Source organism: Cervus canadensis, chromosome 30 (genome assembly GCF_019320065.1).
Source record: "Cervus canadensis isolate Bull #8, Minnesota chromosome 30, ASM1932006v1, whole genome shotgun sequence".
NCBI lineage: Eukaryota > Metazoa > Chordata > Mammalia > Artiodactyla > Cervidae > Cervus > Cervus canadensis.
Genome location: NC_057415.1, coordinates 331,242 through 387,808, shown reverse-complemented (window position 1 = coordinate 387,808; position 56,567 = coordinate 331,242). Strand labels below are relative to the sequence as shown.

General features: G+C 43.4%; 1 protein-coding gene and 1 pseudogene across 1 annotated transcript; one reads left to right on the top strand and one right to left on the bottom strand.

Moving 5' to 3' along the window:
- Positions 1–4,179: 4,179 nt before the first annotated feature.
- SLC18A1 (solute carrier family 18 member A1) lies at positions 4,180–54,173 on the top strand. Its single transcript, XM_043453829.1, has 16 exons — positions 4,180–4,306; positions 23,281–23,495; positions 25,908–26,268; positions 26,867–26,925; positions 31,861–31,944; positions 32,813–32,905; positions 35,192–35,281; positions 35,525–35,568; positions 38,672–38,732; positions 38,813–38,908; positions 47,731–47,809; positions 48,736–48,787; positions 51,295–51,358; positions 51,636–51,755; positions 51,977–52,110; positions 53,383–54,173. Exons 2-16 carry the CDS (start codon positions 23,297–23,299, stop codon positions 53,491–53,493), a joined length of 1,647 nt encoding a protein of 548 aa, XP_043309764.1. The 5' UTR covers positions 4,180–4,306; positions 23,281–23,296; the 3' UTR covers positions 53,494–54,173.
- Positions 54,174–55,885: 1,712 nt separating this feature from the next.
- The window catches only part of LOC122431615, a 2,867-nt pseudogene continuing 2,185 nt past the window's right edge, over positions 55,886–56,567 (bottom strand).

Sequence of the window (56,567 nt, the reverse complement as noted above, 5' to 3'; positions counted from 1 at the left end):
TCATACAAGAAAAAAGTCAACAGTCATTTCCTAACGCTGAATGAAGAGACCTCAAGTTCAAAAAAAAGAGAAACACTTTGAAAAACAATATAAAACCTATTCCGTTGAATATTAACATAGGGCACTATGTGCCATCATCTTTCTCACTTTATTATCTTCCTTTCCAATGTATTCGCTCACTTGACCATTCAAAAAGCATATTGGACTGTTTCAGAGTGTGAAAGACAAGCTGTCGTGTATTTGGAAACTATTTAAAGGATAGTGTTGGAGGGAGGAAGCCAATTTTGACTCCACGTCGGAAACTGTTTCTTTGATTTGCTTTTATTGTTATAATCATGTTCAATGGCTTGTCTGGAGAACCCTGCCCCTCTGCTTGACTGTAAACTAAAGTGCCTTTGTTCAACTTGCAGAGACAGAGTTTGTCCCTGCCCACCTGTGAATAGAAGAAATTAACTCACCCCTTCCAAAGGCTGGCCATTCCCTTGGAGATGTTTTGCGAGACTGAAGACCCTTTCGCTTTACTTCACCACTGCATCTCCCGCTCTCTTCTGCCTTTTGACTTTAGTTACTCATTGCTTCTTTCTCTCTGATCTATGAAAGAACTTGCCATCCGGACCCCAATAAGCTGGTTATTTTGAGGCGCTAGCCTGCCATCTTCTTGGTCTGCCAGCTTCCCAGTTAAAGTCTCTTCCTTGTCTCAACATTTCGTCTCTTGCCTATGGTACGGGCGAGCAGAGAAAGCCTGGGCTCGGTAACAATAGCACTAAGGCAGGAATGAGTAGTTGGCCGTAGAATGTATCTGTGAAGGCTTGCCGCCTGAGTGATTGGTTGATGGTGGTGCTATTTACTGGGTGGGACGGAGAGAAGGAAGTGAGGAACATTACTGGTGGTGGAGAAAGAAAAGAGAAAAGCTAATTGTCTGGGGATCTGTTCAGTTTTAAGCTTCTTGTGGAATGTTCAGAATGAGATTTCTATTTGACTAAATAGGTGAATATCCCAGGAGAAGATATCTGGGCTGAACTGAGCTCAAAATTAATAACTTATCACCATGCTGGTAATATGAAAATATAAGAGGTAAGCCAGGTTGTGTGTGTATTGTGAAGATGCTAAAGACCAACTTTTAAGGGATCTCTAAGGTTAGGGGATGTACTGAGGAAGAGTATGCTGTAATCAAACCTGGAGTGATATTGGAGTTAGAACCCAGAGCACATGTCCCAGAAGCAAAAAATAAGAGAAAAATTTGAGGGGTTATTGTACCGTTAATGCCAAAAACTGAAGAGAAGGCAAATAATAAAAGTAGTACTAGAACTCCGTGTATTTGACCTTTAGAAGACCATTGTAGTATAATGGAAAGATAGATGCTTAATGGATAACAATAAACTTTTTTACATAGGTGGAAATTGTAGTTGAACTGAATGTGATGGTGTTATATTACAAGTGAAATGATCATTATTTAAGTTAATTAAAGTCTATCTTCCTTTTGGCATAAATACTCATAACCTTTTTGAACTGAATCACTGAAGGAAGTGTTCCATAATTTTGAGTCAGATAGAGCATCATTTAGTATGTCTTATAATTTTTTTAAAAAGGCAAAACAATATGAGGCACCATTTTGTTTTAATTCATGGAATGACTGTAATTTTTAATTAATGTCCAAAGTTGTCAAGAGTATAAGAAAATAAGAAGTTACACATTTTATTTATTAAAGAATAACTGATATCTCAAAGAGCAATTTGATGGTATCAAATTCAAATATTTTATTTCCAGGAACTTTATTTATCCTCAGTAAAATTATATCATAAATGGCAAATGTTTTCAATTATACATGATACATTAAATATCACATATTATATAATATGTATGATCCCTATTAATCTATATTTATTACATGTATCTATACAGAGACTGGAGAAGGAAATGGCAACCCACTCCAGTATTCTTGCCTGGAGAATCTCATGGACAGAGGAGCCTGGTGGGCTACAGTCCATGAAGTTGCAAAGAGTCGGACACAACTGAGTGACTAAGCATGCACACAGAGATATCTATTGAACCATTTTAGAAATAGCAAAATTGTAGAATTAATCTAAATTAAATGCCCATTCATAAGTTATGACCTGTTTAGTCAAATGTATTCCTCAGCCTTTGAAGAATTAGTGTAGCTTTTTTTGCTTTAATATTTTTTATTTATTTATTCCTTTGGCAGCCCCAGGGTCTTAGCTTCAGCATGTGGGATCTTTAGTTGCAGCATGTGGAATATTTAGCTGTGGCATATGAGCTCTTAGAGACATGCAGACTCTTTGTTGTAGCATGGGGGATCTAGTTCCCTGACCAGGGATCAAACCCAGGACCCCTGCACGGGGAACGTGGAGTCTTGGACTCCATGGAAGCCCTTAGTGTAGCCTTAAGTGTTGAAATCTAAAAAATCCTCCAAGATAAATTCAGCATTTTTTGAAGAAATTGAAAAATAGTATGTAGAGTAGATTAATTTGTATACATTTCAAGTATATATTATATATATAAACTTACATATATGTGAATGTGTGTGTGTGTGTGTGTGTGTGTATGAAGGCTTCCTGGGTATATGTATACGTAGCCTTAAGTGTTGAAATCTTAAAAATCCTCCAAGATAAATTTAGCATTTTTTAAAGAAATGGAAAAATGGTATGTAGAGTAGATTGATTTGTATACATTTCAAGTATATACATATACATATGTGAATGTGTGTGTGTGTGTGTGTGTGTGTGTGTGTGTGTGTGTGTGAAGCCTTCCTGGGTGGCACTAGTGGTAAAGAACCCACCTGTCAGTGCAGGAAGTGTAAGAGATGTGGGTTGCATCACTGGGTCAGGACGATTACCTGGAGGAGGTTATGGCAAGCCACTCCAGTATTCTTGCCTAGAGAATCCCTTGGACAGAGGAGACTGGTGGGCAACAGTCCATAGAGTCACAAAGAGTTGGACAGGACTAAAGCAACTTGGTTCACACAGGGATATTTGAATATGAATAGGAGAGAATTCTACTTTTAATTAAATAAACTTTCTATGTAGTTTCAACCCTTTAATATGTGTTTACACTGAATTTTTTCAAATACAGTGTGTGACAGCTTTATTATTTATTTGTTTTTAATTAGAGGATAATTACTTTGCAATATTGTGATGGCTTTTGCCATGCATCAACATGAATCAGCCATGATTCAGGCATACATGTGTCTCCTCCCTCTTGAACCCTCCTCCTGTCTCCCTCGCTATCACATCCCTTTTGGTGGTCACAGTGCACTGGCTTTGGGTTTCTTGTGTCATGCATCGAATTCCCACTGGCTATCTGTTTTACATTTGGTAATGTATATGTTTCAATGCTTTTCTCTCAAATCATCCCACCCTCTCCTTCCCCCACTGTGTCCAAAGTCTGTTCTTTATATCTGTGTCTCCTTTGCTGCTCTGCATATAGGATAGTCAGTACCATCTTTCCAGACTCCATATATATGCATTAATATATGATATTTGTCTTTCTCTTTCTGACTTACTTTCACTCTGTATAATAGGCTTTAGGTTTATCCATCTCATGAGAACTGAAATGCATTCCTTTTTATAGACAGCTTTATTTTTTGATAAAAATTACAAATCTGGTCTTCTCATGCTAATTTTTCACAATAGTAGGTACATTTAAAATGTGAATACTAGACTGCTAACTATCATTACACCTTTTACCCTTTTATAGTAGTTGAAGATTTTTAACTTTTAAAAAGCTTTCTTTAACTTTTTACTCTGTAAACAGAAAACAGTTATGATCTGTAGTGCATAAGCAAAGTATGAATCCCAACATTTATTTAATAAATATTGGAACAACTTATTAGGTGTACTGGGCAGGCACTGTTAGGTACGGTTGCACCAGTACCTAAACAAAGTCCCTCTACTCATGGTATTTATGAGTGGAAAAATCAGAAACCAAACCGCATATTAATAAAGTGCCTGGTGATGGCAAGTGTGACGAAAAATTATAAAACAGAGTGAACAGTAAAAGAATGATCAGGGTGGAGAGAAGATTTTATTTTAGCTTTTTAAAATATTTCTTTCTTTCTTTATTTGGCTGTTCCAGCTCTTAGTGGCTGCATGTGGGATCTAGTTCCTTGACCAGGGGTCCAACCTGCAGCCCCTGCATTGGAAATGTGCAGTCTTGACCACTGGACCACCAGGGAAGTCCTGAGAGAAGATTTTAGACAGTGTGTTCAGGGAATGCACCTCTCAGCCACCTGAGATCTAAATGAAGAGAGAAAGAAAGTTCTGGAAGCTCCAGGAGACGTGTGATTCAGGTAGGGAAAGAAGTGCAAAAGTCCTTGGGTGAAAGGGCAGTGGCACTAGGATGGATTCAACTTAGCAAAGAATAGTAAGAGAGAGGACTGGGCCAGACAAAGTAGAGCCTTGGAAGCTATGGATAGGGTTTGAATTTTATTCTTAGTGTGATTAGAGAGTTTTACAAAGGGATAATGTGATCTGGTTAGGCTTTAAGAAGACATTTTGTTCTAGTAAGCAAAAAGTGAATTGGGGCAAAAGGCAAAGGAGAAATCAAGACCAGTTAGGAAGCTATTGAAATTATCTGGGGTGAGCAGTGGTGAGTCAAACTATACTGATGGATCTTCTTTAGCACACCCCCACCACATGCTGGCCTTACCTCCATTAAAGAACTCATCACTGCCATGACAGCATTAGGGTTATTTACACTTTTCTCCCATGCTGTTCCTCTCTGTAACCCCAGATACAAACCAGGGGGATTGGCAATGGGATATAGTGAAGAGGGTAGTTAGGAGAAACATTTTGAAGAAAAAAAAAATGATACAAATAATATTGCTGAGACAGGAATCATTAACTGGGGACCCATGGAAATCTATGAGACCTTGTGCAAAATGTATGCATATGGGTATCTTTCATGGAGATGACCCATAGGTTTTTGTCAGAATCTCAAAGAAGCCTGAAACTCTTAAAGACAACAACATAGCTAAGTGTCATTAATTGAAAAAGTGGCATTTCCATTTATAGAATCATATTTCTGAATGGTAATATCAGATATCTGGTATTACTTGGCACTATCTCCAACTTTTAAAATTTATTTTAAAATAAAATAAATGATTCTAAATAAAATAAAAAAGAATAAGTATTTATTTATTTATTTGGCTGCACTGGGTCTTTAGTTGTGGCATGTGGGATCTAGTTCCCTGACCAGGGATCAAACTTGCATTGGGAGCATGGAGTCTTCCCTACTGGACCACTAAGGGAAGTCCCATCTCCAACTTTTAAATAATTACAATTATTTTTATTTTGCAATTTCTTAGAGTCTTATGATGGTATCTGTGTAGTACAAGTAATTAAAAAATCTTAGTCAAGTGAATTGAATATGAGAATTTCCCAGTTATGAAAGCATTAATATTTGAACACTGTTCCTCATTTTTTTAAAAGTATTTCCTTAGCATATAAGAAAGAGAAATGGTGAAACAAATATTGTACACATAGAAAAATATAGATAGGAAATCATGGGGAAAATCTTAGCTTTCTTAATAATGAAGAAACTCAAGCTGGAATATCATGAGGTTTTACTGTATTTGTTAAATTAGCAAAACTAACCCAGGGATTCTTTTTTAAGCACTGGCAGGATTAGGGAATAAGAAGGGCACCAACACATTACTCCTGGCTTTGTAAATTGGCCAGTCCTTCTGGAGAGCAACCCGGTATGGGTTGGGGATCATAAAACTGTTCATAGTGTTTGATCCAATCGTTTGTTTTAGCAATCTCAGTAATGGGATTATTAACCAAAGGAATGTGTTTATAGCTTGTAATGGCAAAATGAGTACTCATAGAGAAAATGAAGTAGTAACCTAAATAGCAATAGTGGTTTAGACAAGGATTCTATATTTAGTGGCATGCATATGATGTATAAGATAGTGGAATTTAAGTATATGGAACTATTTATATAAAATAATAGTGAGCTAAACACAGATATTGAACAATTGCAATAGTGTAAAACACTTTTGTACACTGCTAAAAGTCAGAAGACATAGTGCAGTGATATAAATAATTGATAATTGCAGAGGTCTATTTTTCTGTTCTAAATTGAATGTTAAATGTTCAAAGTCACATACATTCACACACAGAGCATCACCTGAGGGAGGGGGTGGAATACAGTATTATGTTTAACAGGTTCTGGACCCAGACAGCTTAGTTGAAGTCCTAGTTTCCTTAGTCCTGTGGTCTTGAACAAAAATTCATTTGCTTATTTATTGTCTCAAGGTCTCATTTGCAAACTGGAGATCACAATGCTACCATCTTCATAAACTTGTTGTAAGCCTTAAAAGAGATTACTGCAAATGTTTGGCAAATAGCAAGTGCTAAATATGTTTTAAGTAGCATTATTATTGTATACTTTGATCAATCATGTGCATATTAATTACTTTGTCTCAGGCTCTTTTCTCACAGCTTGATAAATGGCCCATCTCCATGACTAGTTTGTATTAAGCAGGGACTGTCTTATAAGTTGGAGAAGGCAATGGCACCCCAGTGCAGTACTCTTGCCTGGAAAATCCCATGGATGGAGGAACCTGGTAGGCTGCAGTCCATGAGGTTGCTAAGTGTTGGACAGGACTGAGCGACTTCCCTTTCACTTTTCACTTTCATGCATTGGAGAAGGAAATGGCGACCCAGTCCAGTGTTCTTACCTGGAGAATCCCAGGGACGGGGAAGTCTGGTGGGCTTCTGTCTATGGGGTTGCACAGAGTCGGACATGACTGAAGTGACTTAGCAGCATATCTTATAAGTGAGCTTCCCAGGTGGCGCTAGTGGTAAAGAACCTGCTTGCCAATGCAGGAGACTTAAGAGACGTGGATTCAGTCCCTGGGTCAGGAAGATCCCTTGGAGGAGGGCATGGCTATCAACTCCAGTATTCTTGCCTGGAGAATCCCGTGGACAGAGGAGCCTGGTGGGTTACAATCCACAGGGTCACAAACAGTCAGACACAACTGAAGTGGTTTAGCATGCACACGTGCATGCCCACACACATGTTCACACACATATCTTATAAATATCTTGTGTATTCTATCTGTAGTACCTAGATATCTGTAGGTATTACCTGTAGTAGTTATCTGTAGTACCTAGGGCAAGGTAACTTGCACATAAACATAATAAGTATGTAGTGCGTGCATGCTACATCACTTCAGTCATGTCTGGCTCTTTGCGACTCTTTGGACCGTAGCCCACCAGGCTTCTCTGTCCATGGGATTACCCTTGGCAAGAATACTGGAGTGGGTTTGCCATTTCCTTCTCCAAAATATCTAGTAGACGAATGCAAATGAGTTTCTCCTTTCCTAAGGATGAACAGTTCTCCACTAACATTATACTTCTAAATGAAGGGTTTTTCCTAAGGAACACTCACCCTGTCAGATTGTATGCTGGTTACTATCCTCTTGTTGTATTGAAATCCTATCCTTATTTTACCCCGAAGGCAAGACCAGTGGATCTCAGCAGCAGGGAATGTGGTTGGAACATGGGACTCAGAGTCACCAGCTCCGTCTCAGCGGACTGTCCCCTTATGAACAGTGTGACCCTGGACCAGTCCTCAGTTCTTTTTGTCTCTGAGTCTCCTTATATCAGTTGGGAAGATTTCATGTCATTGTTTTCAGGGATTTAAAAGAAGACTTCCAGAAATCAACATTGCAAACAGAAATGTAAATTTACTGTAAATGTAAATGTAACTTACTCTTTTTCACAAACGATTAAGAGGAAGAAAATTATATTAACAGAAGGGCAGGGAAAGAAAAGCTCATGCCAGTGACCTAATTTTCCCCATATAATGTGTGTCTGTCTTTGCTGGAAAATCTGGGACAAGGAAAACATTATGAAGACAAATCACAGCAAATTAAATCACTAGGTCTATACATTTCCATGTAACAAGGCATAAACAAGAGTAATATCATCAATATGAAATTTTCAGCCTGAGATGGGAGAATAAGCTAATTATATTTATGTATATTTACATATTTTTATATATATTCATGGGAAATGGATGAGGAAACAGTGGAAACAGTGACAGACTTTATTTTTTGGGGCTCTAAAATCACTGCAGATGGTGACTGCAGCCATGAAATTAAAAGACGTTTGCTCCTCGGAAGAAAAGTTATGAACAACCTAGACAGCATATTAAAAAGCACAGACATTACTTTGCCAACAAAAGTCCATCTAATCAAAGCTACTGTTTTTCCAGTAGTCATGTATGGATGTGAGAGTTGGACTATAAAGAAAGCTGAGCACCGAAGAACTGATGCTTTGCTTTTGAACTGTGGTGTTGGAGAAGACTCTTGAGAGTCTCTTGGACTGTAAGGAGATCCAACCAGTCCATCCTAAAGGAAATCAGTCCTGAATATTCATTGGAAGGACTGATATTGAAGCTGAAGCTCCGATATTTTGGCCACCTGATGGGAAGAACCGACTCATTTGAAAAGACCCTGATGCTGGGAAAGATTGAAGGCAGGAGGAGAAGGGGACGACAGAGGATGAGATGGTTGGATGGCATCACTGATTCAACGGACATGAGTTTGAGTAGGCTCTGGGAGTTGGTGATGGACAGGGAAGCCTGGCGTGCTGCAGTCCATGGGGTCACAAAGAGTTGGACATGACCGAGCAGCTGAACTGAACTGAACATATTTATGTATACGGGTATTTCCTAATTCTGACTCTCAGATGCAGAGTGAGCTTTATAGACTTGAAACTGACCTTGGCCTTCTGAACACTGAGGCCTCTGGTTCTGTTTCATGTCACTTTCATTGTCACTAGGGTCACTGTTGTGTTGTGGGAAGGATGCAGACCGAAGAGGGCCCCCTATGATAAGAACATGGCTACTTAAGAGTGAGCAGTGTTTAAACATAATGCACCAATGTTTATGCAATAAGATGTTGGCCTTATCATGATATGGTCATGGGAAAAAGTGTCCTTGAAACTCTAGGTGCCCTGTGTCAAAGACTTCCTTTTATTGCTAGATCAAAGACAGCTGTTTCTCACCCCAAATGTTTCAAACAAAATGAATCATTTCTGTAAATGTTTATGCATTTATTTGATAAAATATTATTCAGACTCTTGGACAGACAGAAAAATATCTTAAACATGGGAAAATTCTTCACAATACAGTGTTAAGTAGAAATTCTATAGGAAATGTCATACACAGTAAAATTTCTATTATCTATAGATGTACATGCACCCTTGAGAAAATATTGGAAAGAAATATATATATATATATATATATATAGATGTTAACAGTGACTATCTCTGAGTTATGGGATATTTGCATTCTTTATAATTGTCATTTTATTGATATAATCTTACATTATACTTTTTAATCAGAAATAAAATTAGGAATATTAAGATACACCTGTTTAGAATATTATGGTTTTCATTTTAATAGGAAGCAGTTTCAACTCATGGCAAAATAAGCACCTGATCAGGCAAATTAAAAGTTCTGTATTGCAGAGATCTGGAAGGAATTTGGGACAAAGAAAGTGGTGAAGGACAACATAGACTCAACATTTGATGGGAGCTTGTTGTTTTACCTCTGAGACTAGTTTGATTGTTAAAACTGTAGACCTTGTGTGTGTATGTGTTTAGTTGTTCAATCATGTCTGATTCTTCGCGGCCCCATGGACTGTAACCCACCAGGCTCCTCTGCTCATGGAATTTTCCAGGCAAGAATATTGGAGTGGGTGCCATTTCCTACTGCAGGGGATCTTCCTGACCCAGGGATCAAACCCATGTCTCTTGTCTTTCCTGCTTGGGGATCAACTAAACCTAACTTCTCCAATTTACAAATGAGGAAACTGAAGCTCAGGGAAGTAAGGTGATTTCCCAAGTTCCAGAAGCAAGTTAGTGGCTAAGCTAGGAAGACAAATCTAACTTTCCTAGATTTTATTTTTAATTTTCTTATTTTATTTATTTATTTATTTATGGTTGCGCTGGGTCTTTGTTGACGTGTGTGGGCTTCCTCTAGTTTTTTTTGTTTGTTTGTTTTGAGTGATGTTGATATTTATTGACATCAAGGCAAAACAAGCTAAGTTGCTATTTAACAGGAACAAATATTGGTGCAGTTTCCTTCCTGGAGAGGGTAGGCACTCAGCTCATGAGACCTAAGGTCAAACAAAGACTGGATTGTTAAGAACCAACTAAGGGTTAAACTTTACAAATACAAAAATTGCTAAAGGCAAAAGGAGATGTTTTTAAAAAAATTTTTTTACACTAATCTCACATAAGCAAACAAAGAACTAAACTGAAAGTGAAAGTTGCTGAGTTGTGTTCCTCTAGTTTTAAAGAGCGGGGGCTACTCTTCATTGTGGTGCTCAGGCTTTTCATTGCAGTGGCTTCTCTTGTTTTGGAGCACAGGCTCTAGGGTGCATGGACTTCAATAGTTGCAGCACAAGGGCTCAATATTTGTGGCACATAGGCTTAGTCACTCTACAGTATGTGGGATCTTCTGGGACCAGGAATTGAACCCATGTAGCCTGAATTGGCAGGCAGACTATTAACCACTGGACCAGGGAAGCCCTAATCTTCCTAGACTTTAGACCATGCTTTTTTTTTTTTGCTCTATAGGATCCATAGCTGCCCAGTTCTGGCTCTGTCCCCTATTATGCTTTTGGATAAATCTGGAAGATTCCCTCTGATGCAGGTTAATTCTAGATGAGCTGCTCTTATCTCCATGTAGGGGAACTTTGGAAGACCAAATTATTTCTAAGACAGGTGGGTGTTTCTGATGATCTGAAATGAGGATTCCAGACCAAGCTCTGACCTGGTATCTGTCTGAAGCCCCTTCTTTGCTTGCAAGATGACCTGGGGATAAGCTAGACTTGGAACATCTGGGATTCTCAGGAAAAAATTCTAAGGGTTTATTCTAATTTGTATCATTTCCACTTTTCCATCAGTTGTCATGGCAATGTGCATGTACTGTCTCAACATCAGAGTCTGACCATTGCCAGAAAGAGGCCTTATTTCCTAGCTTACTTATGATGTCTGATGGGAGGGGCAGTAAAAGCTTTAGTGATATTTTTTGTTTTCTTTAGCTAAGACAGCACAAGAGATGATTTATTATACACATTTTACATTCAGCCACAACTGAGAAGAGAACTAGTCCATAATATAACAGGTCCAGGGCAAAGGACCAAAAGGGACCACTTTGATATGAGCAAGGTGGGTCTCTCAAAGGTGGTAGAGGTGATCAGAATGGCCATAGATATTCCAGACCCACTGAGACAAGTTCTAGATTGTAGGCATGCAGTCCAACAATTAGTACCAGTGTCCCTGGCCTCTGACTTCTCTTGTTTCTATTGCTTCCTTGGGTGTACAAGTTCACTTGGACCTCTGCTCATCTTTCTTCTTTTGTGCTTCACCCAGCACATTCGCTTCTTCCTCCACTTTGCTCTCATATCACAGAGGTTTCTCAAAAGATGGCGTTAAGGCTGAGAGCTAGAGTGACATTTTTTAGCAAGCAATGCATATCGAATGAGGCTTCCCAGGTATCGCAGTGCGTAAAGAACCTGCCTGCAATGCTGGAGATGTAGGAGACGCCGGTTCAATCCCTGGGTTGGGAAGATCCCCTGGAGGAGGGCATGGCATCCCACCCCAGTATTCTTGCCTGGAAAATTCCATGGACAGAGGAGCCTGGTGGGCTACAGTCCATAGGGTTGCATAGAGTTGACACAACTGAAGTGACTGAGCGTGCATGCGTGCATATTGAGTGAGCACTGATAATGCACTCAGCATCGTGCTAGGCACTGGAAAGCCTCCAAGGAACTAGAGAGCATTGGGCTAAGCTCTGTAACCTCAGGCAGAGAATCTCTGACCCTGTATCACATCTTCTTTTTTAATTGACGTGTAATTGCTTCACAATGTCACATTAGTTTCTTCTGTACACTGTGCCACATCTTTAAAGTGAAGGTAACCTTACTATGGAACTTGCCTGGTGGCTTAGTGGTAAAGAATCTGCCTGCCAGTACAGGAGACCTGGGTTCAATCTCTGGGTTGGGAAGATCCCTTGGAGGAGGAAACGGCAACTCACTCCAGTATTCTTGCTTGGGAAATCTCATGGACAGAGGAGCCTGGCAGGCTACAGTCCACAGGATCACAAACAGTCAGACACAACTTAGCGACGAAACAATAACAAACCTTACTATAAAGAATGTTTCTAAGGAAGTGAAGTGAAAGTCGCTCAGTCATGTCGGGACTATACAGTCCATGGAATTCTCCAGGCCAGAATACTGGAGTGGGTAGCCTTTCCCTTCTCCAGGGGATCTTCCCAACCCAGGGATCAAACCCAGGTCTTCTGCATTGCAGGCAGATTCTTTATCAGCTGAGCCACACGGGAAGCCCTGTTTCTAAGGAACTAAAGGCTAAATTGTAGAGACAAGATTAACACGTACGATTTGACAGAGAGAACATGTAAAACAGCATGGGATGACTTGCTGGATTGCCTAACTGGCAACAGAGAGGTCACCTAGGACTTACTGAAGTCAGGTTAGTCTCCATAGGAAGGCAGATCTTTTTGGTTAGACAGAATTTGGGGCTAACTTGAATTAGGGAGCAATATGGCGTGTCCCATGTGATTGTTGAGTAAGGTCCCTTAAATTCTCATGGTTAGCAAGACGTAATAGCTCTGAAGCAGTTCATGGTGGGTAGTGCATTTTGAAGAGGAATTGATTTTAGGGAACTTAGCGTTTGGAAATTCCCCCAACAAATAGAGGAATTTAGTCAGAGCAGAGTCAATGTGTTATTATTTTTCTGATAAGTGTGTAGGATCTAATATGTACCCTCCATGTGATGGGTGTTCTTCTAAGTGCTTGCTGTTAATTTATTCACTGAATCTTCACAGGAACTCAATAAATTACAAAGTACTATAAATTAGCAAATTTAGCAAAAACTCTCTAAGTTGAGGCACAGAAAAATTAGATAGTTTCTCCAAAGTCTCACCGCTAATAAATGGCATAAGACCCAAACTCTGCTAATCTAGGTGCTTCTTCTCTGTTTCCTGGTATTTGTAGAAAGACATTTATAGAAAGCATGGCTTTTGTTCCTATGAGAAATTACCATTGGCCTTTCATACCTACACTGAAGTCATGGACATTTCCACAGGCCCTCTGATCAATGGTTTGTAGGATGGTAGCTTTTCCAACTCTGGTCTACGAATTAAAGTTAATAAGGAGGGACTTTCTGGTGCTCCAGTGGTTTGGACTGGGGGACTAAGATTCCACGTACCTCGCAGTGAGGTTAAAAAAATTTTTTTTTAAATACAATTAATAATTCCATACATATATAAATAAATGGACAAAATATTAAAAATAAATAAATAAATATAGTTAATAAGGGGCCATGACTGAGGCTCTGATTCTAAGGGTTAGTGGTGGATTTTAAAACCCTCAGTCCTGGTTGTGGAATTCTGCTCACATTGTCAAGGACGGGTACATTTGGTAGCTGAATTCTGAATGGAAGGTAGATTTACACGTATTCCCCATCCCGATCCCCCCTCCCACCTCCCTCTCCACCCGATTCCTCCGCGTCTTCCCAGTGCACCAGGCCTGAGCACTTGTCTCATGCATCCCACCTGGGCTGGTGATCTGTTTCACCATAGATAATACACATGCCGTTCTTTCGAAACATCCCACCCTCACCTTCTCCCACAGAGTTCAAAAGTCTGTTCTGTACTTCTGTGTCTCTTTTTCTGTTTTGCATATAGGGTTGTCGTTACCATCTTTCTAAATTCCATATATATGTGTTAGTATACTGTATTGGTCTTTATCTTTCTGGCTTACTTCACTCTGTATAATGGGCTCCAGTTTCATCCATCTCATTAGAACTGGTTCAAATGAATTCTTTTTAACGGCTGAGTAATATTGCATGGTGTATATGTACCACAGATTACATTTTATTTTTATTTATTGGAATAAATATTTAAAGAAATATTTTTTTAAAATTTTGGTTCTGCTGGATCTTTACTGTGGCCTTTGGGTTCTTCACTGCATGCTCAGGCTTTCTCTAGTTGTGCTCCATGGGCTCCTGTTGTGGTGCACAGGCTCTAGGGAGCCCACAGGAGCAGTAGTTTTGGTGCACAGGCTCTCTAGTTCCCTCATCAGAGATTGAACCTACTTCCCCTATATTGTAAAGTGGACTCTTTACTGCTGGGCCCCCAGGGAAGTCCCAGATTATTTAAATTCTATTGTCGTTTTTCAGTAGCTAAGTCATGTCCAACTCTTTACAATCCCGTGGAATGCAGCATGCCAGGATTTCCTGTTCTTCACAGTCTTCCAGAGTTTGCTCAAACTCCTGTCCATCGACTCAGTGATATCATCCAACCATCTCACCCTCTGTCATCCCCTTCTCCTCCTGCCTTCAGTCTTTCCAAACAACAGGGTCTTTTCTAATGAGTCAGCTCTTTGCATCAGGTGGCCAAAGTATTGGAGCTTCAATTTCAGCATTAGTCCTTCCAACGAATATTCAGGGTTGATTTCCTTTAGGATTCATTGGCTTGATCCCCTTGCTGTCCAAGAGACTCCCAAGAGTCTTCTCCAGCACTGCAGTTCAAAAGCATCAATTCTTTGGCTCTCAGCCTTCTTTAGGGTCCAGCTCTCTCATCTGTATATGACTACTGAAAAGACCATAGCTTTGACTATCCCAACCTTTGTCATCAAAGTGATATCTGCCTTTTAATATGCTGTCTAGTTTTGTCAGGCTTTTCTTCCAAAGAGCAAGTGTCTTTTAATCTAATGGCTGCAGTCACTGTCCGCAGTGATTTTGAAGCCCAAGAAAATAATTAAAATTCTATAGTGCTTTACAATTTTGGGGATAGCTTCCCTGATGGCTGAGGGTAAAGCGTCTGCCTGAAATGCAGGAGACCGGGGTTCAATCTCTGGGTCGAGACGATCCCCTGGAGAGGAAATGGCAACCCACTCCAGTATTCTTGCCTAAAAAATCCCATGGATGGAGGTCCCTGGTGCAGGCTACAGTCCATAGGGTCGCAAAGAGTTGGACACAACTGAGCACTTTGCTTTCTTTCTTTCTTACAATTTTTAAAAGTTGCACACAGAAAATTTCATATAATCTCATAATAATCCTTCCCTCTCCCAGTTTTGTTCTTAACCAACTCCTTCAGAGATACAATGGGTACTAAAGGAAAGGAGGTGGGAACACTGACTGGTAAGGTGTAGCTGGGGCTCTGTGTCCTGAGCAGAGCAGGCTTGAGTCAAATTAGGCGGAGGTGGTACCCCCTGGTCATCAGGGGAAGATGCCAGGTTAAGGGAAGACTTTGAAATGACATAACAAGAGGCAGTAAAGAATTAGAAAGGAGGGCCCTGACCAGGGAAGAGAAGATGAAGGGGTGTTGATAGTAGGTAGAGAGTTCCAGATGGAGAAGGCAATGGCACCCCACTCCAGTACTCTTGCCTGGAAAATCCCATGGACGGAGGAGCCTGGTAGGCTGCAGTCCATGGAGTCGCGAAGAGTCAGACATGACTGAGCAACTTCACTTTCACTTTTCACTTTTATGCATTGGAGAAGGAAATGGCAACCCACTCCAGTGTTCTTGCCTGGAGAATCCCAGGGATGGGGTCGCACAGAGTCGGACACGACTGAAGTGACTTAGCAGCAGAGAGTTCCAGATAGCCAAGTGTGTGGACATGAGGCTCAGGACTATACTGAAGAATCAAAGAAAAAAGAGTGAGATAGCCAACTCATTGGAAAAGGCCCCATTGCTGGGAAAGATTGAGGGCAGGAGAAGAAGGGGGTGACAGAGGATGAGATGGTTGGATGGCATCACCAACTCAAGGAACATGAGTCTGAGCAACCTCCGGGAAATGGTGAAGGACAAGGAAGCATGGGGTCGCGTAGAGTCAGACACAACTTAGTGACTGGGCAACAGCAACAAGCAGATGAGAAGCAACAGGCAGAAGCGCCCACCACGGACAAGTCCTACCAGGGCATTCTCCTAGCATATTCTCCACTGTAATAGGACAGGTGCAGACTCCCCTTGGTGGCACTGGCCAAAGGAAATCCAGACTGAGTCTGAAGGGACCTGGCTGCAGGGATAAGGGAGCTAGTTTCTCAGAGTCTGCTGCCTCCATAGGCAAGGCTTTCTCCTTAAGAGCACTGAAGGAGAAATTATGCTAGTGGGCACATGGGGAGGTGGTTGAATGTCCCCATCCTCAGTCTACTTACGTATTGCTATTTGCTACCAGCTCTCCATAATACATTCAGTGAGGTTCCAGCTTATTTTGAGTTTGGTTTTTTAAACATCTTTTTTCTGTTTACCTGAAATAGGCTCTTCCCCCGGTTTACAAGACAAAGACATTCCCATGTTTGGGGACACGGATCCCATTTGCAGGGCCCACAGGTGGCACAGTGGTAAAGAATCTGTCTATCAATGCAGGAGAAGCAGGCGACACAGGTTTGACCCCTGAATCGGGAAGATCCCCAGGAGGAAGAAATGGCAACCCACTCCAGAATGCTTGCCTGGAAAGTTGCATGGACAGAGGAGCCTGATGGCCTACTGGTGTGGTCAAAAAGACTTGAGTATGACTGAGCAACTGAGCATGCACACACAATGCCATGTAGATCACAGCCATTAATGCAACAATCCCCTTGCTGCCTTTTCAGAAGCCCCTGACAAAAACCAAACCTCTCCAGTCTGAGGCTGGAACACTGACCTATACTTAATATAAGAGGAAGTTGGGACTGATTGTTAAATATCTGAACAGCAAGAGAAAGAGGAAGCAATGGGAAACAAAAGCACCCTCTGTGTCGCAGTCATAGGAACATCTACTCTGGTAGGCCACATTGACCACAGCCAAACGTAAGTGTAATTGGTTTATACGTGTTCTTTGGTCTGGAAAAAAAAGCCGTCTGTCTGATGATGCTGTTTTCCAGCCACTTTAACTGGAGTGGTAACAGAACCACTGTCAAAGAGCCTCTAAGTTCTATTTCAGTTCTAGATTATTCTCAACAGGCTGCTCTTGCTAGAAATGTATTAGTCCTGGAGACTCAGCATCTACAAGTCTAATGACACACAGACTGAGCTCTTACTTTTACTGGTGACTTTTTATTTTTAAATGTTTTCAAAATAATTTGCATAATAAACAAAAAATCTATAGTTTTTTGCCATTTAGCATCAGTCAGTTCAGTTCAGTCGCTCGGTCGTCTCCAACTCTTTGTGACCCCATGGACTGCAGCATGCCAGGCTTCCCTGTCCATCACCAACTCCCGGAGCCTACTCAAACTCATGTCCGTTGAATCAGTGATGCCATCCAACCATCTCATCCTCTGTCGTCCCCTTCTCCTCCTGCCCTCAATCTTTCCCAGCATCAGGGTCTTTTCCAGTGAGTCACTTCTTCCCATCAGGTGGCCAAAGTATTAGAGCTTCAGCTTTAGCATCAGTCCTTCCAATGAATATTCAGGACTGATTTCCTTTAGGATGGACTGGTTGGATCTCCTTACAGTCCAAGAGACTCTCAAGAGTCTTCTCCACCACCACAGTTCAAAAGGATCAGTTCTTCGGTGCTCAGCTTTCTTTATAGTCCAACTCTCACATCCATACTTGACTACTGGAAAAACGATAGCTTTGACTAGATGGACCTTTGTAGCTAAAGTAATGTCTCTGCTTTTCAATATGCTGTTTAGGTTGGTCATAACTTTTCTTCTAAGGAGCAAATGTCTTTTAATTTCATGGCTGCAGTCACCATCTGCAGTGATTTTGGAGCCCTAAAAAATAAAGTTTGTCACTGTTTCCACTGTTTCCCCATCTATTTGCCATGAAGTGATGGGACTGGATTCCATTTAGCATTTAGATGATGGGACTGTTATGCCATTTAGCATAACCGCTAATATAACTTAGGTGTATTTGTCTTATGTTGGAGAAGGGCATGGCAACCGACTGGAGAATCCCATGAACAGAGGATCCTGGTGGGCTACAGGCCATGGGGTTGCACACGACTAAAGCAACTGAGCATGCATGCACGCATTTGTCTTATGCGTATGGAATTTTTATAGATAAAAAATTGCAATGCACATAAAATTTAAAATTGATTATAATAAAATTCACATAATAAAAAAATTATCATTGTAGCCATTTTAAAGTGACAGTTCAGTAGCATTAAGTTTATTCATATTGTTGTGCAACCAACCAATCTCTGAAAGTTTTTCAGCTTACAAAGCAAAAACTTACTTCCTCCTCCCTCTAGATCCCTGAAACCATTTTACTTTCTGATTCTATGAATTTCACTACTCTAGTTAGCTCAAATAAGTGAAATCAAACAGCATTTGTCTTCTTGTGACTGGCTTATTAAACTTACCCTAATGTCCTCAAGGTTTATCCATGTGGCATGTGTCAGAATGTCCTTCATATTTAAGGCTGAATAATATCCCACTGTATGCAAATATCACATTTTGCTCATCTGTTCATTCATCAGTGAACACTTGGTTTGCTTTCACCTTTTGGCAATTGTGCACAACGCTGCTGTGAATTTACATGAAGGTTTACATTCTACTTTCTTACTTCCTTTTATAATATTTAGGTATAAACATATTTTTTTTCCAGGTTGACATATAGCCTTCATAATAAACCTTTTTTCCTTGTTTTAGCATCAACATGTCAGTCCTTAAAATCCATACACTTAAATCTTTTTCTACAGTTGGACATTGAGATGTTTCTAACTTTTCCCTCACTGCTGATAAAAATTTTGTACCTGTGATATTTCCCCTATATTTTAGCTTATTTTCCTAGAATAGAGTCTTTAAAAGTGCAATTACTAGCTTAAAAGATATGGATATTTTATGATTTGAAAGATAAGAGATGGGGGAGATAAATAAAGAGTTTGGGATTAATATATACACACTACTGTATATAAAATAGGTAAGCAATAAGGACCTACTGTATGGCACAGGGAACTGTACTCAATAATAATCTATAATGGAAAAGAGTCTGAAAAAATTTATATATACTTATTAATATATAACTGGGTCTCACTGTGAGTTGGTGATGGACAAGGAAGCCTGGCGTGCTGCAGTCCATGGCGTCACAAAGAGTTGGACATGACCGAGCGACTGAACTGAACTGACTGATGCTAAATGGCAAAAACTATAGATTTTTTGTTTATTATGCAAATTATTTTGAAAACATTTAAAAATAAAAAGTCACCAGTCAAAGTAAGAGCTCAGTCTGTGTGTCATTAGACTAGTCCAACTGTGTTGGAACTAACACAACATTGTAAATTAACTATACATCAACTTAAAAAATTATTCCAAACCAGAAAATGAAAAAAGACAAGAGATAGAAAGCCAAATTGCTTCTTAAAAGAACTGTATCTATTTGTGCACTAAGAGTGTATTTGAATTTATATTTCCCTATATTCATACTGAGCTTCCCACGTGGCTCAGTGGTAAAGAATCCTCCTGCCAATGCAGGAGTCAAGGGTTCGATCCCTGGGTTGGGAAGATCCCCTGGAGTAGGAAATGGCAACCCACTCCAGCATTCTTGCCTGGAAAATTCCGTGGACAGAGTCACGAGAATTAGATCCCTGGGTCAGGAAGATCCCCTGGAGTAGGAAATGGCAACCCACTCCAGCATTCTTGCCTGGAAAATTCTGTGGACAGAGGAGTCTGGCAGGCTACAATCCATAGGGTCTCGAAGGGCTGGTTGCAACTGAGCATATACTCACACCATCTTTTTTTCCCCTAACTTTAGAAATTTAAACAGGAGGAAGATAAGAACTCACCTCTGTTTGATAGACAACAGTCTGATTATTAACAATGATGAGCATTTATGAGAACACTCCAAACTTGGCTAGTCTGTAAGAACTAGTATGGCTACAGTTAACTGAAAATATATAACTGTAACCTTGCCAGCTCCTTGAGTTTTAGCCCAGTAAGACCTATATTGGAATTCTGACCTCCAGAACTCTAAGATAATATGTTTGTGTTTTATAAGCCATTAAGTGTGTGGTAATTTGTTACATCAGCAATAGAAAACTCATATACTCCCTTCCTCCTGTTTCTGTTGTTTCCTTCCTGTTTTTTCCCCAGTTTTTCTTTAAATCTCTCTCTCTTTTTTAAGCCCTAAGTTGAAAGTTCCCCAGTTAATTAAGACAATTAGGAGGAGCTACAACTTGCACAATTAGGAAAACTCTGCGGCTACTCTGCTCAAAAGTCGTATTTGCTCTTTTATAAATTATTTATGTTCTTTGCATGGGCTTCCCAGGTGGTGCTAATGGTAAAGAAGCTGCCTGTCAAAGCAAGAGTCACAAGAATTAGATCCCTGGGTCAGGAAGATCCCCTGGAGTAGGAAATGGCAATCCACTCTAGTATTCTTGCCTAGAGAATCCCATGGACAGAGGAGTCTGGTGGGCTACAACCTGTGGGGTCGGATAGAGTCAGACATGACTGAAGTGACTTAGCATGCATGTTCTTTGCCCTAGTGATGACTCTTCAATGTCATAAAAGTATAGACCTATAGGGCCACTCCAAGCTTCCATAAAGAGCCATCCTCTCTCATGTAACCCATCCATCCAGTCATCAACACAAGAAATATTTACTGGAGGCTGCTATGTGCTAGGCACTGAGCTAGTTTTGGGATATAAAAATGGAAGTGCACAGTCGATGCCTCCAAAGAGGCCATGGGAGTTGGATTTTTATACTTGAGAATTGCAGTTTTTTTGTTTATGTTTGTCTTTTTTTAAATTGGTCCTGTGGATGTTCTAATATTTGTTTATTTCCAGAAAGCAAGTGGATATGTGGAACTCTTTGACTAAGTAACAAGGGATAGGATCTGTACCCTGGTTCCATTGTCTTCCAATTTGTATTCAGACCCAGACAAAAGTTAATGTGTTTGATGATAGATAAGCATGGATGGAAAACAGTGTAGCCCAGTGCGTCTTTGTTTAGGGTAATTCCTCCCCTCTCTTCGTGCTCTTCAATGCTGCTTTCCTCCCCGTGACGCTCAGAGCTAAGGTTCCAATTAAATCTTTGTGGACAAAGGGCACACAGGGCCTCCTCAGATAACCTGTGGTAATAAATCCGCCAGCAGCACACTTTATGAGAGAAGTCCGCGCTGAACTGTTAAGAGCTGGCGGTACCTCACCGCGTACCTCATACCAGGTGAACTCTAAGCTGAGATGCTTCTCTCTCTGCCTACATTTAATCCTTCTTTATAATTTGTGTCTCTGAATAGAGAATTATGACTTTAAAATTTACTACTGATTTGTTGACAAATTCCTGGTTTTGTCTGCTTTGTTGTTCCATTTGGTTTTGATCACTTGTATATTTTTGGTCTGTTCTCAGAGTACTTATTTTACTCCATTTTACATCTTTTAGCTTTCCACTGTTTTTCTTTTAGTCTCTTCTTATTTTCTTATGTATGCATTTCTTATATATCCTAAGTCAATTTGTATTTAGAAATAGCTTTTCCTTGCATTCAGAGAAATGAAGGTTCTTAAATGATTTGCATGCATTTTCTGGTTATTTCTTAATTTCTGTTTTGAAAATTTGGTTCCATGGGCACCCCTCAGTCACTTGGATCTGTAGTGTGGACGGTATTTTTCCTCTAGCCCTTGCCTTAGAACAGAGTAGCTCACTGCTTGGATATTTCCAACATGTGAAGTTGACTATTGAAGCCCAATGATAATCATTTAAAATTATTTATTTCTTATATTATGGAATTAGTTAATTGTAGAATAATTAAGCTATAGAATAACTCAAAAAGAAGATAATTTGTCACTGATTATAATAACTTTTGTGTGGCTCTTGTGTGTGTATCTTTCTATTCTTTTAATGGTGCATCTATAGCTTTTATATAATTGAGGTCAGGCTATAAATACAGTCTAATATCCTTTTTTTCTTAACATATGGTATTTTCTAAATCATCAAAATTATTTGAAAACATTATTTTTGAGAGCTATTTATATTCTACCATCAAAATGTATCATTTCTTCACTGACATAAATAGGATTATTTATTTTAAACATTTAATTATTTACTTTAAAATATTTGACTGTATTTCTGATTATTTTCTTAAGATAGGTTTCAAATTAAGAGGAACACAATTTTTTGAGCCTGATATGTTTCTTGACAGTAATCTATTTCAAACATTATAAAACTGGAATTGTTGATGCTACAACAGAAACAGCATAAAAGAAAATGGAATTCTTCGCAGCAACTGTTATTACCTGAAGTTTAACCAAGTACTGTGACTTCTTGCTGACTAATGAGGTGAAGTCCTAAGTAGAAAATGAATCATGAAAGCTAGGATTTTACTTACACAGAGTAGCACACATATCTGAGCAGGAGTTTGTAAGCTTAAACAAAAAAACAGGTGTGTTTCTAGTACTACAGAACAGGGAAAGGTGGTGGGGTACTTTCCTGCAAGTTAAAAAAAACTTGGGATTTTGTTCTAGTTTGTCATTAATTGTGTGACCAGAGACAAACCTCTTAGCTTCTTGAATCTCAGATTTCTCATCTGTGAGATGAAAAGGCTGGTCGAAGTCAGTGTTTCTCACTGGCAACAGAAGTTTTAATAACACTGCGGCGCATGGGCTACTTTGGGGTGGTACATAGACGTAGAATATTATTTTTTTGACAAAGTACATAAAGTTATGTGTTTAAACAATAGTGTTTCAGCTTTTAAAAAGAGTGGCTTTAGAGGAAAAGATTAAGTAAATAACAATACAAGTAGTCCTCAGATATGCCATAAACTACCAAGGTGGTGGGCAAATGTCTGATGTTTGAGAAACACAGAACTCCATGATACTCTATAAAGCCTGCTTAATGTGCAGGGTAAAGTTCCAGATATAAAAAGCTGATAAGCAGTGCTTTCTTGGAAAGCATTCCAGGAACGGGATAGAATTATGGCGATGTATAAGAAGTGAACAGAGATGTGAGCGCGGAAAAGTTCAAATACCATCTGATTTTTGGGAGTTTGGGATTAGCCAATGCAAACTATCATATATAGGATGGATGAACAACAAGGCCAGGGAACTATATGCAGAATCCTGTGATAAAACATAATGGAAAAAAAAAAAAGAAAAAAAACATAATGGAAAAGAATATGAAAAAGAATATGTACATAGGTATAACTGAATCACCTTGCTGAACAGCAGCAATTAACTCAACATTGTAAATCAACTATACTTCAAGAAAATATTTTTAAAAAATGAAAAAAAAAAAAAAACAAATATCGCTTGCAATTCTTTGTACTTCTTATTTTAATCATGAGTTTCACTTTTCTGGACAGAATTTCTCCCTTCTTTATGCAAAGACCTGTAACTATAACAGGATCCTCCCTGAGAACCTGGTGGAGAAGTTGCCCTGGCCCAGCCCTCAGCATGCTCAGGACAGTCTTGGATGCTCCTCAGCGGTTACTGAAGAAGGGGAGAGAGTCCCGGAAGCTGGTGCTGCTGGTGGTGTTTGTTGCTCTGCTCCTGGACAACATGCTGCTCACGGTGGTGGGTACGTTTGGGGGTCTTGGTGCTGGGGGTTAATTTGCTCTGGGCCGCAGGGGCAGCATGTGCCCGGTTAGAACTCTGCAGTGAAAGGACTGGAGACTTTCCTTTTGTGCTTGAAGACACCAAGATCACTAGGGATTGGAGGAAACAGCAGGAAATGGAGTCTGAAACTTGCGAACCTTTGCTGAAAGACCCCAGAGGTTCAAAGAGAAGGAGGTTCAGGGAGCATCTGACCGAATCAAAGAGGCTGACCTGGAGCCAGAACTGGAAATCCTTTCCTTCCTCCCCCTACTCCTTTCCAGGGTGCTAATTATTCCAAAGGCCTCTGGGATAGTGAGTGTCTTCTCACTGTGTTGCTTTTGTCTGTGCTTAGTTGCTCAGTCATGTCTGATTCTTTGCTCTCCCTTGGACTGTAGCCCACCAGGCTCCTCCGTCCATGGTGATTCTCCAGGCAAGAATACTGGAGTGGGTTGCCATGCCCTCCTCAGGGCATCTTCCTGATCCAGGAATCGAACCCCGGTCTCCTGCATTGCAGAATTGCAGGCGGATTCTTTACCAGCTGAGCTGCCAGGGAAGCCTAACATATTCTATGTGGATTTCCAACTCCTTATCCAAATCTTACTTTCCTGTGGCTCATTCCCTCCCAGTTCTTCTTTTTAAGTTGGTAGTATATTAATTTTTACATTTAGTTATGCTGGTATATAAATGGGTGCTAACATATTTCCCCTCGGATAAAATGCATGCATGCATGCTGTGTCACTTCAGTTGTGTCCGACTCTTTGAGACCCTCTGGACTGTGGCCCACTAGGCTCCTCTGTCCTTGATATTTTCCAGGCAAGAATACTGGAGTGGGTTACCATGCCCTCCTCCAGGGGATCTTCCCAACCCAGGGATCGAAGCCATGTCTCATTATGTCTCCTGCATTGGCAGGTGGTTCTTTACCACTAGCACCAACTGGGAAGTCCCTTGGGTGAAATATATGCTTCTAAACAAGAATCGTCTTGAGACAAATCTGTAAATCCAGTACAGTCAGCTCTTATCTGTGATAGTTATGCTCTGTAAGTCTCTGTGAACACTGGGTTTATTTGTCTATATTCACATTTATTTATGGCCTCACTTGGGGCTTGCTGGGTCTCGGTTTCCTGACCAGGGGTCAAACCCGTGACGCTGCAGTGAAAGCATGGAGTCTTAGCCTCTGGACCACCAGGGAAGTCCCTGAGTACTAGATTTAGTCAATTAATATTTAGTTGGTTGCCTGCAATGCAGGATCCATAGGAGACTCAGGTTCAATCCCTGGGTCGAGAAGAACTCCTGATGGAGGGCATGGCAACCCACTCCAGTATTCTTGCCTGGAGAATCCTATGGATGGAGAAGTCTGGCAGGCTATAGTCCATGGAGTCAGGCACAACAGAATTGACTTGGTGCACACACATGCATGCATGCATTTAGTTAATTAATATTTTAATAACAAATAATTGCTCCTTGGGAAAATACACACATACACACGCATACCCCATATAGATTATAATCTTAAATAAAAAAATGTTATCTGTCCTGGTAGATTGCATTTTTTTTTTTTTTACAAAAGAGCAAGGTTCAGAAGTGTTAAGTGCCTTGCCTGAGGCGGCCCCGCTAACAGGTGCCGAGTGGATTCGAGCTCTGCCCAGCTGGCCCCAGAGCTTCACCTTCCTGCCCTGCACCTCTCCTCCCACCGTGTGCTCCACAGGCCTGCATGAGAGGCGAACAAGAAGGTGGCCTCAGCTGCAAAGCTGAGCATCTGATGACTCAGTGTTTCTGCGTGTGTGTCTGAGAGAAACCGTGCTGGCTCTGTGAGCACTGATTTTGGTGATTACAAATAAATGTTAGCCAGTGAGTGAATGAGCCAATGTGGAATCCAGGGATAATGAGGACCAGTTATATGATGGTTGGAATTCAGGCACTTGAGCTAATAGGATAATTTGGGCAAGCACAGTCTTTTTTTTTGGCTGTTCTGGGTTCTTGTTGTGGCTCACGGGTTCTTCGTTGATGCACCCGGGCTTTCTCTAGTTGTGGTGGGTGGGGGCTACTCTATAGTTGTAGTACATGAACTTCTCATTGCAGTGGGTTCTCTTGTTGCAGAGCACAGGCTCTAGGGCGCATGGACCTCAGTAGTTGTGGCACACATGTTTAGCTGCTCCACAACATGTGGGATCTAAGTTCCCAGACCAGGGATCAAACCCATGTCCTCAGTTGAAAGGTGGGTCCTTAACCACTGGACCACCAGGGAAGTCCTGGCACAGCCTTTGAGTGGACTTCACATCATGTCACTTAGACATCTCCATGAGCATAAATCTGGATTGTGTGATAATGTCCCTGAACCAGCTAACAGTCAAAAGACAATCTGGCCTTGGCCCTCATGACTGTCCTTCACTTTCAGTGCCCATCGCGCCCACCTACCTCTATGCCATAGAGTTCAAAGACATCAGTGGTTCTCTATATCTCGGCTCCACCACAACTTCCCGGCCTGCCCTCACTCCCACCTTTTCCACTATCTTCTCCTTCTTTGAAAACAACACAGTGGCTATTGAAGAAAGTGTGCCCAATGGCATAGCAAGGACAAGTGGCATTTCTGGCACCATCTCCCCTCCAGTCACTGAAGCCATCCCAGCACATGGAAACAACTGCTTTCAAGCCACAGAATTCCTGAAGGAAGAGAACATATGGATCGGGGTTCTATTTGCTTCCAAGGCTCTGATGCAACTTCTGGTCAACCCCTTCATGGGACCTCTTACCAACAAGTATCTTGATGGACGCAGTACCATATAGGGGACTCAGGGGCTCAGACGTAGGAGAATGGGCTAAGATATCATAAAGGTGGTTAGAAGGGATAAAGGTGATTACTTGTCTGTATCCCAGGCAGTCAGCTGTTTGGGAAGGATAACACAATATTGGCGTAATGCCACGGGTTTCAGGTTTTCTTTGTAACGTCATGACTGTTGAGTACCAAGAAGAGAACCAGTGAACAGAAGTATTCTACTGGTGTTATTTCAGTGCCTTGGAACATGGTTTAAGTGGGGAAAGGGTGGAAATAGGACAAGCCTATTGCAGTCTAGAGTGCTGGCCTCTTAGTACTTCGTGGTTGGGATTATTCTGATGTTTCAAAAAGATATGCACTCTGCTTAGGTTATCTTTTCTGGAAAAGAGGATTTGGGTCCTGGCTGACAGGTAAATTTGCCTGTTTATTTGTATGTATTCAAGTGTCATATTCCATCTCTATACCTGCATTCAGAGGCACTCAAATAACCACATTTCTGTTCCCAATTACATGAAACAATATAGTGCAAGTATATGGATGGCTATTGGACTTGTATCTTTTTTTTTTTAGTTCCCTTTTAGGATCGGATATCACATCCCCATGTTTGCTGGCTTTGTTATCATGTTTATCTCCACAGTTAGTAAGTAATTTGTTCCCTCTATTCTTCCCTTCATTGATTAACTTTGATTTTATCACATGCATTACAGGGAAGATAGCAGAGTCAAGTCAGCTAATTAGTCATTTGACTAAGTGGCCTATGACACTGATTTAAATGCTTTACAGTTTTGTTATGGGGACCAGAGCAGTAGAGACAACTTAGTCTATGTGGCATTTGTATCTGTGCTCAGTTGTATGTGACTCTTTGTGACCCCTTGGGATTATCCCAGCAGGAATACTGGAGTGGGTTGCCTTTTCCTCCTCTGGGGATCTTCCCGACCCAGGGATCGGACCTGAATCTCCTGTATCTCCTCCATTGGCAGGTGGGCTCTTTACCACGAGCCAACTGGGAAGCCCAGCATTTGTATATTACACTGTAAAAGTACAGATAGTTCACTTCATCCAGCTGGGGAAAATTGTGAAGGCTGTTTTAATATGTATAATATAGTGCATGTGTGTATGCGTGTGTGAGAGTAATCCCTTGAATGAATTTAGTACAAACCTCCCATCTTTAAGAATAGGTCATAATGTTTTGATCTACAAGGGTAAAGGGCAACTAACAAAAAATCTAAATTGGTCAATAGCAACTGGAAAATTCCAAAAAGTTTACTGCCTTCAAGGAAGGCCATTAAAGGTTATAGATTTAGAAAATGAATTTGCTAAAGAAACAAGAAAGAGAAAGACAAATAGTCTACCCAGCATCAGATAAATGTTCCCAATAAAATGTAGATAAAATGAGAATATTAAGTGAAATAAAATACACCTGGAAATCGACCCTGAAAAAATAAGAAAGAATGAATATGGGGCGAGGGTGAGGGGGTGGGGAGAGGTTAATAAAGGGGAAGGCAGCCTGGTGGCTCTGCTGCCTCTGCTCCAAGTAGCACACCCATTCTGCCTCTTGTTTCTCTTTTCCAAATTGTTTGTTTATTTATTTATTTGTGGCTGTGCTGGGTCTTTGGTGCTGTGCGCAGGGTTTCTCTAGTTGCAGGGCTTCTCGATGTGCTGCTTCCCCTTCAGAGCGCAGGCTCCAGAGTGCATGCCTCAGGAGTTTTGCTGAAGGGGCTAGGCTGCCCTGAGGCATGTAGGATCCTCCTGGCCCAGGGACAGAACTCACGTCCCCTGCATTGGCAGGCGGACTGTTAACCATTGGACCACCACCCTCCCTCTTGTTTTTCTTACTCCCTTTCTATTACTTTTCTACTTTTCCTATTGTTCCTCTGAAGCTTCCATCCCTTCCAGCAGGGAACTGGACTCCTTTCTACCAGTGCTTAACAGGAACTCGTTTCATTCAGGGCTGGAAGCTACAAAGTGCAGGAGCTCCATGTGTGAAGTTCTATCTGAGAACATCAGCCTACTTGTGACATTCTAGGCGAATCACAGAAAATGAAGAACTTAAAGTTGGAAATCTTTATAGAACTTCTAGGAGCTCAACCTATGCTGAAAGTGGTGAAAGTGAAAGTTGCTCAGTTGTATCTGACTGTTTGCGACCCCATGAACTATACAGTCCATGGAATTCTCCAGCCAGAATACTGGAGTGGATAGCCCTTCCCTTCTCCAGGGAATCTCCCCGACCCTGGGATTGAACCCAGGTTTCCCGAATTGCAGGCAGATTGTTTACCAACCGAGTCATAAGGGAAGCCCAAAGAATACTGGAGTGGGTAGCCTATTCCTTCTCTAGCAGATCTTCCTGACCCTAGAGTTGAACTGGAGTCTCCTGCATTGCAGGTGGATTATTTACCAACTGAGCTATCAGGGAAGCCATAACCTATGCTAAGCAGTAAATTAAAAAGTAATAAGGCACTCTGTCTCGTCAAATGAGACAGATAGAATTCATGTCTGTGGTGCACATGTATGATGCCTTGATGGTGGAAAGTCACTGAGGAATGTAAAGAATGAAAGGATGTGGTTCTACACATCTTGGAGTTCTTGGAGTTCTAAGAACTCTAGGAGTTCTTATTTATTTTTGGCTACGCTGAGTCTTCATTGTGGCAAGCAGAACCTTTCACTGTGTTGCGTGGGATTCTCTCTGGCCGCGGTGCACAAGCTGCAGACTGCATGGGCTCTTTAGTTTGCAGCACTGGGCTCTCTAGTTGCGGAGCATGGGTTCAGTTGTTGCCACACACAAGTTTAGTTGCCCCATGGCATGTGGGATCTCAGTTCTCTGACCAGGGATTGAATCCATGTCCCCTTCATTGGAAGGCAGATTCTTTTTTTTCCTTAATAAACTCCATTAAAAAATATTTATTGATTTATTTGCTTTATTTTTGACTGTGCTGGGTCTTCGTTGCTGTGCCCAGGCTTCTTCTGGTTGAGATGGAAGGGGGCTATTCTCAATCTCAGGATTGCAGTGGCTTCTGTTGTTGGAGAGCATATAGGCTCTAGGCATCCGGGTTTCAGTCGTTGTGGTGCATAGGCTTAGTTGCCCCACAGCATGTGGGATCTTTCTGGACCAGGTATCCTATCCATGCCCCCTGCATTGGCAAGTGATTCTTGACCCCTGGACCCCAGGGGCTTCCCTGGGAAACTTGATGCTTGCCTGGGAGACACGACAAACACGCTGTAAAATAAGATAACGCAGGGTCCTAGTGGATCCCATACTTTTTAGCATAAGGTCCTTGCCTGATTCTCTGCCAAGAACTCATGTTTTGAAAGCTTTCTTATCTATCAAACTGTGTGTATTAAATAATAATTATTTCTATGCCATAACCAGTGTTGCTATACTGAGCTGACCTAACTCTAGCAAACATTTGGTGTTTAGGGGATCCTATGTAGCGTTCCTTCAGGGTTTTGTCTTTTTTTTAAAAAAAAAAAAAACTATTTATTTATTTTATTTTTGGCTGGACTGGGTCTTCGCTGCTGCGCTGGCTTTTCTCCAGCTGCAGGGAGGGGGGGCTATTCCTCGTTGCAGTGCTCAGGCCTCTTATTGCTGTGGCTTCGCCTGCTGTGGAGCGCAGGCTCTAAATCGCAGGCTCAATAGCTGTGGCACTCTGGCTTAGTTGCCCCGCAGCAAGTGGAATTTTCCTGGACTAGGGACTGAATCCATGTTCCCTGCATTGGCAGGCAGATTCTTATCCACTATGTCGCCAGGGAAGCCCCCTTCAGGGTTTTAAATATTAAACAAGGTTACTGATGCCCATCTCTCCCTAATGGCCCCTAGCTGGAAAACAAACTTAATGTAATTAGGAGTTAAACGGTGGCCTGTGTTAGGGGTGCAGAATTACTTTGGTCTTCCTAAACAGGGGGGACCAGCCACCCAGTTTGCCTGGGATTGAGGGGCTTCCCAGGATGTGAGACTTTTGATGTTAAAACCTCAAAGGTCCTAGAGGCTTCCCTGGTGGTCCAGTGGTTAGGACGCCATGCTGCCACTGCAAAGGGCACAGGTTCAATTCCCTGGTTGGGGAACTAAGATCCCATATATTGTGAGGTGTGGCCAAAAAAATAAATAAGATAAAATAGTTTTATTTTCGGTTTTTTAAAGAACCTCCATACTGATCTCCATAATGGCTGCATCAATTTACATTCCCACCTACAGTGCAAGAGGATTCCCTTTTCTCCACTTCCTTTCCACCCTTTATTGTTTGTAGATTTTTTTTTTTTTTTTGTAGATTTTTTGATGATGGTCATTCTAACCAGCGTGAGGTGATACCTCACTGAAGTTTTGATCTTCATTTCTTTAATAATTAGTGATGTTGATCCTCTTTTCACATGCTTCTTGACCTAGATGGGTGGAATGGGTGGGTGCAACGGAGGTCCAAGAAGGAGGAAATATCTGTGTATATATATGTAGCTGATTGACCTCATTTTACAGCAGAAACTAGCATGAGACTGTAAAGCAGCAGCTGTTCACCAATAAAATAAATAAATTAAAATAAAATAAGATCATGAAGGTCCTGGGCAAACAGGGGTGAGCTGGTCTAACTATTCTCAGAGACTGAAATCAGAAAGCCTGGGAGAGATCATTGGAAGTCTGGCAAACATTTGGCCTCTGGAAGAGGCCAATCATTTGCATGTTTGGGAGACGGTGTGATCATGTGGGGAAGTAATGGGGGAAGATTATAAGCAGAGCCATTGTAATGAACGGGCAAAGGGGTTCAACGTTGCTGATGCAGACACTTTGGGAGCACGTCTTCTCCCTTTCTGCGGTGTTGTCTTAGAATCTGAGATGAGACATGTCTGGACTCATCGACTTTAACTCCAACACTCTGTAATTTAGTCTCTGACAACATGCTCCTGTTTGGCCCTCAGTTTCATGCGTGCTTGTCAGTCTCCAGTAGACTGCATCTCTTCAAGGGCATGAACTGGGTGGTCTCTGTTTCACATTGCTGCCGAGTCCAGCACAGCTGCATGGTCAGTATTACTTAACAAATATTCACTGATCTGACTTGGCTAAAAGATTTTCCAATATGAGGGGAAGGATCCGATTGAATCACAAGATATTCTTTTCTACCAAATACCCATGGACCTTCAAGCACACAAAGCTTTTGTCTCCCACTCCAGATGACCCAATAGGACCCAGCTATGGCAAAGATCAAATCAGGTTGTTGCATATGGAGAATCCAAAAGCAGGGTCTAGGGATCAGTTCTCAGTCCAGGGCATTGGGTTACATGCTCAGCCCTGGCTCCAGTGGGCAGGATGTTGAACTTTAAGCAGGAAATGTGGGCACCCAGCCTTCTGTGCACCATGTGATGCATCCGTTTATGCTTGTTTGGTTTCTCAGTCTTCACGTCAATTATAATGCAACCCTAATTAAGGGAGAGGATTAGAAAAGCAGCTCTGAAAACAGGAAGCAGTGATCACTCTTTATTAAAACATGAGCATAGTGGCTCATGTCTGTTACATCATGAGCCCATCTACTGGTGGCCAAACCATCAAAGGCCATTTGCTAACTGGGGAATTCTTACCATTTTCTTTGCCCAGTGTTTGCCTTTTCTGGTACCTATACTCTGCTTTTTGTGGCCCGAACTCTTCAAGGCATTGGATCTTCATTTTCATCTGTTGCAGGTAATGCTGACATCTTAAACACACACTCATTTCTTACCATCTCTTATTATTAATACCTTCAGACCCTATAAAATTTATATGAAGAAATTAAGGAAACTATCATCAGAAAATGCAGAAATTGTGATTCAAAAACAAGATAATTATAGAGTTGCTGGCAGGGCCTGTAAATCCCTAAGCCTGATGTAACTTTCTCTGGTAATATTTAGGTGGAGTTAGCTCAGGTCAGACCAAGCCCAAGGCAAAAAGGTGTAGTTGGCAAGGTTTTAATTTAATGCCACTCTGTGGTCTTTTCTCTGTCCCCCTCTTAATGTTTTATAGAAACAGTAATATTGATACTATAGGGAACAACATCCCAGTTTGCAAAGTATTATCAAATACATGACTTCATGTAATCCTATGAAGTAGAGATTTTATGCCATTTTACATGTAAGTAAATGGACGTAAGAGCCCAGCCCACACTCTCCCAGGCGCTTTCATTCTCTTCCATGGGCACCTTCATCGAGTAGAGCAGTGTTCTGTGTCCAAGGGTTTTCCTTCTCTTGACCTACTACTCCCTATCCATGGATTCAGGGAAATGTACCAGGAAATGATAAAGTGATATGAAATACAGGCTCATTGGATAATGGTATTCTGCATTCAGAGACTTTTGCACTTCCAGTAATATTTTGAGCAGAAGGGGTGAATCATGTGGGCATTTAGGGGACCTTGGGGACAGGATGCGTAAAATACTATGAGTTAGGTTCCATAAAACCCTTCCAACTGAAACTCTAGTTAAGATGACTCCTGGAGATATAATAGGGCCGAGACCAAGGACTCAGTGAGAGTGGCAGAGACAGCATGCTAATTCTGCCTGCCTTTCTCCTTTCAGGTCTTGGGATGCTGGCCTGTGTCTACACTGATGACCATGAGAGAGGGCGGGCCATGGGAATTGCTTTGGGGGGCCTGGCCTTGGGAGTGCTGGGTGAGTGGCACCTGGGAGATATTTCCAGAAGGCAGGTATTTCTAAAATCTTGGAAAACAGTATTTTCCTTCCTTCTCTGTCCTACCATGTTTTGATTCCTTCTGAAATTCTGTGCAGGAAAAGCAGAATCTCTTTCCGTTTAAGAAGCTGAATAGCCCATAAGGGGCTGGGAATGGTCCAGACACCTAGTCTACTCAAGGAAGTGAATCTTCACATGTTAGCAGCTGCTGCCTCATCTCTGCTTCCATACATGGCCAGTGCTTTCAACTGGGGACCATGCTATTTGCCAGATTTTGTGCTAAATATATACAAAATCTTTTTAAAATCCTCACCACCACAGTGTGAAGAAGGAATGATTATCCCCATTACACAGATGAGGATTAAAAAGGTTCACAGCCATCCAAGGTCACATGGCCAAGAAATGCCAGAGCCAGAATATGGACTCAGATTTTCTAGGCTCGAATCCCAAGCTCCAAATCCTAAGGTTATACTTTCTTTGAGGTTCATTCGAAATCTAGTTTAATCTATTAGTCCAACAAGTCACACCCTTTCACTGAGTACATATTATATACACTGTTTTGCTGCTTAGCCTCCAAGTTGTGTCCAACTCTGTGACCCCATGGACTGCAGCACGCCAGGCTTCCCTGCCCTTTGCTATCTCCCTGAGTTTACTCAAACTCATGTCCATTGAGTCGGTGATACCATCCAACCGTCTCATCTTCTGTCACCCCTTTCCTTGCCCTTGGTCTTTCCTAGGGCATTATGTACATGCCAAGTACAATGCTAGCACAAAGGGCATATAGCTCAGAAGTCTCAGATGTGGTTCCTACCATCTAAGAGCTTGCAAGCTAATTGAGAAGAAGACACCAAGCATCTCTCCCCTGGCCCTACTCTTTACGCCCATGGTGAGGAGAGGGAACCAAAGTTCTACTTTGTGTTAGTATCCACTTCCGCAAACACCCAAGCTAAAACTTGGGTGCCTCCTTGTCTCCTTTATCACCTTTCACTCCCAAGTGAATAAGCCCACTATATCATCCTTGCTCAAGGCCAGTTCCTCTTCACATCTCACTTAGAACATGGCATCAGCTGCCTGCCTGATCTGTATGTTGCCTCCTTCCTCCAAGGTGCCTCCGGTAGAAGCTTCCTATGCCCAGAGCTTGTGGTCCTCCCCCACCAGAAAAGCACTGGTGCTTCTCTCTTGCCCACAAGACCAAATACATGCTTTATTCGCATACACGGAGCCCTCGACTATTCAGTCTCAACCTTCCCCCATCTCCTGTCTCCCAAACACTCCTATTTTAGTACAGGGTGGTTGTTGTTTAGTTGCTAAGTTGTGTCTGACGCTTTGTGACCCCATGGATTGTAGCCCACAAGGCTCCTCTGTCCATGGGATTCTCCAGGCAAGTATACTGGAGTGGGTTGAATTTCCTTCACCAGGGGATCTTCCTGACCCAAGTATTGAACCCACATCTCCTGCATTGGCAGTTGGATTCTTTACCGCTGAGCCACCAGAAGTTCTCACTCTGCTGGTCTCCCAAATACTCCTATTCTAGTGACAGGGACTTTCTTACATTGCTTCTTGATCCACACTCCTCTTTTCCTGACACCTCTGTGTTCTTCACACAGGCTTTGTGCCCACCTGAGTTAACTACTTGACAACGCCCCTATGGCCACTTGAACTCACTCTACTGTGATTACATGGGCTTCCCAGGTGGCGCTAGTGGTAAGCAACCCACCTGCCAAAGCAGGAGATGTGGATTTGATCCCTGGGTTGGGACGATCCCCTGAAGAAGGAAATACAACCCATTCCAGTGTTCTTGCCTGCAGAATCCCATGGACAGAGGAGCCTGTCGGGCTACAGTCTGTGGGGTCACAAAGAGTCGGACATGACTGAGCAACTGAGCACATATGCAGTATGATTACTTAGCACTTTGCAGATGGACACTTTACTTTTCTTTCCCCTCTTTTTAAAATTTTTAATTATTATTATTATTATTTTTATTATTGGAGTATAATTTCTTTACATGGAACCTTTACTTTTCATCATGTTCTAATTATTTGGGTCACCCCGCCCCCCCCATGCCTACTCACACATTACTTCCACTAGAAACTGAATGCCTTGGAAGCAAGTCTTCTTCATCTCTGAATCCTCAGAGGCTTATGTTCTCCGACAGTGCTCAGCCCCTTGCAGGCCCTCATGAAGTGCTCACTGGATGAATGTGAATGAGTCATGCTCCCTGGGAACTGGTCCTCACCTCTGGAATCCTTGGCTGTTTTCCTTTTCAGTAGGGGCTCCCTTTGGAAGTGTGACATATGTGTTTTTGGGGAGGACTGTACCCTTCCTCATCTTGGCCTTCCTAGCTCTTCTGGATGGAGGTGAGTCACCATAAGAGGCACCAGACAGGTGAGAGTCCCAGTCAGGTTGGAAATGGATTATGCTGTGGTGTCCAGGTAGACATGTCTGGGTGGATCGGGGGCTGCCCCATTGTAAGAAAGAGGGAAGAAACTCAGGGAATTAGATCTGGAAGGAGCAGAGTGCTGACAAAGTGGCCAGCATCGGATCTTCCAACTAGTAAGTGGACACGCTGAACTAGTTCTCTCTCCCTCTTCCTCTCTTAGCACTCCAACTCTGCATCCTACAGCCTTCTAAAGTCTCTCCTGAGGTGAGTGAACATCAAGCTCCATCGCCGACAGAGAGAGAATGGCTGGGTGCAGTGACCCAGGCTTGCCCGGACCATCCCTATCAAGCCACAAGGAGAAAAGGAAGTGTGGCTGGAGAAAGCTAGAACCATCCTGGGTTCCCAAGAGGGTCATGTTTAGGGTCATGTGGGGGAGGGGGAGGAAGTCTGGCTTGATGTTGGACCAGGATGGAGGAAGGGCCTTATAAAGAGTCAAAGAAACCTTACTGAGTCATATAAAATTGAGAACCAGGATGACAATGACATTGGGACCTGAGTATTTGTAGTTATAACATCTTAACATCTCAGAGCTAAAGAAGACCTTGGAGGCCATCCAAACAACATTTCCCCCCAGAGCATCTTTACAGACTGTCATTCTGTAGTAGTTAAATATCAGAGTTGGTCTTTATCTGACTCTAAGACAGAGATGGCGCTGAGAAATTCATATCAGACCATGAAGAGAGATAAGAAAGTACAGACAATATGGGAAAGCTTGATCCAAAGACCTTGATTTTGTAGCCAAGTCAGACAGTGCTGTTGGTATCCTTTGGGTGTTCTGCCTGTGATTGGTGTCTGTAGTGGGGTTCAGTCTGTGGGGTCTACACCGTGAAAGTGAAGCTGTTAGTTGCTCAGTCATGTCCAACTCTTTCCAACACCCTAGACTGTAGACTGCTGGAGTCCTCTCTCCATGGAATTCCCCAGGGAAGAATACTGGAATGGGTTTCCATTCCTTTCTCCAGGGATCTTCTTGACCCACGGTTCGAACCTGGGTTTCCTGCATTGCAGGCGAGTAATTAGGGTCGGAATTGAATTGATTTGCCAGGACACTCAGTTGGTCCAGAGAACTGGAGAATTCCTTGGTGTGAAGGCTGCACCCCTGTGGTATCAAAAGTGTGACTAGAGAAATGATTTCCTTTTAATAATTTTTTGAATAATTTTGATTTTTGGATGATAATGTTCTACATATTAAAAAAAAGTGGTTCCTTTTCTGGCTGGCATACTGTTGTATTCATACCATGTTTTATGCTATCTTCTCTGTTTGAGCATTTCAGTAATTTCCAGTATTTTGCAGATATGAATAGTGCTGCAATTAATAATCCTGTGAAAGTGAAAGTCATTCAGTCGTGTCTGACTCTTTGCGACCCCATGGACCATACAGTCCATGGAATTCTCCAGGCTAGAATACTGGAGTGGGTAGCCTTTCCCTCCTCCAGGAGATCTTCCCAACTCAGGGATCGAACCCATGTGTCCTGCATTGCAGGTAGATTCTTTACCAGCTGAGCCACAAGGGAAGCCAAGAATACTGGATTGGGTAGCCTATCCCTTCTCCAGCGGATCTTCCCAACCCAGGAATCAAACTGGGATCTCCTGCATTGCAAGCTGATTCTTTACCAACTGAGCTATCACGGAAGCCCAATAACCTTGTATATATGCATTTTTCTAAAATTGGAGGTAATCTTTAGAGTAAATTTTGAAAAGTAAGATTGTTGAGTCAAAAGGTTTATTGAACTTCTTTAGGTACATTTTGTGATTTAGATCTGCCTCTTTACTTTGAATTATATATGGGAGAGGGCATGATCTTTTTAGTTGTAGTATCTCTGAATATTTTAATCCATCCCTGTGTGTATGCAGAGAGGGTTATCATATCAAAAGTATTAAACCTATGTATCAAGTCAACCATTAAGCTATTTTAAAAAAATTGCATTGGAGTGTAGTTGATTTACAATGCTATGTTAGTTTCAGGTGTTCCGTGAAGTGAATCAGTTATACACATACATAAATCCGCTCTTTTTTAGATTCTTCTCCCATGTACTGAGTGGACTTTCCTGTGTCTACAGTAGGTCCTTATTAGTGATCTGTTTTATATGTAGCACTGTATACATGTCAATCTCAATCCCCCAGTTTATTTCTCCCCCACCCCTTACACCCTGGTGACCATAAGTTTGTTTTCTGCATCTGTAACTGTATTTCTGTTTTGTAGATAGCTTCATTTGTACCCTTTTTAGATTCTACATGTGAGTGGTATCATGTGGCGTTTGTTTTTCTCTTTCTGACTTCATTTAGTCTGACAGTCTCTAGGTCCATCCATATTGCCGCAAATGGCGTCTTTTCATCCCTTTTTATGTCTGAGTAATGTTCCATTGTGTGTATATGTACCACATCTTTATCCATTCCTCTTCTGATGGACATGTAGGTTGATTCCATGTCCTGACCATTGTAAATAGTGCTACGATGAACACTGGAGTAAATAAATTACTAAATCAAGATAGAAAGTGGTAAATACCATGGATTAGGACATAGTGCTTAGGAAGTTTAGAAGAGAAAAGTTCCAGCTACTGAGTTAGGGAACACTGTGGATGAGAAGGGGCCATTTAACCTTGACTTTGATGAATGCCTGAGGTTTGGACCTATTGGAAGAAGGAGGAAGGGAGTTTAGGGAAAGGTAACTATAGTGACCAAGGGCTTGCTGGTATGCTTGGAAGGAAGGTAGATGACTAAATTTAGCTGGAACAGAGTATTTTGAAGGACAGGCAGTGTTATAATTGGACATTCAGGCTGACATTTTAATCTGCATGCTCAGGCTTCTGTGGTAATGCCAGTCCAGTATGGCGCACACCGTCAGAACGAAGCATTCAGAAAGCCTGGGCGGCAGGCACTGTGAGTTGTCGCCTCTGGGCTCACCTCCGGAACCCAGAGCTCTGCCTGCCGTCCTCCCTGGATAAATGTCAGTGCTGCGGAGATCGAGTGGCGGGGCCAGGCATCCAGACACCTGTTGTCCAGTGGCAGCCTTGCTGACAACCCATTCTGATCTGATTGGTGGTCATTTGAAGGCAGGACTTATGTCTGGAATATGTTGTCCCACCCCTTGTGTCTGCCTTGTACATGGGGGCCATGTGGCTGCCACCAGCTCACTCTGTGACACTGGGTACATCACTTCCCCTTCTGTGGCCTGTGGGTGGCTGATCTCTGCAGGAAGGGAGCTGATGTAGGTGGTCTCTAAGGTCCTGCCTGCATGCTCTCAGATCCTATGAAACAGGAGAGGCATATACACTGTATAGATGAAGTATTTTGTTGTCCATGTTCTCAGAGTGCCAAGGGGACTCCACTCCTCACGCTTCTCAGAGACCCTTATATCCTGGTGGCTGCAGGTAAGCTGACATTGCCTCCTTTGGGAGGGAGGGTCTGAGCTTCAGGACTGCCTCGGGGGCTCACTGGACTGTCTTCCCAGGCTCCATCTGCTTTGCCAACATGGGGGTGGCCATGCTGGAGCCCACACTGCCTATCTGGATGCTGCAGACCATGTGTGCCCCTGAGTGGCAGCTAGGTAAGTGACCTTGGTCCTCAACATGAGTTTTGGCAGAGGTATGGGCCAGGGACCGTTTCTGAGGTCATCAGTAAGCATCATCAGGGCCAGATCTTGAGAGTCATAGAGGGACAGCATTCTTCCTTCATCAAGTTCTCTCTCCTGTCTGCAACTGTGAATCTAGCCTGATTGGGTGGGCAGTTCCTCCAAGAAGCAGTCCCCAGTACACAGAGTTGGGGGCCTTGACAGGGGTTATGGAGGGGTAACTCACCTAGCTGTGTGGATGAATGACTGCTCATCAAATGACCTTGGCTTTTCCTTTCTGCTCCATTAATTTGCTATGCAAACTTGTGCAAATCACATCAGCTTTCTGAGCTTCACTTTCCTATCATTAAAATGGCTATCAGAGTACTAAGAATTCAGAGGGTAAATCTGACCCTGATGCTGGGAAAGATTGAAGGCAAAAGGAGAAGAGGGTGGCAGAGGATGTGATGGTTGGATGGCATCACTGACTCAATGGACAAGAACATGGGTAAACTCCAGGAGATAGTAAGGGACAAGGAGGCTTGGCGTGCTGCAGTCCATGGGGTCACAGAGTCGGACACAACTTAGCGACTGAACAACTGAGGAATAAGTGCCATAATCTGTGAAAATGCTTTTTACCTGTAGAATATTAGCAAGTACCACCATCACCATCATTGATATTGAGCTTGCCAAAAAGTTCGTTTGGGTTTTTCTGTGTTATGGAAAAACCCAAGTGGACTTTTTGACCAATCTTACAGTTTCATCTTTCCCACTCAGTGTCCCCCAGATTACCCTTTTGCTGTTTTTTTTTTTTTTTTTACCTCTAGAAAGGTGCTAATGGAGTACACTGTACTATGAGGAGGGCCTCCAGCCTCCTCTGCTCCACAGACAGATGTCCTCATGACTCATCTGAGGGAGGAGGCCCTGGATCTTTCCAGGAAGCCTAAAGAAAGGCAACAGAGGTTATGTGCAAATCGCTCAGTCACTGCCGGGAGGAGAGCTTATGTGGCCAGAGGGGGAACTGGTAAGGACCTGATATAGCTAAATGTGCAATGACAAGTACGAAATCTAATTTTTTAGGGGACCATGCTAAGCAAGGCTTCCAGCTGCAGTCCTAGCGCCAAATGGGGTTTTTCCAAGCTGCAACTACCTCTGACTCTGACAGTTAATTGAGTTGGTGCTCAATGCAAATAAACATCCCCTGCCCCAAGACTCTAGACGCTTGGGCTCTTGGGCAGACGGGCCACCAACCGTAGTTCAGAATGGGCCCTCCCCAGCCCTTCTTCACTCCATAGGAATTTTAAAAGCAAACTAGCTATCAGTCAGTAACTGGTGAACTGCCGACTTTGGGTTTAGTTGTGATCACCCTGACAGTTTCTGTTGGGTGCACTGTTTCTGCTCAGGGTACAGAGAAGCAGAGAGAGAGGCTGGTGAGACCCAGTGAAGTGCACAGGCTTGATGTCAGACAGGGCCTTGTGCAGACAAGGCTGCAGTAGAAAGCCCACAGGAGAGTGAGTGGGAGACTGAGGAGGTCTTGTCCTCCACCATCGCTGACAACTTTCTTCAGTGCCCTCTGCATCTGTAAGTCTAAATACAGAGGTTCTCACCTGGAGATTGTATTAAAGTTCAGACTGCAGTTCTCTTCCAACAATTCAGGAGAAGCAAGTTGCATTCCTGGTAAGCTTCCCGGTGATGCTGATATGCGTCAGTGACCACACAGAGAAAGACTGCTCTCCACGCAGACCCCTCTCCAAGTTGTTGGGAGGAACAGTTTGTAGCCTGTGGCTGAACACTCTCCAAGTGGCCCGCCCGCTGTGTGCCCACTACTCACCCGGTGGAGGGAAAAGGACAGGCTTTGGAAGTACGCCCACCTGCGTTGAAATCCCGACTCGACCACTTACTGGGTGTGTCCTTGGATAAGTTACTTAATGTCTTCAAACTCCACTTTTTTTTTTTTTCATTTGTACAAATAGAGGCACTTTTCTGGTTGTTTTCAGGGTTAAATAGACTTATGTATTCTAAGGGCTTCCCAGGTGGCGCTAGTGGTGAAGACTCCACCTGCCAATGCAGGAGACACAAGAGATTCTTCCATCTCTGGTTCAGGAAGACGCCCTGGAGTAGGAAACAGCAACCCGCTCCAGTATTCTTGCCTTGAAAATCCCATAGACAGAGGAGCCTGGAAGGCTACAGTTCATGGGGCCGCAAAGAGTCAGACACGACTTAGCGCACACACACATATTCTAAAGGCATGGCGCTTGGGATACAGTATATACTCAGGAAATAAAACCCATTTCTATTTTCATCATTGTTTTTGCTGAAATCACTTTAGCAGTCACAGCTATGTGTAATCCCCAACCCTTGAAGATATGCTGTGAAATATAATATGTCTGTAGACATAGAGTATGGAACAACTCATTTGCACAAAATGCTACTGAATTGCAAGTTACACTCAGATCCTGAAGAACAAGCCACGTTGACTGAGGAAAATCTCATTCAGGAAATGCCACATCACTTGAAACGATGTCAAGGAGATGGATCTAGCAGGCCTGTGGTCTTCCTGCTGGTGCCCATTTCCAGATATGAGGTAAACAATTGAGGGGTGGTTGTTTAGTCGCTAAGTTATGTCTGACTTTTTGTGATTCCTGACTGTAACCCGCCAGGCTTCTCTGTCTGTGGGATTTCCCAGGCAAGAATACTAGAGTGGGTTGCTATTTCCTTCTCCAGGGGATCTCTCTGATCCAGGGATCAAACCCAAATCTCCTGGATTGGCAGGCAGATTCTTTACCACTGAGCTACCTGGGAAGCCTCAAACAATTGAGTGGCTATACCATTAACTTTTTTTTTTGAAGCAATGAAACAAATACATGGTTGCATGGTTACAGTTTGAGACAGATTGCGCCTGCACAGATAGACTAGACAAATATATTAAGGTGTGTGTCACCTCCAGCCCATAGAAGAGGATATTAAAAGCAAACAAGACATCAGCCAGTAACTGGTGAATTATTGACTTTTGGTTTATTTGTAATTATCACGACAGTTTCTATTAGGCAGCACTGTTTCCTCTCCATGCAGAGAGACAGAGGGAAGCTAGTAAGACGGAAGGAAACTCATCCTGCTGATTCCACACAGCTGTTTATTCCAGAGCCATCTGTGCGGCCACAGTGCTGGTGTGGGTGGTGGAGGCCCCTGTCGTCAGAGGGAGAAGGTCTGGTTTCAAGTCTTGGGCGTGCTACCCGCTGGCTATGGAGATGCCAGCTAAGGATGATACTCAGGGGGGCACTTACTCTGTGCCGGGAGCCTTGCCAAACAGTTGTTGTACGTTAATGGTCACTTATGCCTGATAACTAGCCTGTCTGGTAGGAATTATTATTCCCATATTTCAGAGATTTCTTAATCTGAACCAATTTCCCACTGCCCTCCCAAATCCTGAGCCCTGTGGAAGTCTCTGCCACAGGCAAGTGTCCATATGCCCTCAGCCTCTTCTCCGAACACTTCTTTCATCTTCTTGCCCTAAGACCTGAATGTTTTCTGAGAACACCATTTTCCCACACTCCCATTGATGGAAGTTCTGGGGCTTCCCTGGTGGTTTAGATGGTAAAGAATCCACCTGAAATGCAGGAAACCCAGGAAGATCCCCTGGAGAAGGGAATGGCAAACCCACTCCAGTATTCTTGCTTGGAGAATCCCATGGACAGAGGAGACTGGTGGGTTACAGTCCATGGGGTCACAAATCATCAGACACAACTGAGAAACTAAGTGTGCGCACACACACACACACACACACATTCCTTCAGACTTGGCTTTCTTTTGCCGCTTCTAAGTCATTTCTTCCTCATTTTCCTTCAACCCTGATTCCCTGGTGGTCCAATGGTTAAGACTTTGTGCTTCTAAAGCCGTGGGGCGGAGGTTAGATAGATCCTTGGTCAGGGAACCAAGATCCCACTGGTTCATGCTGCCTGGTACAGCCTTGAAGAAAAAAAGACCCTGATTCCATTGAAGATCATGTCATCAGATTGTACCACCCCACCACTCTTCATTGCAATTATCTACTGACCCCTGGGGTATCCCTTCTCATTCATTAAATCCACCAACACCTGGTTCATATTCTTTTCACCTTTACTCCTGTCAGCACTTTTGGTGACTTCAGTATCCAGGTGGATAACTCTACCAGCATCTCGGCCTATTCCTTAATCTACTTTCTTGCAATGATCTTCTCCTCTCCACCATAACCAATCAAGCGTTTCTGTAATATGGACCTTGAAATCAACATGAATTTAAACACCTCTGAAATGTCAACTCCAGGTTATCACCTTCCGTATTCTCTGCTCAGGTCTTCTAATCAGTATCAGTTTAGTCGCTCAGTCGTGTCTGACTTTTGCGACCCCATGGCCTGCAGCACACCAGGCCTCCCTATCCATCACCAACTCCCGGAGCTTACTCAAATTCATGTCTATTGAGTCAGTGATGCCATCCAACCATCTCATCCTCTGTCGTCTCCTTCTCCTCGCGCCTTCAGTCTTTCCCAGCATCAGGGTCTTTTCAAATGAGTCACCTGTTTGCATCAGGTGGCCAAAGTATTGGAGTTTCAGCTTCAACACCAGTCCTTCCAATGAATATTCAGGACTGATTTCCTTTAGGATGGATTGGTTGGATCTCCTTGCAGTCCAAGAATCTTCTCCAACGCCACCAGGGTATTAGGTCTTCTAATACCCTTATATTAACACATTTTGGCTACACTGAGATCACCAGTCCATTTGGTTCTTTCTCTGTTCACATCACTACTCATGTGTTCACTTCTTTCTTATTTATTTATTGACTGTGAGGCATGTGGGATCTTAGTTCTCTCCCATGAGCTAGGGATCGAACTCATATCCTTGGCATCAGAAACACAGAGTTTTAATCTCCAGACCACCAGAGAGGTCCCTGCACTTCTTTCTTTACTCAGTTTGGAGTTCATATGATGAATCCACGTCCATCATTAATGTCACTCCTTTGAAAGCATTGTTAATGCCTTTGCCCCATTCCTTCTCCCTCTGGGATTGTCACATGAGAAGCCTTAAGTCTCGTTAAGCCTGTCTGGTTGCCCACTCCTTGCCTGCACCTGAGCAGTGAAATGGGGCCATGCTACTGCTGCTGCTAAGTCGCTTCAGTCTTGTCCAACTCTGAGCGACCCCATAGACGGCAGCCCATCAGGCTCCCCCATCCCTGGGATTCTCCAGGCAAGCACACTGGACTGGGTTGCCATTTCCTTCTCCAATGCATGAAAGTGAAAAGTGAAAGTGAAGTCGCTCAGTTGTGTCTGACTCCCAGCGACCCCATGGACTGCAGCCCACCAGGCTCCTCTGCCCATGGGATTTTCCCGGCAAGAGTCCTGGGTGGGGTGCCATTGCCTTCTCCAGAAATGGAGCTATAGGAAAACATTCTTGGCTATTGGTCTCACCTTATATCAATGGCCATAAATCTAAAGTTAAAAAAAAAAAAAAGGAAAAAATGAAAAATTTTTAAAAAGGACAGGAAAAAGAAAAAAAAAAGGTACCAAAAAAAGAAAAAGGCCATAAATCTGAAGTGGACTTTCACACTATCACACTTAGATAATCTTTCTTTTAAGTCCCTAATTTCATTCTTCCTACTTTCTGAAAGGACTGGCTTACACTATTCCATTCAGACCTCCTCCACATTCTCATCCCTTTGCCTTCATCATTCTCAAATCCTAGTCATTCATTGAGGAAATAGAAGCAACAAAAAGGGACCTTGCATGTTCTCATCACTAGATATACTTACTTCTCTGGACCTGTGTGCACATCTGGGGTCTTCTCTGTATGGTTGAAATGTTCCAACTCCTTCAGAGGCCAAACTTCTTTTTTATTTTCTTTCCTTTTCCTTTCCCTTCTGGATTCCATTTCCTCTCATCTACTTAATTGGCTACATATCACCTTTGCTATCACCTCCTCTTTTGTTAACTTTTAAAGGAAGGAGTCCCTGAAGGCTCAGACCATAGATACGTGTTCTCTTTCTGGACCTTCATGGGTCATCCCAGCCATTCCCCTGGCTTTAAGAATTGAGTTGGTAGGGACTTCCTTAGTGGTTCGGACTTCCCTGGTGGCTCAGACGGTCAAGCGTCTGTTTACAATGCAGGAGACCTAGGTTCAATCCCTGGGTTGGGAAGATTCCCTGGAGAAGGAAATGGCAGCCCACTCCAGTACTCTTGCCTAGAAAATCCCATGGACAGAGGAGCCTGGTGCAGGCTCCTCTGTCCATGGGGTTGCAAAGAGTCAGACATGACTGAACGACTTCACTTTCCTTGGTGGTCCAGTGGCTGAGGCTCCACACTGCTAATGCAGGCGGCCCAGGTTTGATCCCCGGTCAGGTGACTTCCCAGGTGGCGCTAGTGGTAAAGAATTTGCCTGCCAGTGCAGGAGATGTACAGAGAAGGCAATGACACCCCACTCCAGCACTCTTGCCTGGAAAATCCCATGGGCAGAGGAGCCTGGTGGGCTGCAGTCCATGGGATCGTGAAGAGTCAGACACGGCTGAGCGACTTCACTTTCACTTTTCACTTTGATGCATTGGAGAAGGAAATGGCAACCCAGTCCAGTGTTCTTGCCTGGAGAATCCCAGGGACAGGGAAGCCTGGTGGGCTGCCGTCTATGGGGTCGCAGAGTCGGACATGACTGAAGTGACTTAGCAGCAGCAGCAGCAGCAGTAGCATCAGGAGATATAAGAGGCTCGGGTTAGATTCCTGGGTTGGATAGATCCCCTGTAGAAGGAAATAGCAACCCACTCCAGTATTCTTGCCTGGACAATTCCATTGATAGAGGACCCTGAAGGGCTACAGTCCGTGGGGTTGCAAAGAATCTGACCCAACTGAGTACACACACACAAACACAGGGAACGAGATCACACAGGCTGCAACTAAAGATAGTGCATACCGCAGCAAAGATTTCCCACGACAAAGCTAAGACTTGACATAGACAAATAAATAAATAAATGTTAAAAAAATTAAAAAAAAGAAAACTAATTCATAAACCAATTAGTTAAACCCTTTTATTTTTCATTAGAATCTCTCTTCAGAACTCTAGACTTGTCCATTCAGTAAGCCTTCCTATTTGCATTAGGTGTTTTTGTTTGTTTTTCTGGCTAAAAAAACCTTCTGTTTTGGTTATTCAGTTCCCAGTTTAAATACTACCTCCTCAAAGGAGTCTTCCCTAACCCCCTGAATCTAAGTTAGCCCTTATTCCTGGTCACTCTTCCATATCACCACATTAAACTTTCTTCACAGAACTTATCACTGTCAAAGTCATCTTTTTTCATTTATTTACTTACTTGTTTATTGTCTATCTCTCTCCCTTGGAATGTAAGCTCCCTGGAGGCTAGGATTTTGTCTATTTTATTCACTCTTCTAATCCTGTTTCCTGGAATACCTGCTACATAGTAAAAGCTCATTAAAAATGCTGAAACAAAAAATGAAAGAAAAAATAAGACTCAGAGAGGGCAAATTTCCCATGGTCACAGAGTGGTTAAGCCACAGTTTGAACCCAGCAGCAAAGCCCATGCCCCAGGGTACTTGACTCTATTCTCACAGAAAACAATGGGACAGGGCTCCAGTTTACAATATTCTTTTACATACACTTATTAATCTGATTTGCTTCTTCATGTAATCTGATGTGATAGATTCACAGCTTTGTGTTTACTGGGTGTGGAAACCAAAGATCAGAAAGGTTTAGTAACTTATTCAGAGTCACCATCAGAGGGAATTCCCTGGCAGTCCAGTGGTGGACCAGGACTCCATGCTTTCACTGCAGAGGGCATGGGTTCAATCCCTGGTTGGGGAACTAAGTTTCCACAAGCTGTGTGGTGTGGCCAAAAATAAAAGGCACTGTCAGAGCAATAGAAGAGCAGGTAGAAATTTTACTTCCCAGGAAGTATGTCTTTCTCTAAAGCTCAGGCTCTTATGCTGATAATCACGGGTATTTTATACATGAGAATGGCTCAGCAAAGTCATTCATCAGGAAGTCTAAGAGGGGAGCTGGAGGGGGACGTGACATTAAATGTGTTTGTTCACTCGCTAAGTTGGTTTGACTCTTTGCAACCCCATGGACTGCAGCGTGCCAGGCTTCACTATTTCCTGGAGTTTGCTCAAACTCACCTCCATTGAGTTGGTGGTGCCATCCAACCATCTCATCCTCTGTCATTCCCTTCTCCTCCTGCCCTCATTCTTTCCCAGCATCGGGGTTTTTTCCAATGAGTCAGTTCTTCACATCAGGTGGCCACAGTATTGAAACTTCACCATCAGTACTTCCAATGAATATTCAGGGGGTTGATTTCCTTTAGGATTGATTGGTTTGATCTCCCTACAGTCCAAGGAATTCTCAAGAGTCTTCTCCAGTACCACAGTTTGATAGCATCAGTTCTTCAGTGCTCAGCCTTCTTTATGGTCCAGGTCTCCCATCTGTACATGACTACTGAAAAAACCATAGCTTTGACTATATGGACCTTAGTCAGCAAAGTGATGTCTCTGCTTTTTAATACGCTGTCTAGGTTTGTCATAGCTTTTCTTCCAAGGAGCAAGTGTCTTTTAATTTCCTGGCTGAAGTCACTGTCTGCAGTGATTTTGGAGCCCAAGAAAATCTAAACAAAGCCCTGCTCTTGAGGACAGCAGAGGCATGGGAGCCCTATGTCATCTGCTCTGGTTTGCACAGGGATCTCTAACCCACAAAACCATGGTTTGGGATCCTTGAAGGTAATGGGGAGACGTCACTGTCCTGTAAGACACAAGCTGTTTCAGAGTAGCCTAAGTGAGGACCTGTGTCTTTCTGCAGGTCTAGCCTTCTTGCCCGCCAGTGTGTCCTACCTCATTGGTACCAGCCTCTTTGGCGTGCTGGCCAACAAGATGGGTCGGTATGTAGCCTGGGGATCTGGGAGAAGTCAGACGGGAGAGTCTTCTGAGGTGCTCCCTGCAGCTGGGATGATGGGGGATAGCTTGAGGTTGAAAATTTAGAACAAGTACCCGCAAATGCTTGTTCTAAGGGTGGGAATGAGAGAAAGGATTGGTTCTGAGCTTGTTGCTATGGAAGATACAGTGAATATATGAGGGGCAACCTTTACTTTCCAGATGTTTGTTGTCCAGTTGAAGAGATAAAATAACTCCACAGAGAACAGGTATGGAGAAAACAGTACCCAGAGGCAGTTGGTTGTCAAACTGTTTTCGTTGGAACCTCAGAGAGCTCTACAGAGGCCATCAAGTGGAAAAGGGTTGGGGACTAAGAGGTACAAGTCTGAATTTCATTCCTCCAACTACAGTGAGAGCAGCTTTAGTTTTACCTTTAGAGTGTGATATAAAGATTTGAAAAGTAATTTTAAAAACCATCTCCATAGGAAATCAGAGAAGAAAGGAAGTTTGGTATGTTTTGGTTTTTGAGATGGACCCTGAAGACCAGATGGAATATGTATTGATGAGAGGTATAGGCTGAGTTGAGCAACAGCAACATTAAGTCAGAGCATTATTCCCAAGGGGAAAGGACCTTCTGAGTCAACTGATTCCTCTTCTGAGGGAAGGAAGACTATGTCCCATTGCTCCTCATCTGCTTCTACTATGGGAAGAGGTGTGGAGTCAGGGAAGAGATGAGGGGTGAATAAGGGCCTGGGGAAAGGCTCACCTGAGTATAAACTGGTCCTGTAGAGATGTGTTTATCTTCTCACATCCCAGCGGGTTCCTGGAATTAGGGGTAGTAGGACTGGCCAGTGAGCTGGTGATGCGGTAGCAAGTGGAAGGAATCTCCACCCTTAGCGCTGTTTGAAAACTGCTATTTGTTTTCCTTTTTTAGGTGGCTGTGTGCCCTGCTTGGGATGTTGATAGTAGGTACCAGCTTGCTTTGTGTGAGTACAATAAGGTCTTTGGGGACAGTCAAAGGGTGGGGAGAGTGTCAGACACTTAAAGACAACTTCCCTTTGAAATGAGCAGAGGATTGACTTGGCAAGGACTGTCAGAAAAACTGTTTCCGTGTAGGCAGGAATTTACCCTTGGGGGAGATGCTACGCCATCCCACTGAAGGAGGTGGGGAAGGAGAGGGAGAGGGCAGTGGGGGCGCTGAAGACGGAAATCTGAGGCTTTATGGATGGCCACATGAAGCAATGAGCTTCTCAGGTGGTGCAAGTGGTGAAGAACCTGCCTGCCATTGCAGGAGATGAGAGAGATGGGCATTCAATCCCTGGGTCAGGAAGACCTCCTGGAGGAGGAAGTGGCAACCCATTCCAGTATTCTTGCCTGTAGAATCTCATGGATGGAGGAGCCTGGTGGGCTACAGTCCACAGAGTCTCACAGAGTCAGATACGACTCAAGGGACTTAGCATGCACGCACATGAAGCAATACATGTTGGCATCTATTTTGGGGGTCTGTAGGATGGTGCATTTTATGCCTTCACTGACATACCTCACAGTGACAGGATCCCAGAAGCCACCAGAGGAACCATTATCTGTGCTTCCATCTCTAGCACCAGAGTGTTTGGTAGAGGAAGAAAGAAAGAAGGGCTTTTCCATTTTCAGGAGTCCCCTCCAAGCTCTCTAAACCTACATTTTCTCCTGTCCAGCATGGAGATCAGAAGCACCCTTGCCTCCTAAGCTTGAGGGGAAATGAGACGGCAGCAAAGCCCTGAGTACAGTGCTCAAGAAAGGCAGGAAATCCTGATCGGGGGCTGGGTCCAATCCCAGTTTGGCCATTTGCTGCTCGTGTGACTCTGAGTTCATCACATCACCTCCCTTGGCTCAGCATCCACATCTGTGTAGAGAGGATTCTGATGCCATCTCAAAGGATTATCCAGACCAAAACTGCAGCGGCGTCTGGCTCATAGGGATCCCACAGTGAATCTTAACCAGTACTAGTAATAAAATAGAAATATTCCCCACGGGCTTCCCTGGTGGCTCAATGATAAAGAATCCTCCTGCCAATGCAGGAGACGTGGGTTCGATCTCTGGTCTGAGAAGATCCCATATGCTGTGGAGCAGCTAAGCCCATGTGCCACAACTGTGGAAGCCTGCGTGCTTAGAGCCTGTGCTCCACAACAAGAGAAGCCACCACAGTGAGCAGCCCACACACGGCAATGAAGAATAGCCACTGCTCAGTATAACTAGAGGAAAAAAAGCCCACATGGCAACAAAGACCTAGCGCATCAATAAATAAATAAAATTTAAAATGAATTAATTAAAAATTTTAAAAAATTCATTCCTAACGCCCTGTTTTTAGCTAGTAAAACCTCTCAGGGGTGAGTATGCAAGTGTAGGAAATACGGGAGACAGATGCCCAGGGAGGGAGGTAAGGACCCAGCAAAAGAGGAAAACAAGGCTTCTCTTGGGGATCGGGAGGGTAAGAGAGTGAATGTCACAAGCCGCTGAAGCAGCCACACAAACCACGCCACCTGCCCCTCTAGCTTGTGGGTAATTGGTTGTTGGCGACTCTTTGTCTTCTTGCTCCACTGGCTTCAAGTCAGGGTTTTACTAAAACCTCTTTATGTGTCTCTACTTCTGCCTCGCAAATAGATTCATCTGTACCATTTTTCTAGATTCCACATATATGCGTTAATATACAGTATTTGTTTTTCTCTTTCTGACTTACTTCACTCTGTATGACAGACTCTAGGTCCAGAGATGCAGACACAGACAAGGATGGGGATGGGGGAAGGGAAGACGGGATGAATTAGGAGATTGGAACTGACATATATACTCTACTGTGTGTAAAATAGCTAGCTAGTGAGAAGCTCCTGTATAGCACAGGGAGCTCAGCTTGGTGCTCTATGATGGTCTAGAGGTGTGGGATGGGGAGGAGGAAGGAGGGAGGGGCAAGAGAGAGAGGATGTATGTGTGCACATGGCTGATTCAGTTCATTGTGCAGAAGAAACTAACACAGCATTGGAAAGCAACTATACATCAATTACAAAAAAGATATAAAAAATAACAACAACAGCACCTGTGGATGATAGCAGATAGAAAAGAGGGGAAACTCCACTCTAGGTAGAATGAGGACAGAAGTGCATGTCTGGGTGGAGGGGGCAGAGGAAGGGGAGGGAGCGTCCATGGGCCATTCATTGCTGTGGCTCCAGAGTCAAATCGAAGGTTCACACTTGATCTCACTTCTTATGTTCTGAAACTCTTGATGGGACATTGAACCCAAATGGCACCAGTTTAGATTTCATCTCTGTAAATGGAGGTAAAGATTCTTTTTCATCAGAGGTATAAGAATCCAAGGAGATAACACATGTGGCACATAGTACCTGGTTGATAAGTGTGTTTCATAGGAAAACCCTTTATTTATGTGCTGTCCAACCTGATCCTTCCCACACCCCACCCCATGCCCGGATTCCTGATAATTCTTCCTCCTTTCCTCCTGCAGGTTCCTCTGGCTCATGATATTTTTGGTCTCATTGGCCCTAATGCAGGGCTTGGCATTTCCATAAGTAAGAAGTACCCATGGAGACTGGAAGACCCTGAATGTCGGCTTGGGGTCAGATCAGAGGGGGTATATGGAAGGGCAGGGGGGATAGGAGAGCAGCCAGCAGGGGTGTTGAGAGACAGGCTCATGACTCCTGGTGGGAATGGGTGTCGGTGATGAGGGAGGACAGACAGCCGGCAGAGACAGTGGGGTAAAGTGGGGAGGGGAGGAGGGGCATGTTACAGACAGGGAGGGGGCTGTGGGCAGGACTGACGGCGGTGTCCTACCTGCTCTGACCACAGGCATGGTGGATTCCTCTATGATGCCCGTCATGGGACACTTGGTGGACCTGCGCCATGCCCCGGTCTATGGCAGTGTCTATGCCATCGCTGATGTGGCTTTTTGCATGGGCTTTGCAGTAGGTATGTTGGCCGAGAGACAGGAGAGCACCAGGACCTGGTAACTCAAATCTCCCTTTATGGACGGTTTACCTGCTGGAAGTGGAGCCAAGAGGCTCATCCTCCTAGGGTTCTGAGATATTTGGCCCTGGGGCATCCTCTGGGTCACCTTCGGCCCCTAGCATGGTGTCCTCCAAGCGATCACGAATCAGTAGATGCTTGCAGATTTGCTTTATTCCTCACAGGTCCGTCCACCGGGGGTGCCATTGTGAGGGCCATTGGCTTCCCCTGGCTCATGGTCATCACTGGGGTCACTGACATCATCTACGCCCCTCTCTGCTACTACTTGAGGAGCCCCCCTGCCAAGGAGGAAAAGCTCGTAAGGGACTCTAACTACTGCTGAAAAAATAATTTGTTTCTTTCATGTCTCTCTCGTTCCTTTTCATCCTGTGCTTCTTTTTTTATATATTTGTTTTTATTTATTTATTTGGCTGTGCTAGGTCTTAGTTGTGGCATGCGGGACCTTAGTTGGGGCATATGGAACCTAGTTCCCTGACCAGGGATCAAACCCAGGCCCCCTGCTTTGGGAGCGCCGAGTCTTAACCACTGGACCACCTGGGAAATACCTATCCTGTGCTCCTATTTCCTTCCTCTTTGATAGGCTCTCTGTTCTGCCATGTTTTCTGATTCCCCTTTCATCTCTATCTTTCCTTTGTCCCCCTCCTTACTTTTTCCTTCTCTACACAACCACTTTCTCTCTCATACTGGTCAGTTAGGAAGGGTCCTGAGTACAGAAGGAAAATGGGAGGCTTGTAATGCGCTGGGGTCAAGGACCATCAAAGGCGTCCTGTACTTGCAGTACTTACTAGCAAGGTGTGAATTACCAAATCATGCCCACAACATGGACAGAATTCCACTGGGCATATTCATGCATTCATTCATTCAGTCACATCTGTCATTATCCTTATCAGGTCTTTTCCTAAAGTACCAACAGCCCAGGGGAGAGAACTACAACAGATTATTTTAGTTAATAGATACTTTCTTCTTACTGTAGCAGGAGGACCTTGAGGGTCTGGGCGGGTTGGGGGCAGATGTGTGTGCTGCATGCTAAGTCACTTCAGTCATGTCCGACTCTGCAACCCATGGACTTTAGCCTGCCAGGCTCCTCTGTCCATGGGATTTTCCAGGCAAGAATACTGGAGTGTGTTGCCATCCCGTCCTCCAGGGGATCTTCCTGACCCAGGGATTGAACCCATGTCTCTTACTTACATCTCCTGCCTTGGCAGGCGGGTTCTTTATTACTAGTGCTACCTGGTAAGCCCAAGGGTGTGGATGTGGAAGCTGCTTAAAGGAACAGAAAGACAGGAAGTCCGATGAGGGGTGATGCCCATTTCAGCCGGCTCCTGGCTATAGCCTGTGTTACTGCTACCAGGACTCAATGAAAAGCATATCAGATGGTTGTCTTGACGAGCATGGCTCCACCTTGGTGCTTTGGGTGGACGGTGCACATATATGAAGCAGAACAAGCGTCCTTGGCTGGTACCTTGAGTCTTTTCTGAGCAACCCTAGACTTGGATGAGCTAGTTTGGGAGGGAGAAGGGGAAGCTGGTAAGAGATGGGCAGTGATTTCTCTTCCTGCTTCTTGCTGCAGGCGGTTCTGAGCCAGGACTGCCCCATGGAGACCCGGATGTACGCAGCCGAGAAACACACAAGGCCGTTTCCTCGGGCGGACAGCGATGGGGAGCCTGGCTGTGAGGAGTAGCTGCAGAAACCGGCCCCCGGACCTTGTCACATGAGGCTCAGACTTCAGTGACCGCTTTGTTCCTGGACCTGGATCACCACTGACTGTTCAGAGCTTCACTCTGCCTCCCTGCTGTCTCCTTTCCTCCCCTCCCGCGGGTGCTGTCCTCAGGTTCTGTCCTCACCTGTCACTGACACCTCTCCCTCTCAGCTTTGATGCCTCAGCTGGCCTACCTTTGGTGGGAGGATGGAGTGCTGTTTCTTCCTCTGCTTCTGTAGGGCTGTGATGGGTTCTGCAAGGAGTGACTCATTTCATGGAGGCGGCAGTGAGCACTGTGTTCCCTGAAACCAGCGGGCTGGCTGACAAACCTCATTTCATCTGTTATCTGATTTTCTCTGGCAACTTCCCAGCAGTCTATAAGAGTTTCGTTCTCTGTTCCTCGACGTGGTCTTCCCTGAGTTTCCCTAGATGAGTTAGAGTGTCCTCAACTTTGTATTGCTGCTACGTGGCCAACTTGGGACATCCTTTGGCCGTTTTTTTCTAAGCTGAGTGTTTTCTCTGTGGCCAGACTTACAGTTGCTGAAATGAGTCTGTCTTCAGTGACAGGAGGGCTCCTATATTCCTCATTACCAAGGGGAAACGGGAAAAAGTCTGCTTCTCTTGTGCTTGAGTTACTGACATTCTCATGATGTCCTCTGTGGGCTTTGTCTGCCTTACCTTAAATTTCTTTGATTCTGAGAAATAAATATAAGAGGAGAGAAAATGTGATTTCATGGGAAGAAGTAAAGCAGCTGTGCTGAAATCCCTTCCAGCTGTGGGTTTCCTAACACAAGGATTATCATGAGGCATTGTTCACATTTGCTAATGACTAAATTATTCCCTAATGCAGACAGGGGAACATTTTTATAGCATAGGAGAGTGTGGGGGGAAATATAGTAAGTCCTATAAATATTTTGACATTTGGCAAAAATTTTTTTGAAATAATTGCTAAGACATAAGATTTCAGAGATGGGAGACAGAGCACTTACCTTCACGTAGCTTTCCATCCCTTTAGGCAAACTGGATGTGTGTGCGTGGTCAGTGGCTCAGTTGTGCTCAACTCTTTGCGAACCCATAAATGGACTGAAGCCCGTCAGGCTCCACGGTCCTTGGGATTTCCTAAGCAAGAATACTGGAGCAGGTTGCCTTTTCTCCACCACAGGACCCTCCTGACCCAGGGATCAAACCCAAATCTCTTGTGTCTGTCTCCTGCACTGGCAGGCAGATTCTTGGCCACTAGTGCCACTTGGGAAGCTCCAAAGTGGATATACACCAAATAAAAATGATCAGTGCTGCAGGTTTGTATATACCCTGTATTCCAGAATATACATCCAGGCATGCTCATGGTCTGGGTGGGAAATAAAGGTGGAGGTAGTGGCAGAGGCAGGTATGGAAAGACCCATAGGCACAGACTTGGGGCTCCTGGATGTTAGATTGGGGGTGATCAGACTTTACTCTGGAATGGTGCCTGGCTCTGATGATGGAACTCCTCTGCAAGAGTTTGGTGGGTTTAGTGCAAGCCCTGAATCATCAGAACACATTCCGGCCGAACCTCAAAGAATTCGTACCACTTGGACAATGGCTATGTGATTTATGGATGTGTTTTTTCAGGGGTAGGCATTAACTAGACTTACTTGATTTGCAAAACTCGACTTACATCATCCTACTTGTATCACCATTTAGTCAGGATAATGTTATCTCAGATTTTGAAGGCGCTCAAAGATAAGATCAGGAAATAATTTGTCAAAATATGGAAACTGAGACTGCAAATTTAGACTGAGTGTGTGGCCACTGTGACTCTATACAAGGTGGGAGTGGAATAGGGTAGGTGTGGAGGCATCAGGGGCACTGACAATGGTGTGCGCGTGCATGTGTGCTAAGTCGGTTCAGTCATGTCCGACTCTGTGACCTCATGGACTATAGCCCACCAGGCTCTTCTGTCCATGGGATTCTCCAGGCAAGAATACTGAAGTGGGTTGCCATGCTCTCCTCCAGGGGCTCCTCTGGACCCAGGGGTCAAACCCAGGTCTCCTGCATTGCAGGTGGATTCTTTATCATCTGAGCCACCAGGGAAGCATGACAACAATGCACTGCTGATTCTCATATCCACTAGGAGGACAATTTATAATAAAGGACAGGCTTGTTACAGAAATTGTTCACACATTAAAGTAATAGGAAGAAAAAAAAGAAATAGGAAGAGTTTTTAAGGGAGTAATCCATCTTTAACTTGCCAGTTAACATTTAGCAGTTTAAAACATGTTTAAGGAAAAACAATGGATGTAATTTAGTCAGGCTTTCAAAATAATGTTGATAAGAGTCAACACCAAACACTACAAAGTGAGTCAGGACACATTTTTTTATTTTTATTTTTTTGGGGTACCAAATTACTTTATTTGAAGGAATGGTACTAAAGAAAGAACTTAAGTAGATGTTTTGTTACAACTTATAGAAAAGGTGAAGGTAACCGAAATGTGCATGCACTGCCTTGGTGACCAGAGGAGTCACCCTGTGGCGTGGGAAGCCAGCCTGAGGCTCAGCGCTCACTGTGTCCCAGGGTGGACTTGCCAAAGAGGTACTCTGCCATGCCAGATCCAGGGCCCCATCTTGCGCAGATTGGTTAGGTGGTCACCCAATTCTTTGATGGCTTCCACCTGCTCATTCAGGTAATGAGTCTCAATGAAATCACACAGATGGGGATCATTTTTTTCAGCGGTCAGTTTGTGCAGTTCCAGTAGTGATTGATTCACACTTCTTTCCAAGCACAGCGCACATTCCATTGCATTCAGCCCATTCTCCCAGTCATCACGGTCTGGTTTCTTGATACCCTGAAGGAAGATTCGGCCGCCTCGCTGGTTCTGCAGCTTCATTGGTCACTCAGCATGTTCCCTCTCCTCATGAGATGGGTGAAGAAAGTACTTGGCAAAGTTCTTCAAAGCCACATCATCTTGGTCAAAATAGTAGGACATGGACAGGGACACATGGGAGGCGGAGAGCTCCAGGCGGATCTGGCGGTTGATGGCGCCTCCGAGGCCTGGCGGCAGTTCCGGCGCAGCTGC

Coding starts and splice junctions, on each gene's coding strand:
- SLC18A1 (XM_043453829.1), top strand. CDS start 23,297: ATGCAAAGACCTGTAACTATAACAGGATCCTCCCTGAGAACCTGGTGG. Junction 23,496..25,907: donor CATGCTGCTCACGGTGGTGG/GTACGTTTGGGG, acceptor CTTCACTTTCAG/TGCCCATCGCGCCCACCTAC. Junction 48,788..51,294: donor TAGGTACCAGCTTGCTTTGT/GTGAGTACAATA, acceptor TTCCTCCTGCAG/GTTCCTCTGGCTCATGATAT.